This window comes from Silurus meridionalis, chromosome 28, assembly GCF_014805685.1.
Source record: "Silurus meridionalis isolate SWU-2019-XX chromosome 28, ASM1480568v1, whole genome shotgun sequence".
NCBI lineage: Eukaryota > Metazoa > Chordata > Actinopteri > Siluriformes > Siluridae > Silurus > Silurus meridionalis.
Genome location: NC_060911.1, coordinates 4,879,113 through 4,935,287, shown reverse-complemented (window position 1 = coordinate 4,935,287; position 56,175 = coordinate 4,879,113). Strand labels below are relative to the sequence as shown.

At 37.8% G+C, this 56,175-nt stretch overlaps 1 protein-coding gene across 4 annotated transcripts; it reads left to right on the top strand.

Moving 5' to 3' along the window:
- The first annotated feature begins 290 nt into the window (after positions 1 to 290).
- efemp1 (EGF containing fibulin extracellular matrix protein 1) lies at positions 291 to 43,643 on the top strand. 4 transcript variants are annotated; one of them, XM_046842706.1, is made up of 11 exons: positions 291 to 495; positions 4,342 to 4,429; positions 4,678 to 4,723; positions 6,071 to 6,349; positions 31,674 to 31,796; positions 33,144 to 33,263; positions 37,401 to 37,517; positions 38,573 to 38,692; positions 39,704 to 39,827; positions 40,935 to 41,127; positions 42,274 to 43,643. In XM_046842706.1, the coding sequence occupies exons 2-11, from the start codon at positions 4,352 to 4,354 to the stop codon at positions 42,433 to 42,435; spliced, it is 1,362 nt and encodes a 453-aa protein (XP_046698662.1). In that variant the 5' UTR covers positions 291 to 495; positions 4,342 to 4,351; the 3' UTR covers positions 42,436 to 43,643. The 4 variants fall into 4 exon arrangements, with proteins under 4 accessions (XP_046698662.1, XP_046698661.1, XP_046698665.1 ...); XM_046842705.1 differs by lacking the exon at positions 291 to 495 and adding an exon at positions 3,757 to 3,966; XM_046842707.1 differs by lacking the exon at positions 291 to 495 and adding an exon at positions 4,034 to 4,055.
- Positions 43,644 to 56,175: the final 12,532 nt, after the last annotated feature.

The window sequence follows — 56,175 nt, the reverse complement described above, 5'->3', positions numbered from 1 at the left end:
GTGTTGTTCTTAGTTAATGTTGTACAATGTTGTACAGTGTTGTACAATTTGATTTGTATTTTTGAAAATAAAATCTCACATAACTGTTTTTGGCTTTTCACTAAAGTGTGCCTTGGTGTTTAGGATTAGGGCGTCTTTTAGCCTACGTATAATATGAGTCAATTTTACTCAGGTCATATTGGAATTAGAGACTTGTAACATGTACAAGTTTGCAGTAAGGTATCTATACTTTAACTCGAGAGTGAGTACTCTTTACACCTCTGCAATTACACCCTCATCACCACCACAGATTGAAAGGACTCTCATTCACTCAGCTCACAATGTAAAATATGTTTATTTGACTTTACTGTTTACTAAGCCTTTGGTTCTGTTTTCTGCTCTGTTTCTTCCCAGTTGTTTACCTTCTTGTTGTTTTGGCTAGTCTCTGTTATTTGCTGATCCAGTGCTGCTTCGAGCCATTCGGCACCTCTGGAGGCTTAAATGCAGTTACGCAGGGTAAGAAGGCAAAGCAATGTGGCAAGCATAATCCTGTACCCACACATGACTACTAACCGTTGCCATATGCATTCCTTTTATCCGGGCACTAAGCCAAGTGCAGCAGATGTTCATCAAATAAAAACCATCTTGTAAACACTGTGAGGTTTAAGAGGGTTTAACATCTGGCAGGCAGTGCGTCCGTCAGTAGATATTAAACTGTGCTTTATTGTAAAATCGGATCATTTATTTTATGAATAATGATAGACGTGCGGAGCTATAAACGTGTTTCCTGTTCGCAGATTCTGTGATTAGCGCACAACTTGGTTCGAATTTAAAGAGCGCACGCCACAGTCAGTCACGTAGGCACGCACCAGAAGGAAAAACGCTGCTCGTGTTTGAATGAACTTCAAAGAATTTGGTGGGATTACCGGGAACAATTGTTATCCCTTGTGTGCATGCTTACAAATTGAGGAATTCCGGAATGCTAACGAAAAAATGTTGGATGCACAGAACCAGATATTGATATTGTAGGACATGGAACATTCGCAGAGTAATGCTGCACTCGTTCTACAAACACAATGTTTCATGATGTAGATAAAAAACTGAGCTATCCAGAGTTGACCCAAAGCCAATGTGTGTCGCTTTCCCAGGCTGAACAAGCACAGATCCATCAGAAGTCTATCAGTCATAAAGAAAACACTGGGCAATGTGGGCGATTCAGCCCTTTTAACGTTGAAATAATAACCTATTTCAATTGGGTGAGAAGGGTATGCTGTCTTCCAGGAGTCCACCATTTTTTGCATTTACTGTGTACCAGTAACTAATGCCACACATCTATTTTCCAGACTGTCACAATCTGTCACAGACAGTTTTCCAGACTGTCACAATCACAAACTCGTAAAACCTTCAGAGGATGAACAAACAGCAGCAATCTATCCTAACTGATCATGGGACTACCAGAAAGATGTAGTGCTATTGTAGTGTTCTGGGTATGAAGGGTAAGAAGGTGGTACAGCCCACAGGACTAAGCAGACTTGAAAAGGAAAACAAGTGAGAGCAACAATTCTGCATTAGTTGAAACATCTGAGCCTTTTCAAAATAACCAGATAAAATATTGCTCTTTTTCCCTGAATAGAGCCCATTCTGCTTGGTTTGGGTAGCATGGATGGATAAAGCATAGCAAGTAGAACCTACTGACATTGTGTTTCTTTGATTTCTGATATACATCAATGCACAGCCTGTTATATGTGCAACATATCATATGACTGAAGGTGAGAAAAAAGAGATTATATCCAAGAATTTGAGGTAAACAAAGCACTAGGTTCTTGGAAAGTTAGTGTGCTTTCTCTACTCTGTCTTTGTTTTTACTGGTGAACCAACAAGAACCAAATATTTAGCAGTAAGCTGGCATTAAAGCCTAGGCAAGTCCTAGCTTTTTCTAGTCAGGTTTTGATGAAGAGAGGGAATTCCCTTCTGGGACAGGTTTAACATTAGGGGCTGAAAAGTGTTCAAGCAGGCTACTCAAGATCTTCCATTCCAGCCATTGTAAACCATATCTACATACATGGAGCTCACTTTGTGAAAAGTGGCATTGTCAAGGGAAAGGGAAAATATAATGCTAATGCATCCATATATACTTTTAGAAAAGTCAGCTGTCCTAATACTTTTGGAGCACCCTATGATGGACTTCACCAGGTAGCATTTTTTTTTCTTCTATGTTGTCAGATATAATATGATATGACAAAACAACAGATAAATAAATAGTGAACAATAAAAATAAGACTAATATAATGATATTCAATGAGGGAAATGGCAAGAAATGAAACATCTAATGGAATTCTATTAAATTGGCAATATCTTCATTTAACAATATGGCTTCCAAACTCGTTTACCTGCAGCTTCTAAAATGACATTTTCATTTTGTGGCAAGAAAAAATATGATGAGATGAACCAGAACCGGAACCAGACAAAAAAGATAACATTCCTCATCTGGGTACCACCTAATATCCATTCATTATATTTCCATTATTGTTGAGGTGTACTATTCAATGATGGGTTGAACTCTTCATGCAAGTTGCAGTCCTTAGTCATTGTGTATTTTCTTTATCTAAAGATTTCTTTTTCATACAACCTTAGGAAGTTTTTCCTCACCTCAGTTGCCACTGACTGTTATATGGACTAACATAAAATCAACATGTATATTTGTAATCTAATTATCTAAAGCTGCTTTGGGACAATGTCCATTGTTAGGAGCGCTATACGAGTTGAATTGAATTGACACAGGACCTTAAAGTTACAACTTTTAATATGAGGCAGTTCTATGTTGCTTAAAGCAGCTTTAAATTACATTGAGCTTAGCCTGTGTTTCGGGTTAACTCAATCGCTTGTAGAAAAGGAAAACAGATTTTCCATGCAATTATGCAATGAATCTATGCAATGACTTTGTGCCCCAGGTGTTATGGTATAATTAATGCTGAATAATAATAATAATAATAATAATAATAATAATAATAATATGTGATAGAAGAGTGAAGAAGAGAATCTGTAAGAATGAAAGGGAAAGTTTATAGGACTGTGGTGAGACCGCTGATGTTGTATGGTTTAGAGACAGTGGCATTGAGTAAAAGACAGGAGGTGGAGCTGGAGGTAGCAGAGCTGAAGATGTTGAGGAGTGCTGATGGACAGGATAGACATGAGTTTATTAGAGGGACAGCAGATGTAGGACAATTTGGAGACAAGGTGAAGGAGGCGAGATTGAGATGGTTTGGACATGTGCAGAGGAGGGACATGGGGTATATCAGTAGGAGAACGCTGAGGATGGAGCCACCTGGAAGGAGCAAAAGAGGAAGACCAAGGAGGAGGTTTATGGATGTGGTGAGGGAAGACATGCAGGTAGTTGGGTTAAAAGAAGCAGATGTAGAGGACAGGGGGTATGGAGATGGATGATCCGCTGTGGCGACCCCTAATGGGAGAAGCCAAAAGAATAATCATCATCATCATCATCATCACCAGGTAAGGGAAAAGGTGGTGGCTAAGTCATTGGACTCTGGACTGAAAGGTTCAAATTGAGTTTAGCACCAACCAAGCTGCCACTGCTGCCCTTGAATTATCATCACCATCATCATCATCATCATCATGAACCTGTAGATGGAGCCATAGTCTAGATGTTTTTCCTATTAAAACAGGCAGTGATTCCGATTAAGCCCGGTGATAGTTTACAGGAGAACCTGTCCGCACCGCCTCCTGTTCTCCCCCCTATTACCCCCAGCACCCCACCCCTATCTCTCACTCCTGCCCCCCCACATGCATTCCGGGTGTTCTCCATGATCACGAGCTCCAACGCACCAATTCTTCTCGCCGTTCCAGCAAGCAGCATCCGCATCGCGCACGGCGTCTCTCTCTCTCTCTCTCTCTCTCTCTCACACACACACACACTTACACACACACACACACACACACACACAAGGCACCGGGTACAGGTAATGCCAGGTAAGGACTTGATCACCTCTTCTGCACCTCCAGGTCCGGGGCAGGTGATGCGGCCACGTGATAAACGTTGTTTCCATATAGGCTCCGGTGTACGTAGAGTGTTGTTACGTAATAACTTTACTGTCGTAATTGTTTGGTAATTGTTTCATAAACGTATACCGTATTACAGTGTGCGTCATATAGGGGGGATTTGAGCTGCTTCTGTAGTTGGAGGACGTGTCAGTACTCGTTCATCATCTTCCAGAGAGGTGTAATAACGGCTATTACAAGGCTCTAGACTGAGAAAGAGAGAAAAAAAACCCACCAAAAATATTTAAACAATTATATATATATATATATAAGTGTGCTTATCATTATAATGTATTTTTTTTGCAGATCATCGACCATGCCTGGAATCTACATGATAATGGCCATGTTGGCCCAAGTCATTGCGCAGGAACCTGATGAACCCATCACCTACACTGCAAGTGTTTTTGAATTATAATTGTATTATTCTTATTCTTATTATTTTGTCAATGTGCTTGACTAGACCTATTAAGCAAATCACCGCTTTCCTGCTTTGAGTACTATAATCATAGCCCAGTAAAGTCCTAAAGAAAAAAAACGAACGTGTTATTCGCCTTTGAATTATTATTACACCCTATTTATGGATGAGGGGATTCAAAACAGGTCACAACTCGCCATGTATTGTCTCCTTCTCTTCTCTTACAGTGCACGGATGGCTATGAGTATGATCCCGTCAGACAAGTGTGCAAAGGTATGAGGTACCTACAGTACAATACATCTGAGACATATATAAAAAAAAAAAGATTGTTTTAATCCAAAAGTGTACGACATTAAACGGATGAGGATCGCACGTTCCTCTTCTTCCTCATGTTGTGTGGCAAGCTTGTAGGCATAAATTAAACCGTTTTTATTTTGCTCAAACATTTTTATTTGTGTAACAGACGCTTTGTGAATACGTCCATTATACAAATAAATTCAATTAAATGGAATGTATTAAATGCCAGCTCAATTTGAGCCTAAGGAAGAATTGAATAGAGAAAAAAATACCATTAGATTCATAGTTCTAGGCAGACAACCAAGGAATCTGCCTCAGACCTGTTGGAGATGATAATATGGCTCCCCCCCCCCCTGCTGCATCTGTACAGTAAAAGCTTTCATGCCCTCTGCAAAGGTTTTTGACTAATTACAGTCATTTTCCCAAATGAAAAGATCTTGCAAGCTTGCTACGATGTAGCATAAGTCACGTGCAAAAAAAAAAAAAAAAAAAGGAAAAAGTAAGCTGCAAGTAAATGAGATCAGAGCATTAAAAACTCTATGGTTGGTTTGTGGGAACCTGACCATCAGATTTGTATATGCATTTTTGAACATATAGCAGTAGAATAACCTCCACTCTTCTGGGAGGATGTTCTAGTAGATTTTGGAGTGTGTTTGTGGAGATTTATGTCCATTCAGTCACAATGTAGGTGAGGTGAGGAGGCCTGGGGTGCAGCTCCAATTCATAGCAAAGGTGTTTAATAGGGTTGAGGTCAGAGCTCTATAGCAGGCCACTAAAGATCTTCTACTCCAACCTATATAAATCATATTTTTATGGAGCTGGCTTTGTGCACAGGGGTATTGACATACTGGATCAGGTTTGGGTCTTCTTGTTCAAGTGAGGGAAAGATTTTATGCTACCACATCCAAAGACACTCCAATACAATTGCCTTCTGATTTACGATAACAATTTGAAGAAGAACGGCATATGGCAGGAAAAGTCAGGCATCCCGAAACTTTTCTCCACACAGTGCATTTTGAATGAAGTCAAATTTACTGAGTATTTCCTAATATAAGTTTATTCATTCTTTTTCAAGTTACGTGTTCTCACTTCCAGCTTAAAATAGTCATGTTTTATCGACAGATACTTTTTGCTCATTTGAAGCAAAAGAATGAAAGAACCAAAATGATCTGCCAATACAAAAATACACTTTAGGATAAAGCGATTTCTCATTTAACATTTTAAAATCATCTTCATACCTGCATAAATACCAGTAACATTTTGAGCTCCAGCAGTTTACATGCCCTTTACTTATTGCCTCTTACCTTTCTCTTTTCCCAACAGACATTGATGAGTGCGCCATCGTTCCTGATGCCTGCAAAGGGGGCATGAAGTGCTATAACCACTTCGGGGGATACCTCTGTCTGCCACAGAATGCTCAAATCTTTGTAAGCCGAGGAGACGAAACGGTACAGCCGACTGAACCGAGTCCCACAAACCCTCGTGTCCCTCCGATTGTAAACCCTGCAGCAGGAAACCTGCCTGACCGTCGAGTTTCTGGTTCATACAGGAACATGCACTGCTCACCTGGTTTCGCTTTGGATGAGCAGAATTACTGCAAAGGTAGGATTTTTTCCAGCGTCCATCTAGCACAAGGAGGGATATCTACTACATTATAATACAAATATATAATTCAATATACATTTTTTACCTCATAAGCATTAAGGCCGTAGAAATCACATTAGCTGTACAAGATGCTATCCAGGCTCCTGATGTATGTTATAAGTATGTGCAATGTGAATTTCCAGTTCTGTTCACTCACTGGCCACTTTATTAAGAGCATCTGTACACCTACTGCTTTTTGCTGTTTATTATATTCGCCAATTAGGTGGCAGTGTGTATAAAATCATTCAAATACGGGTCAAGAGCTTTAGTTAACATTTGATGCGAATGTTAAAATGTCTAAAAATGTTATTTCGGTGACCATAGTATGGTTGAAATGCTGGACCGAGCAATCTCTCAACTGCAGGTTTGTGGTTGAAACTCTCATGCTGTGTGGTAGTGATGGAAGAATCGGATTATTTTAGTGACTTGGTACTTTGAATCCCGTTCTTCGAAATAAACAAATCTTATTTTGAGTTAATTTGTTCATTTCGTTCCTTTGATCCAAAATAAAATAATTTATATATATATATATATATATATATATATATATATATATATATATATATATATATATATATATATATATATATATAAAAGAACGAACGACTCAGACCTGAGGACTCATGATGAACTACTCAATTCTGTTTCCTGTGTAATACACTGCATAGCATCACGTGATAATAAAACGAATTAGTCGAGATATAAACTACTCAATTTTCTGTACAGAACCTACGGAGATTTCGCGATGCTTTGCTCATGCGTCGTCCAGTAGAAAATGAAGGAATCACTCTTTGAGATGATTTGTTTTCATTAAGGACTCGTTTAGAATGAACTAATTGTTCATGAAAGATCAGTCACTCATGTTTAATGAAAAGTACCTCAGAATGCATCAAGAACACATCGAACCTTAAGGCAAAAGGAATAAAGCTGTACCATAGCACAGCAAAAACACATCATCCCTAAACAAAGGAATCTAAAATCGAAAGGAAAAAAAAGTTAATTGAATCTCAGTTTCTGCTGTTCCATGCTGATGGCACGGTCAAAAGTTGGCTTCAAAAGTATGAATCTATGAATTCAACCTGCCTTGTGTCAGCATTTCAGCCTGTTATGTTTGGTGTGAACTTTGAGCTCTGTAATACCAAATTGAACGTTGTTTGAATGCCACAGCCAATCTGTTGCAGTCAACTGTTGCTGACCATGCTTTATATGGCCACAAAATATTCATCTGATCTATTTTCAATAGAGTGCCAATGAGATGAAATGGAACAGATGTTTAGCAGCATGAATGTCTCAAAGTAATGGTTCCAATCTCTAGCAGTAGATGAACTACATTCAGCAATTAAGCACACAGAGGTCATAAGCATATAGGCAGGGATGGGCAGTATTTATGATACATGTATTGTAAATATAAAATAGGATTTTGTCATTTGTATTTGATAGGGTTAAGAAATGGCTTCATATTTCTGTATCAAAATACCTCAGTGTTTTGTATTTTTGTAGTTTTTAAATACTGTAAAATACTTTGTAAGAAGTCTACATGAAGACATTATCCAAATGATTGGTGCCTACTCAGTATTTTGCCCAGACTTGTTGAGATCAGAACAGAAAATTGGTCCGTATGGAAGGAGTTGGTGAAGGGAAGAAACATGCAGCCTGCCAGCTTTCAAGTAGTTGTCCATTGAATTATAAATAAATATTTAATTGCCAAATATTGTACCATAATTGAAGTAGCTGTTTTGTAGGATCATAATTTTTTATACCACTGCATGAATGACTGCCGGACACATAATATATTATCATATTTATGATTAACAATCAAATGATTAATTAGTAAGAAACTAGTACATGTGCCATCAGTTGTCTTGTTATGAATGATTTGTATGTCATTATGTCAGTGTTGCTGAGGTCCTTCGTTACCAAACACCAAGTAACTAAATTAGGATACAATTATGAATCATTTGCAAACTGTTCAACATTAAACGGTTGGTTATTTTTAAAACAAACCTTCATCTGGGAGATCACAGGGAAATGTATGGGAATATGTAATCTGTTAACTGGTTGCATATGTCAGATTTATTGCGTGACTCAGAACCAGAGAAAAGCTGTTGCTATCAAACATTGTTTACTTAATCAGCTAAATCAGTGTAACAGTGAAGGATCAGATCAAATAGGTCAACTGATTAAAGGTGGGCGAAGAAATTTCGTGTTTCCCTGTAAAAGCATTTTTTTTAAATTATTTTTTTAAATACAAAAATTTTTTTTTTTGCTACATGATGTGACTGCTGTATTTTGTAGTTTTATTTTGATACACTGAAAGTAAAGGTACTTTAAAATACCCTTCGATGTATCTTTTCCCAACATTGCATATGGGTATGTTCATTGCTGTAGCCTAGCATTATAATCAAAATGGAAGGAATCTGTATGTGTTTGAGCTAGTGTATTTACATATACCAGCTATACACTGATCAGGCATAACATTATGAGCATTATGATAACCCTGATTATCTCTTCATAATTGCACCTGTTAATATGTGGGATTTATTAGGCAGCAAGTGAACATATTGTCCTCAAAGTTGACGTGTTAGAAGCAGGAAAAATGGGCAATCGTAAGAATTTGAGAGAGTTTGACAAGGGCTAAATTGTGACGTCTAGATAACTGGGTCAGCGCATCTCCAAAACTGCAGCTCTTGTGGGATGTTCTTCGGTGATCAGTATCTATCAAAAGTGCTCCAAGGAAGGAACAGTGGTGCTCCTGTAGCTGAAATTGCTGAAGAAGTTAATGCTGTTGATGCTCGGCGGGTCAGAACTGTTTTGGCAGCAAAAGGGGACCAACACAATATTAGGCAGATGGTCATAATGTTATGCCTGATTGGTCTTGTGCTCTGAGGTAACTATTTTGCCCCTTGATGTGTAGGAACCAATCCTTGGCCCTGTACAAAATGCAACCATTCTACATAGAAAACACCATTCAGTCATCCATGAAACACAGACACAAAAGTCCTTCAAAGTGCAAAATATTGCTTTAGTAATGCAAAACGGAGGACAAAGCATCTAAACGAAAAGAACAACCCAATAAAGAAGCCACTTTTAATGGAGGAGATTTTCTGCCATCGGTTGCCCCAGGTCTCATATTCTCGGCTTGGGTTTGGTGCCCTTTGACAGGAACAGTGCGTGTTCGACGTCTACCATGCGTTCTTGAAAAATAACGACGGCATCGGACATCCTGCGGATGCCGAGTCATGCAGTGCACGATTCGCTCCAGACAATTCCGCCACAACAAGGGCAAATTACAAAGCCGATAGCAGCCCAGCTCAAATGAGCACTGTGATGGATGATGCAGCTGGCATAGTCTTTTTCCTGCTGTGGTCTGTGGTCATCCATTTATGCTTCAGCGGTTTATTTTAGTCATAAGTCAGCACCTCACCGGGCATCAAGGCCCTCTTTAATTACATACAGATGAAGAAGCTTTAGAACATAATGGCTCAGTAAGTTCGCTCAGGCTAACGGGGTTATAAAAGCGCAGGGGCTGCTTGTGTGTGTGATTTGTGTCCTTCTGAGGGAGGGTCTGGCATCGTGGTCGGTACACAAACGGCTTTTGAGTGCAAACCACAAAGCCAGGCACGTGGGCAAACACATCTGCTGGTCTAACAGTATGATTGAAGCAGTCAGCAAGCTCCCTTTGTCTGTTTCCTTTATTACACCCCATTTTACCACATCAAAAAGACAGCATAAAGGTAGGTCCTGCCTCTAACTTCATTACCCAAAAGTAGGTTTTACAACGAGGGAAGCCAATCAAAATGTACCATAAGAAAATTGGACTCTTGGTTGGCAAGATATGCAGGAGATGTGGGAGACCGAACCACCTTTGTCTTCATTCGGGTATATGCTGTACACCCGGCTTTGCTGTTACAGACAATTATTACACATCTTGAATGAATTCTGTGGTTGTCAGTTAAGACCGGCGTCTTGCAGTGCATAATGTGATGGGCTCACCAGTTCAAGCAGTGCCTGAGATTTTCTGACTGAAAGCTGCTGCTATGATAGTTATCTAATAGCCAGCGAATGAGGCATGGCATGGAATTACACAAAACTCAACAAAACCTGCTAATGGACAGTATATTTTGAATATTACTTCTTAAATTATGGTGTTATTACAAGGTAGTCATTCACACATTTTGTTCTATAGTGTGCCAAATAAGAAGCCGATAGAATTCGGAAAGGTTTTTTAGAAAAAAATGTAAACGCTTTGAAACCCTGATCACGACTTTTGAGTTTGAGTTATGGATTACTAAGTATATACTGTAGTCATGATGAAAAATTGCTGTTATAAGCAGCTCATTTCTCCCATTCTGGTTTATAGATGTTGTAAAACAGCAATGGATCCTTGGTTGACCAGCGACATCGGGCCAAAGAACTGAATTATTAGGACCAATAAATTTAGAATCTTGCTCAAAGACCCAACAGTGGTAGCTTGGTAGTGCTGGGATGTGAACTAATGACCTTCCAGTCAGAACTCCAGCATCCTAACCACTGAGCTACCGCTACCCTGCAATAAATGGCTTTGCGCTCTTTGGCAAGCGACGTGAGCCTCTTTGAAAAGAAGAGCACACGGATTATGCAGCTGATACGACCACTAGGCATTCAAGAATAGCAGTGTTAAGATTTATTTTTGTTTCCCATTTTTATTCCATTCTATTCTGTTGTTAATGTAGGATCACAGTCACTATTTTACTGTATAGACATATATCAAAATGACTGAGTTACCATAGTGAAGATTGTGTAGTTCTGTGAATCTATAGAGCATTCGACATCCTACATGAAGTGTACATCTGGAATTAAAAACTTTTTTTTTCATAAAATGGGTTTCGTCTTAGTGAGTTATTTTAGAATCACAGAGCCTCATCTTTGATTTCTCAGGAAATTTGTCTTAATCAGAGGTGTGTTGCTTTTGGAGAGCTTTCTTATGTGCTATTTGTGCTTAACAAGCTTTATATTGTGCTTAGTGTGCCTTCGGGAACAGACACCCACTCTTTCGGTGTTCATAAATGTCTTAATAAAGAAAACACTGGACACCAAATAATGCTTATGCCATGCTTACTTATCATTCCTAAGTGGAAGTTCAGGCCAGAGAAGGATTCATGCTCAGCGTTACTTAAACACACTCATGAATATGTGCACATGATTCATTAGGATTATCAGCCATACGCTGAAAAACCTGAAAAGGTTCAGTTCAATCTTGTTTTGAACAATTCAAGGTCAAAATGTATTGCTTTCAGTATAGCTAATAAAAAGGTTTGATTATTCTTACATGTTTTTCGGCATGTACTACTTAAATTCAGCCGGAAAGATTTCTCTGCCTTGTTCTGTATATCTGTGTGTTTAAAATGAAAGCCTCCTACTCAGCAACCACTTCATCCTAGGGGTGATTTATCGTAGCCGATCCGCCTACGTGGCAGGAACATTCGAAACTTTGCATCGACGGTCATCTGATGCCAGGACTGAACCTCACAGCAACCTCACATCACATATTCATGTCTTTGATGAGTTGCCATAGACTAATCTTTAATCTTTAAAACTTTAAAAATAACTGTTTCCATGGCCACTAGTCACGATAGTCATTTATAACTGTATGCAAACTATAACAAGTTTGTGTGGCCTGAAGAAAATGAATGGAGTGATGCACATTATGTGTTTTGTTAGACAGAAAGAGATTTTCTGAAGTCAACCATGTCATCCTTCTTTATCTGCAACAGTTACACAGAGATCTTTGTGACCTGCTTGGCGTCTACCAGGTTGCTCATAAGGAATTCAATTGAGTTCATTTGTATTTGAAGCAACTGTATGGATTTTTAGGCTGTAGAGCTCATAAGGAAGTTTGTTACCACTAAATCCATTAGTTGATTGTAATAAACATGAGGAAGCTTTGCCAAAAATATGTGTAACTGTAAGTAACAGCATTTTGACATACAGTCCATTTGAATGTCCCATTACCCATTTGGTTAATATTTAGTTGGGTGCAATCGGAGGTGTAAAATTACCTGAAAATCATGCTCGAGTAAAAGTAAAAATATCTTACTGCAAAATAAGTCACCAAGTCCAATATGACTTTAGCGTGACATAAAGTATCTTTTCTGAACAGTACTTTACAGTATTTTATTCCTATTGAACATAGGCTCAAATATGCACTAGTCCTCAGCACTTCAGTTAGTAAAAAGCCAAAAACAGGTGATTGGTGAGTCTTCAATTTCCTAAAATGCAAATCAAATTGTACAACACTGCATTAAAGAAAAACAAAGTAATAAAGCTATCTTTCAAAAAGGTATCTTCATTTAATAAATAAAATTACAGTATCATGTTACAAAGTAGAAGAACCTTAGGCATTTAATGGACAAATCAAATTAAAGTAATATTTTTAGATCAATTAAAACCATATATTCAGTGCTGACTGGTATGTGATGCACCAATGCAAAATGTAATCTGTAACAATCATTCTCAATTAAAATGTACTGGATAAAATGTATATATATATTTTGAATCATAAATGTATTTGAGTAAAGTGTTAAGGTTGCTTATATCTTTGATACTCAGTAAAATGAGAAAGAAGCCAAAAAATAATTACTTAAGTACAGTAATTAGGTACATTTACTCAAACACTGCTGGTCCAATTTATGACCCCCAGCTAGTTGAAGCACCAATTGTACAGCTTATTGAGAATGTACAGTAAGTCAGCTGGTTGTTGATGAAACTTTTCACAGATTGCACATTTGAGTGCTATAAACTTCTGTGAGCTGATAAACTGAATGGTGCATAGTTTACTAACAAACGCTTCTGTGCATTCAATATAATGTATTTAATAAAGTGAATGTTCTTCCCATTGTTGGAAGCAATTCATGACACCAAGAAGGTTCTAGTAAAGTCTGGGCTTCCCTACATTCAGGAGTCTAATACTACAGATGTTTTCTTGCAGTCATTTATTCTATGTATATTTTTTTTAAAGCTAACATCTTCTGGACAAAGAGTTGCAGATGCAAAATCTTTTAGTTGTTCTTTAAAGAAGACAATGTTCTGTTGAACTTAGAAAGAATACCTGTCCCACTTTCCATGCCATATTTCATCCTTGCTCACATTTTGCCCCAAGAACTTAACAGATGTTCACATGAATTGCGACTAACCTGAAGTGGATGAAGCTTCTAAAACACTGTTTTGAAACCTCTAAAAAAGCGAACTGGTCGTTTGGAGCAGGGACAATTATGTGACCACACAGGGAGCTCAAAAAATGATTCATTTTCATGAATGTTGTTGGCCTGAGGGAATCTATTCTACTAATACAATCCAAATGGGGCTTTGAAGACACTGACAACATCTGTGTTCAGTCAAATATAGAGAAAGATACAATATCACTAAAGGTGGCTACAGCATTAGCTTTGGGTGTTGGGGGTGTTGGGTCCTCACTAGTTGACTTCTTAATCATATAATGCACATTCATTTTCAAATCCCCCTCTCGCCTGTCAATCATAGTAACATGAACCAATTATGGGTCTGTAAGCTTGTGTATGCAGATGAGGACAGATAAAGGTGGTGAAGGTGAGGTACAGTAGAGGTCAACCGAATAATCAGGCCGATTTTTGGCTTTTTTTTTTTATAAATCTGCATCGGTCGATTGTGCTGCAAATTAGGCCGATTATTAAACAGGCGCCTCTGACACAGTAAACCATCCGTGTACATTCTGCACTTGCGTGAGAGAACATAACTCTCTCATACCAACAGGTGGCAGTAATGTCTATTCAGCATCCAAACAGGGAAACCGGAAGAGCTACAACTGTAAATATCTAAAGCAAGCAGCGTTTCCACCTGCCGCGACATTACTAACGGATTTGTGTTGCTTTTTTCAATCATGTCTCCTAATTGCAAAGACAAGAATGACAAAAAGCGTGTTCCATTTTTTTCTAATGTGCTCATTCGCTAAGCTAATTAGCCAATTAGAGTTCCCTATGACAAATTTACATGTTGTTACTGACACAACATACAGTAGCTTGATTGGTTTTGGATTAGAGGCTCAACCTAAATGCGATTGATTCTTAAGTAAATTCTTTAACCATGTAGAAAAATGTATTTAGTATTATTCAATCTTAAAATCATACTCGCTTAAATTCCAATAAAAAAAACAAGACTGCTTAAGAACCTTTTTTGAGCCAGCTCTATGCTTGAATTTGGTCCTTAAGACCTTGGATAAAAGCATTTGCCCAAAGGATAATTGATAACCCCCCCTTTTTTTTAAGTGTGGCATAGATAACCAGGCTCTTATAGGGTTTTCCCTCCATACAGTATCATAATATTGATTTATGTAACCAGTTTCTGATCAGAATATAAAATATATAAACAAACGTATTGGGAGACTTGACTTTTTAAACCATTTGTGGTTCTTCCATAAATGGTTTCCACCAACTTGGAGGCACAATGCCCATGTGCACAAAGCCGGATTGATGAAAATATGATTTCATGGATTGAAGTGGGAAATCTTGATTGGCCTTCTATAGACATCTGACCTCAACCCTACTGAACATCTTGGAGATGAATTGGAACACTGACTGCACCCGACTATTACTGATGTAGGGTGCTACACCAATACCTGACATTACTAACACCCTTGTGGCTGAATGAGCACAAATCTCCACGAACACACTCGAACATCCTAGTAGAACATCTTCCCAGCAGAGTGGAGGTTTTTAGAACAGCAAATGAAGACTAAATGTGGGTTGGAAGACTAAAAAAACACATTTGAATCTTATGGTCAGATGTACACAAACTTTGTTTATGTAGTTTCTAAATTAAAATGGCACGCAATCATTTATTATAAAGGCAGTGTGAAATTTGTCATCACTTTTTTTTTCCTTAGAACTATCCAAAACTAGAATTTTTTCGCCCATATCTTCAAGTGTGGGTGCTGTAACCAGTCAGTTGTAAGTGATGTTAACATTTCTCACCTTTGAAGCCACGTGATCTCGGCATTTTTTCATCACAGACTACCACACTTTGCTCCTAAGAGAGGCTTATGAGCAACTGGTTATGGAAAAAAGAAATCCACATTTGCACAAAAGCATGGAAGAAATGAGTCACCACAAAGATAACTATCACATCAATTTATAATCTTGAAGAATGCTGAGGTCATGACCAGAAACAGATTTGGTGGGTAAATATTTGGTGTCTCTCTGCTTTGCTGTTGGTTTTGCTCTGTCTCCTATGAGGCTTATGGTTATGATTTAACTAGGTCAGCACTAGATGAACAAAAAAAGGCTGTTTTTCTTTTTGCAGACAATTAGTCTTTGATTCATTAGCGTTTTTAGTTTAGTTGGAGTGACTCAATTTCCAAAATATGAATCTCTAAACAAATTCTATTAAGGCAGACATCTTGATTATTTGTTTCAGGACTGTTACCTTTGAATGTATATTATAACTGAGGAGAAAACACTTCCCCTGCTAATCTGAATATCATATAAAGATCACCTGCATGATCACTGTTGTCAAATTTACCTCATTTTATTCAATTAAATTTATTTTTATTTGTATGGCACTTTTGACAATGGACAATGTCTTAAAGCAAACATATAAGTGTAATTTCATCCAGTGATGATTGTGGCGACTAAAAACTCCCTGAGATGGTCGAAAGAAACCTTGAAATGAACCAGACACAAAAGGGGACTTCATCTGGGTTGCACTGAATGTCCATTCATTATAGTCTATCATTGTAAAGGTGTGCAGTGATAGGCACTTAAATGCAAACCTGCGGTCCTGAGACATTGTAGTAGACTGTTGATTTTAATTACAGTCCAAATCTATCTTCAAAGTTCTTGTATTACTCAGAAATTTCATTGATTTTTAGTCTGTTTTGTGGAACCATCCCCAGCTGCACAGAGTATGAGGTGTTGGGGAGTGCGAGTAGTGATGATACTAGCTTAATCTTATATTTTAAAAGCTATTTTTCATAGCTTTTCTAGTAACAAGCTAGCTTTAGCAAGTAGCAAGACATAATGATACACTCTCAACCTTTTCAACTGTGGTTTCAAATGACAGCTGTGGTCAAATGATGACGTTATCGTCATCAAATACGAAATAATTCATATTGCAACAAATCCCCAAATGTAGCTGCTATATCATTTACTGCATACCGTTAATGTTAACTAGCTAGCTATAGCCAGAAAATTTACCCCTTTATATATTTGTTTGAATACAGCAGCAAGTGAAAATTTTGTCCTCAAAGTTGACGTGTTAGAAGCAGGAAAAATGGCCAAGTGTAAGAATTTAACAGAGTTTGACAAATTGTGATGGCAAAACTGCAGATCTTGTGGGATGTTCCTGCAGTGGTCAGTATCTATCAAAAGTGGTCCAAGGAAGGAACAGTGGTGAACCGGTGATAGGTTCATGGGTGGCCGAGGCTCACTGATGTACATGGGGAGCGAAGGCTGGTCCGTGTGGTCTGATTCAAACAAACTAGCTACTATAGCTCAAATCACTGAAGAAGTTAATGCTGTTAATGCTCGATGGGTCAGGACTAATTTGGCTACAAAAGGGGGATCATATCATACATATAAAATCCTCTGAATGTACTGAATATTATATTAAAACACTATTTAAATTCTATTCTGTCTTACTGCTAACTACAATGTAGCATTTCATATTTGCACATCACATGACATTCAGCTTGATTCTAATAATGGTGGAAATAAAAGGGCTTTGGAGTTTGAATACGATTCTGCGTGTAAGTGTGCAGCGTTGTTGTTATTATTGGGCTGTGTTTGCCGGACTCCAGCTGCTTCCTGCCCTCGCATGTGAGAAATTGTTGATCTTTCTGTTCCCTGGTGCTGTGCCAGATTTATCTGGCCAACCAAACCAACAAATCTGGTGCAGGGTCAAAAGAACCATCTAGTATGCCCCCCTTGTTCAGAAAAGAACTTTAATCTGGTATGGTTGGGAGGGGGCAAAGATCTCAGGAACTGTCAAGTCACTGTTCTGGATTGTTTTGCACAATGCCGGATGAGGTAGTGTTCATTCTCGAAGGAACTACCCACCTGCTATTCCCATGTTTACGGATTGTTTTATGACCAGATACAATTTTAAAGGCATAACAAAACAAGTATTGGTAAGAAGTTAGATGGATGGTTGTATTAGTATTAGTCGTATTAGATGTCTTTTATAATCGTACTACCAGGGGAAGATAGGTTTCATTTTGACTCTATCTCTCCAGGTTTCTACCTCATGTTGTTTCAGGGAGTTTTTTTCTTACACTGTTGTTGGAAGAGACATTTCTTTTATACTCAAAACAGCAAATACGTCCCTTTCTCTGATTTTTCTTACCTTAAGTAATCTATTAATGTTTCCTGCTTGCGATTTTGAATGTAAATTGATGACCTGGGCTTTAATCTGGTTTGTGCCCAGGATTCAAATCTTGTGTGTGGTTAAGAAGATGCCTACCTCTGTAATGATTTGAGGTTTGGTTTGACATTCATCCATCGTTCTATGAAGGCTACACTATGGTCTCTGCTTGGCTTGTATCTAAATGGCATCAGATTTCTCACATATTTCGTGAAATATTTTTCCTACCAAAATATGATATAACAAAAAACAGGTCTTCTGAAAGAGAAAGGTGGGAGTGATACAATTTGAAAAATGATCAGCAATCACTCCAAACTGAATGCGGTGGTTAATTGTTCTCATATGGGTCTACAGTATGATGGCTATCTGTCTTTCCCAAGACCCACATTGAAGTCAGTTCCAATTAGTTGATTGAGGGCTTTTGTGTGTAAAATGCTCATGTTGCCCAATGAAGCATCAAAGCATCCCAGAGATTCCACTGACTAGAAAAAGGTCAACAGACCGTGGATCATTCGGAATGTTAATTCTTGTCCATCCGAGATGCTCTGGACCTGATTTGATTTTAGGTCATGAACTGGTGAGAGGCATTTCTGTAGTGGCGCCAGGGAAAGATTTCTGTTTTCACTTTGAAATTGATCTTCACTGTTCCTTATTCAAGGCCATGTTTGCAAAGCCGTATCTGTCACTATAAGCCAAATAAAAGATTTGAAAACCTGAAGAGATCAGATCTCTAAAACGAGGAACGCAAGCAGGCGAAAAGGTTCCATGATGCAATTCAGAATTTCCATAGTTTCTCCCCCTCCTGTAATCATGTGCAGCAACTTGACACGTATCATAAAATATCCTGTTAATACTCCTTTAGGAGCTGTATCTGCTTTGTCATGCTGAGTGCTAACACTTTTAAAGTTGTTTAAGGTGCTCGTGAAAGTATCCCCTTAAGGCTATGACATGACAGGCACGTAAATTGATGTGAAATGTACAACTTCGTATATTTTGTTTCTTCTCAGGGTTTCTTTTTTTTTTCCAGGGAGTCATTGCACTATTCGAGAAATTGTGTAAATAAGATGACTCAAGTAACATTTTGGACAATATCCCTCTTTCCATTACATAGTGCAGTGAAAACACAAATTAAATGCCCCCAGTGCAGTAAATACAGCTAGTACTATCAAGTGAGTCCATGTCTTTTTTTTTTTCATTATTCATTATAGCCAAAAAAACAATTGGCAGGAGGTTCGAGGTTTTGTAGAGAAAAGGACACAGGGCAGCTGGATATCCTGTGAATTCCATGACAGTGTAAAAGGATGTGTTTTAAATTGTATGACAACTGGGAGTGTCAGAGTGAGGATTAACAAATGTTTGGCAAATAAATGGAGTTACTTTTGACTCACCACACAATCAATAAAGGTATTTAAACGATCTTCATCTGAGCTTCTGGCTTTACTCATTTAAATACACTGATAAGGTAAAACATTATGAAATGATTACATTATGACAGGTGAAGTGTATAACATTGATTAGCTCTTCATCATGGCACCTGTTAGTGGGTGGAATTTATATATATTAGGCAGCATGTGAACATTTCAACCTCAAAGTTGACGTGTTAAAAGCAGGAAAACTGGGCATGCATAAGGATTTGTGTGAGTTTGACAAGGACCAAATTGTGAGATGTGGGCTGTCACGGTCTGCAGTGGTCAGCATGTATTGGAAGTGGTCCAAAGAAGGAGCAGTGGTAAACCAGCGACAGGGTCGTGGGCGGCCGAGGCTCATTTTTGTACGTGCAGAGAGAAGGTTGACCCGTGTGGTCTGATCCAACAGATGAGCTCCTGTAGCTCAAACTGCTGAAAAAGCTAATAAAGGTGATCCAACACAATATTAGGCAGGTGGTCATAATGTTATGCCTAATCGTTTATTGTCTATGTCTTTTTGTTTACTGTGCAGTGAGCACTACTCAATTCCTTTAGGAATAGTGCTTATTGGTTTGGACAGAAAAAACATTCAGCTGGAAATGACTTGCATATAAGCACATAGGAAGTAACTCAAATAACCACTCAATGAAACCGTGATGAGCAGAAAAGCATCTCAGTATGCACCTCGAATCTGCAAACACTCCTGACACGGTTCCACTCCTGCCAGCCGCAAAACAGGAAACTGAGATCCCAATGGGTAGAGACACCAAAAACTGGAATATCTATGGAAGGTTTTTACTGCAAGATGCAGCTGTTGGGTTCAAATTCGATGTCAACAGAATGAATCCACTGGCCCAAATTTTTTTTTGCGTTAACTGTTTTCTTGACACACACGGGGCTTTTAATACTTATCGAGCGTGGATTGATTGCCGCAGATTGTGCGTGTTCTGTTGCTGACCATGTGCATCCCTTTACGGCCACAATTTACCCATATTATAATGGCCACTTCCTACTGAATCCAACAGAGAGCCTTTGGGATGCGGTGGAACGGAAGATTCACAGCATGAATGTGCAGCTGACAATTCTGTAACATGCATGCTATGCAATTAAGTCAACATGGACCAGGAGTGTTTCCAACACTTTGTTGAATTCGTGCCATGAAGATTTGAGTATTTTTTTAAGAAGATGCAGGGGGCGAACACATTATCAGTATGATGGTTCTAATGTAGTGCCTTATATTAACAGCTAATTGTGAAACTTAATATTATATTCATTCATTGGCTGAATGGCTGAGACATAGGGAAGAACGAGTAAGATTTATTTATACCATTTAAACAACTTAATTGAATAAATGTTACATTAGATGTAGAAAAAGAAAAAAGAAAAAAAAAACGAGAGAAAGGAACAATTTGGGAGAGAGAGAATACTCTTCACTTTTTCCAGAAACATTCGCAGGGCTTGCTCACACTATCCGAGTACTTCCCTCCTCTCTTTTTCTCCTCTCTCCTGGTGGCTGAGTGGAGGTCAGCCCAGGTTTGGGCGCTTTTGGGAGGTGCAAATGGAACAAGGACCAAGTGGGGCTTTGAGAGCTGTTTACTCAGACTTAAGACTCCAGGTGGGGCAAATGGCCAAATTATGACATCACTCTCAGTGTGTGTGCATGTGTGTGTTTGCCATGCTGCTGAGTCCCTTGCCACTGTTAAATGATATACAGTATAGATGATTTTAAACACAGCCACGAGTTCTAATAAATCAATGAAATTTTCATGTAGGTTTGAAACATTTACCATGTAGCGGTTGCAGGACTGTTAACTTTTACTAGTCGCGTGATGATTCAAAAAGTAATCAACTAGTCATCTTTGCTGTAGCTAAACCAAGAATGCTTAGGACATGTTTAATCCATGTTAAAGTTACATCATTGAAAACAAAATAAAATAAAGAACTAGGAGACCCAAACCTGTTCCAGAATATCAGTGTTCCTGTGCACAAAGCCAGCTTCATGAAGATATGCTTTAGATGAGTTGGAGTGTAAGATCTTAAGTGGCCTGCTCTGATCTCAACCCTACTGACCACCTTTGGGATGAATTGGAACACTGACTGCACCCCTGACCTCCTCACCCTTCATCAGTACCTGACTTTAGTTTAAAGCCCTTGTGGTTGAATCAGCAAAAATATCCACAAGCACTCTCCAAAATCCAGTGAAACATCATCCCAGAAGATTATTATAACAGAAAATATGGACTAAATGTGGAATAAGGTGTTTAATAAGCACATGCATATCTAACGGTATCTGCAAACTTTTGTCCGTATAGCATATATATGCAAAATACATATATTTGATTCTGTAGAATTGACTGTATCTTGTCTGACATACAGTATTTATAGTGTAAAAAAGTAAAGCTTACATGTTTTGGAGTCAATGCAGATCTAAGAGATTAAACTTAGCTAGGGCTGTGAAAATCTTTTTGCATGAGAGACCTAGTAGGATTATTAGGTACAAGGAGCTTACACTATAAAAGAAAGACAGAGTTGCAATAACACTATTGGAGGACCATATTCTGAAATGTCGTTTTTCTTTTCACTTTGTCACATTAAAATGGCAAAAGGATTCAATAAACCATTTTCATCATGCTTTTAAAAGTTATTTTTGATAGAAAAAATGACTGGCAAGGTAGACTGAAGGTTGCAGGCTGTATTTGAACACGAAATGTGCAAGACTGCTTAAGGAGTGGACGGGTCTAATGCTATGCATTCTGAGGTATTGACACTGTTTATGTTGCCTGATGTGGCACCTTGGTCCTGGGGAAATGTTGTTTCGATTCACGGTGTACTGCACTGTATATAGTTGTAATGACAATAAAGCTTACTGGACTTGACTTGACTTTTTTAAAGAGTTGGATTCTCATGCTAAACATGGCCAAAGTAAAAGAAAAACATATGACTATATTACTGTGCCAAATACACTCCTTCCGGGTTTGTATAAGTTTCAGAAAATAACCCTTCATGATGTTATGAAGGGCGGAATTCCTTATATGGGCAAAAGCACGCCCATCACCGTGCTTCATTCGGTTATGGAAGTCATCGGCGGCGCTGCACAGGACTCGCTCGAGAAGAACGTCTCCGCAGAAGTGTGTTTTTGGATGTGAGGTAAGAAGAACCTTGTTCAGTAGTTACCATATAGACACATCCTACTGTAGTCATTGTTGCTGCTGTTGTACTTAATGTTCAGTTTCAGACTCGGGATCCGATGTGAATGTGCACGGCTGAATCGGATTGTTAGCTAGAGTTCATTTAAAACGATAACGTTTTCATTCCTGTTTTATTCATAGAGATGTCACAGCTCGCAGTCGATCGCTACGTAAAAGCTGTGCGCGCTCGCGACTCTTTAGCTCCGCCCATGGCATGCCTCCAGGAGCTCGGCTGGAGAGAATTAATCTGATCAAGCTAGATGTGTTTTGGAGATATAAAAAAATGCAACTCTATAGGTACTCGAGATTAACATGAGATTTGCCAAAACTGTGTTTTTTTTAAAGAACTTTAAAGAAGTCCAGGTGTGATACTAGGTTATGATAGATCAGATTACTATAGCATACATTAGATTAGGGTACTTTAGGTAGGGCAAAGTAAAGATTAGGGAAGGGTTAAGTGAGGGTTAAGATCAGGAGGGTCTTTTTTAGGCTAATCTTTCTCGCTCATTGTGTAAGTTTAGTGAATAACCACTTTGTATATCCATGAACAATAACATTGCGAGCATGATAAAGTCAGCTTTAATATTTTGCAGTGTATCCTTCTTAATGCAGATTAAAACCACTACCACCAAAACCATCATCTTTTTTTTTCTATTTAATCTTTAAGTAAGATTTTATGCTGACATCGGAATGCATTTTTTCACTCGTCTCAACAAGTATATCAACAATTTATCCAGAGTGTTTGGTCCTGGGAACCTGAGATTTTTGGAAGCTGTCATGTAACATGAGCAGTTTCCATTGCACTTTGAACTCAGGCCAAGAAATGAAGCAGGTGAATGTGCAGGAATAAAAAAGAATAAAAGAAAAAAGAGTTTACAGTAGGTGCTGGTATTCAGCCTAGTGAGATTACGGTTATTATATTAAGAAGAGTTAAGATCAATTTTGAACCTGTTCCAGCGTGACAAGGTCCCAAGTGAGCTTCATGAAGATATGCTTTACATGGGTTGGAGTGGAAGAGCTTGAGTGGTCTGCTATAGAGCTTTGACTGCAGACCAGGCCGCCTCACCTTACCTACATCAGTATCTGACTCTACTTATGCTTTTGTTGATGAATAAGCATAAATCTCCACAAGCACACTCCAAAATCTAGTGGAACATCTTCCCAGAAAAGTGGATCTTATTATAACAGCGAATGTGGAATAAATGTGTAATGGGATGTTTAATAAGTGCATACAAATCTTATAGTCAGGTGAAACATTTTTCCATATAGTATTAAGTATTCCTTCACACTAAGGCAGTGTAATTTTCTACAGACATTTTCTACTTTCATACTTGCTCCATTCACATGTTAATCATGAGCTCTGGTGTAGAGTCGTAAAGAACAAATTGCAAAAAGGATCTAATTGTTGACCTCAGAAAGTACAGGACATGCAAATGGAAACAGTCACTGGTTTGAGCTTTCTCGGGCTGCAGATTTTTGATGACCTTTGCAAAGCGTGCATGGAAAAGACTTTTGCAGGATCAGATCTAACTTCCTGTGCTGAATGAGAACGCGCTCACTGTGAATCAGATATGTTTATACTCTTAATGTCCTGCAAAATGTAAATGTAATTTTGATGGACTAATGAAAAGACTAACCAGAAGACATTTAGGCAAATGCAGACTGTCAAGGAGACGCACGCTGTACGTCATTATATACGTGAAACATCTGTTTGCAATACATGAAATATCTGTTTGCAGTTAGAGGTGAATGCGGGACTTGATTGACTCTCATTGCCGCCCACTTCTAATGTAATTCTGACCAATCCCCATACTCCTACAGACACTCTTTATAAATAACACTTTTAGAATGTTATTGAGATGGGGTCTCCACCAGAGATAGGAAGTAATGAAGTAGATTACTTAAGTAGATTTTTCTGGTATCAGTACTTGACTTCACTATTTGCCCTTGCACTATTTACTTTCATAAATTTTTTTACACCAATGTCTATAATTTCTACTTTTTTTTATTTTTTTTATTTACAGCCCATCAACAGATTTCCTGTCATTGCTCTGCTTTTTCAATTTACCTCTGGTCTATCATTTACTGGCTCTTACACACCACAGACGTAGGTTAGCCTATGAAGCTAACAATAAGCAAGGGAGAAGGCAACAAGAAGCTCAGGGTTAACATGAATGAGACAAAGGGAGTCAGCGATGTAAACATGACTGAGAGCAGAGACATTCCTTATCAACTTCAACATCTTTTCTCTGCTTGTGTTCTATATGGTGGATGTTCAGCGTGGATGCATTCATTAGATAACATTTTAAATTATTTTATATCAATATATTAATATCAGCATGACACTAAAACAGGTAGTAGTAATGGCTACTTTTTACTTAAGTACCTGTCAGAGCCCATTGTGGAAAAAGTGTAGTCAGTACTTTAATTTTTACCAGAGTGTTTTAAAACGTAAGTATCTGTACTTCTACTTGAATGTAGGATGTGTGAAACTTTGCCATTTCTAATCTCTACCAGTTACAAAATGGATGTTTCCTTATGTAACCATGGTTCTCTCAATAACTGGAGGACTACTTGGACACTTTTGTACCTTGGCTCTGTGAGAAGGGCAAAGGCAAAAACTTGAGGGAATGTTAATTTCGATGGTCAACTCAGAACTTTGGCTACATACTTAATGTTAAATCACCTCACATTTCCATTTTCCGATACAACACAGTTCAAACAAGCTTATCATCCTAATCTAAAACGAAAGTTGTTTTGTGTGTTTGCGTATAAGCCATTTTAATGTGTATCTATACTCTACATGTGAAAGAACATGTGCTCGGATTTGTATCTTAGCCAGCTTTTATAAAGAATGAAATTAATCTTCACTGAAGTATGGTGGATAACCTCAGAAGCCTCCCCACATAGTTCAACCACCACTAGGGAGAAATATGATCAGCATCATTGAACGTCCCACCACACCCTTCTATGGAAAACACCGATTTGTTGTCTGCAATGAAAATGAAATCTGTTGCAATATGTTGTTGATATATTACAGAATCTGTATAGAATGTTCTGTAATAAATGTTTAATATGTGACATTTTTAAAGGATAGAGCCTTGGGAACCAAAAAACAAGCCTAGAAGTTTCTAACTTGTATGGCACCAAATACAACATTCTCAATAAGTTCTTCAAAAAACTTATATAATAAAAAAATGTTTTTAATAATGTATGTACAGGTGGTCCTGAATGATGGTGGAAATTAAACCACCTGGAGGAAGTTTTATCAGGGACAGTTTGTAAAGTTTGTGGACACCTGTGCATAAGATATCCGTTTTGTCCTTTTTGAACATCCCATTCCACAATCAGTCCCCAATTGCTGTTAGATAGTTACATGGATACAACTTTATTGCCAAACTTGGATACATTTTAAAGTAGTCAGAGTGCAGCTTGTATAGCAGTATAGATTTACTGTCCTCTGAAAAGAACTCAACATGACAGGACCCTACAAAATTGTGTATCTTATATTAGAGCAGGTACAATTTGGTGCTTAGTACAATTCTCTCATACTGACCACTGGACCTCATGGCAAAAAACTCTCTGAGGATTTGAGAATTAGAATTGTTGCTTTTCACAAAGATGTCCTGTGCTTTAAGAAGATCTGTAACATCCTGAAACTGAGTTACAGTACAGTGGCCAGGGTCATACAGAGGTTTGCCAAGACAGGTTTCACTTGAAACAGGCCTGGTAGGGGTCGATCAAAGAAGATGAGTCCTTGTGCTGTGTGTCAGGTGTAGAAGCTGCTTTAAAAAAACAGACTCATTAGTTCTGCCAGCATTGCTTTATAGGTTTCAGAAGGTCCGCTTGTCAGTGCTCAGAACATACGCCGCACACTGCAACGAGTTGATTTAAATGTCTGTCGTCCCAGAAAGAAGCCTCTTCTGAATCTGGTTTACAAGAAAGCTCACAAACAGTTTGCTAAAGACAACCTGTCTAAGAGCATGAATTACTGGAACCATGTCCTGTGGTTTGATGAGACTAAAATAAACTTGTTTGGTTGAGATGGTGTCCAGCGTGTGTGGTGACACACTGGTGAGGAGAACCAAGAAAATTGTGTCTTGCCTACAGTCAAGCATGGTGGTGGTAGCATCATGAGTGCTGCTATTACTGTGGATCTGCAGTCCATTGAGGGAAACATGAATTCTAACATGTACTGTCACATTCTGAAGCAGAACATGATGCCCTCCATTCAGAAACTGGGCATAACGGCAGTTTTGGAGGAGTAGAAGAGGATCCCAGCAACAACCTGTGCAGCTCTGGTGAATTGCATGCCCAGGAGGATTAAAGCAGTGCAGATAACAGTGGTGCTCACACAAAATATACGCAGTTTAGACATGTTTACTCAGGGTGTACTCAATTTTGTTGGCAGTTATTTATACATAATGACTGTATGTTGAGTTATTTTCAGTGGAGTACAGTAAATCTGTACTGCTGAACAAGCTGCACACTGACTACTATAAAATCTATACAAGTTTCATTTCTATTGTATTGTCCTTTGGGAAGATATACTAAAATGGTTGCTAAAATGTGAGGGGTGTACTCTCTTTTGTGAGATACTGTGTATATATTAGCAAGTACATGAAGAATATATATAAGGCACAATATGTGTAGATAACGTGATATATAAATATATAACAATTATAAGAACCTTTACTTTTCTGGGAAGATGTTCCACAAGATTTTGGAGTGTGCTTGTGGAGATTTGTGATCATTCAGCCAATTAGTAAAGCCAGATACTGTTGGGTGAGGAGACCTGGTGTGCAGTTAGTGTTCAATTCAATTCAATTCAATTCTATTCAAATTAATTCAATTCAATTCAATACATCTTTATTTGTATAGCTCTTTTAACAATGAAAATTGTCTCAAAGCAGCTTTATACAGATAATGTGGTGATATAAAAAGGAATAAGATGTGTACGTTTGTCCCTGATGAGCAAGCCGGTGGCGACTGTGACAAGAAAAAACTCTCCGAGATGGCTTTAGGAAGAAACCTTGAGGGGAACCAGACTCAAGGGGGAACCCAGACCCATCCTCATCTGGGTTGCACCACAATGTCCATTTATTACAGATAAACAATGTTGCGGGGTACAGTGATGGTGACCAAAAGCAAATTGTAGTCCTGAGTCAGTGTAGCAGAATGTTGTCATTAAATACAGTCCAAATCCATCCTTGAAGCTCCTGTTCTTACTTCGTAATTTCATGGAACCTCAGGGTGTTGATGAGAAACCGTCCCCAGCTGCACAGAGTGGCCTCCAGTCGAAGAGAACACAATCCAGAGGCAGGCCATGATGGAGTAGGCTGATCCGAGGAGGGGAGAGGGGCAGAAACAGTGGTCACTGGAACCTCAGAAGCATGTTTAACTCGACCGAGAGAGGGAGAAAGAGAGAGAGAGAGAGAGAGAGAGAGAGAGAGAGAGAGAGAGAGAGAGAGAGTTGACAGGAATAGAAGGATATGGATTATTATGTGTTCTTATTGTTGTATGAAAGTTAAGGACACTGTGCAGTTGGGGCTCTGGCAAGACCCGCAATGGCAGCATAGCTAAAAGGGAGAACCAGAAGGTAACAGACATGAGGGATCTCTGGCATAAGATACAACCCACCACACCGAACACTCGATATCCATAATCTCTCCAGATCTGCTCCTTCACCTAAGAAATATTCTACTGATAAAAGACTTGACTAAATAAATATGTTTTCAGCTTTGACTTGAACACTGAGACTGTGTCTGAGTCCTGAACACTGGTTGGAAGGCTGTTCCATAACTGTGTGGCTTTATAAGAGAAAAATCTGCCCCCTGCTGTAGTCTTCAATATTTGAGGTACCAACAAATAGCCTGCACCTTTTGATCTAAGTAGGCGTGGAGGATCATATTGGTACAGAAGTTTATTTAGATACTGCGGCAGGAGACTATTAAGTGCTTTAAATGTCAGTAGTATTATTTTATAATCAATGCAAGATTTAATTGGGAGCAGTGTAGATTGATTGAAACAGGGGTGATGTGCTCATATTTTCTAGATCGCGTAAGGACTCTTGCTGCTGCATTCCGAACTAACTAAAGCTTATTTATGCACTTACTCAAACACCCAGACAGTAAAGCATTACAGTAGTCTAACAAAAATCATTACCTAGTTTTTCTGCTTCTTGTAACGACATCATATTTCTAATTTTAGCTAAATTTATAAGGTAAAAAAAAGCGATCCTGGTAATATTATTCACGCGAGCCTCAAAGAAAGACTAGGGTCAATAATTACACCAAGGTCTTAGACTGCTGTACACACTGGAACAGAAACACCATCCAGAGATGCTACATAATCGAAAAGTTTACTTCTAGCTGCATGTGGTCCTAGTAAAAGTACTTCCGTCTTATCTAAGTTGAGCAAAAGGACGTTATCAAGCATCCACTGTCTAATGTCTTCTAGATACTCCTCAACATTGTTAAGCTGATCTCTCTCATCTGGCTTTGCTGAAATATACAGCTGTGTATCATCAGCATAGCAATGGAAGCAAATACCACGTTTATGTTGATTTTACCCAAAGGCAGTATATATAAAGAGAAAAGCAGTGGGCCTAAGACAGATCCTTGCAGAACACAAAACTTTACCTCATAAAGTGTGGAGAACTCACCATTTATATCAACAAACTGATAGGGATCAGTTAAATAAGACCTAAGCCAGGAAAGAGCTGTTCACTTTATTCCAACAACGTTCTCAAGTCTAGCAAGCAGAATAGTATGATAAATGGTGTCAAAAGCTTCATTAAGGTCGAGCAAAACAAGCAAAGAGACAAAACCCTGATCAGAGGCCAATAACAGGTCATTTACCACCTTAACTAGCGCCGTCTCTGTGCTATGATGAGGCCGAAATCCTGACTGATACATTTAAAAAATGTTATTCATAAGTAGATGTGAGCAGAACTGCTGTGCTACAACCTTTTCCAAAATCTTGGAGATAAAGGGGAGGTTTAATATTGGCCTGTAGTTGGACAGCTGACAAGGGACAAGATCAGGTTTCCTAATTAGGGGGTTGATAACTGCCAGTTTGAAGGATTTAGTTATATAATCAGTGCTTATGGAGAAGTTTATAAATTTTTAAACAGGTTCAATTACCTCTGTAATTATTTGTTTGAAGAAATTTGTAGGCAAGAGATCAAGAATGCAGGCTGATGATTTTAATGAGGAAATAAATAAAATTAAGTAATTCTCTTGAATAAGGGTAACATTTTGTAACTGATGGATTATAATTACACTGCTGTCTACAGGGTTATTTATAAAATAGTTTGTATTTATTTTTATCATCTGGATTTTTTGCCTGATGTTTTCAACTTCATTATTAAAAAAGTTCATGAAATCATTACTACCTAATGATGGTGTGCATGTTAGTGCAGTGCTTATTTTTCCTGTTAATTTTGCTACCATGATGGATAAAAATCTAGGATTATGCTTGTTATTTCTATGAGGGTGGAGAAATATGCTGATCTAGCAGCACTAAAAGATTTTCTATAACTCAGGAGGCTCTCCTTCCATGCTATTTGAAAAAATGTAAATTTGCTTTGACACCATTTACCTTCTAATTTCCAAGTGGTCTGTTTTAAGGTGCACGTATGATCATTATACCACTGTGCAAATTTTTTCTTACTGATTATTTTGGTTTTAATGGAAGCTACATCATTTAGAGTGTAACAGAACATTGATTTTTTAGGCATTCAGTGGCCCAGTCGGGGGGTCAGACAGAAATATAATTAATATAGTAATTTCCGGAAGATTCCGGAAAACTGTAACCTGGTGAGGTACTATTGCAATGACTTAGGCATTTTAATGCATTTTAAAAGAGATTAGGTGATGGTCTGAAATAGCTTCAGACTGTGGAATAATGACTATATATATATATATATATATATATATATATATATATATATATATATATAGTCATAATTCCACAGTTTATATATTGTAATTTTATATATATATATATATATATATATATATATATATATATATATATATATATATATATATATATATGTATATATATATATATATATAATAATTATTATAATTTCTTTTTTTATCCAAATGTTAATAATATATCAAGAGTGTGTCCACCACTATGAGTGGATCCTATAACATTCTGATTAATTCCAACTGAATCTAGAATGGACACAACTGCTGCTTTTAAGGAGTCTTCCTGATTATGAAAATGAGTATTAAAGTAACCAACAATTAATGTTTTGTCTAAAGAAGTAGTTTAATTTGTGGTTTAAATCTGCAAATTCTATGAGAAAATCAGAGTAGGGCCCTTGGGATCTATAAATAATTACTAGATCAATTTCTAATTAGATTAGACCTGCTTTCAGACACCAAATATTGTATGTTGGTGTAAAGAACCTCAAAAGTTTTACATTTGTGTTTAGTTTAAAGTGTGACGCTTAGATTATTATAATAGATATCTGCGACTCCTCCTCCTTCGCCATTTGGACGGGGCTGGTGTGTGTAATTACTATACCCAGGAGGACTCACTTCATTTAATGCTACATATTCATTCAGTTTAATCCACGTTTCTATTAAACACATTATATTAAAACTCCTGGTCTGTAAGAACTTTGTTTATAGTCAGCGCTTTTGACGTGAGAGATCTAATATCCCAAAAGTGTTAAATAGGGTTGAGGTCAAAGCTCTATAGCAGGCCACTCAAGATCTTCCAATCCAATCTATAAAATCATATGTTCATGGAGCTGGTTTTGTGCACAAGGGCATTGTAATGCTGGAGCAGATTTGGGTCTCCTAGTTCAAGCGAAGCGTAATTCTATACACTATACCATTGTGTACCTTCAACTTTGTGGCAACAGTTTAAGGAAGACTCACATGTGCATGAAAAAGTAACATACACTAATATCTAATAACTTAAATGTATTTTTTTCAACATCTGATACAACAAATACACTCTTTGGATCACTTGCTCAGGCACTCATTTGTTTGAAGCAAAAATGTTAGCTTTGGTCAGAATTGTGCTGGATTTTTAGCCGTGTGGGAAAACAAATGAAAAAAGTTAGGATGGCAACACACGCATTCATGCATACAGTTACACCTAGAAGTTTTATATTTCGTCCACCTACTGATATTGAGGCAAAAACCTCACAGGGAGATCATTCACAGGAATTCCTCATAGACAATTCCGGATCCTGAAACTGTGAAGTGTCGTTTTGTTAAAGAATGGCAAAATCTTACAATATTTCATGGCTAATATTATTTATTAAATATTTGTGTGTGTTTGTGAGTGCAGATATCAACGAGTGTAATACAGGAAGGCACACGTGCAGTGCAGATCAGACCTGCTATAACACCCACGGATCTTTTCAATGCCAGTGTCTACCAGGCTACCAGAAGAGCGGTGACCAATGTGTGGGTGAGAATCCTGCTTTCTGTACAATCTTTTTGTTTTAGCTACATCTTCACCCAGTGATGTGTTCACCTCTTGACTAGGGGTTCTTTTTTAAGTCCTGAAGTGATTTGCCAATAATTAGGTACTTCATACATTTCGAGTTTCATTTGATTTTTTGGAACCCAAACAAGTTAGTTCCTTATCAATTATGTTATTGTAATAATTAACAGTAGTTTACTTGTGAGTCCATTTGATGATATATAATAATAAAAATAATAATAATAAATCACCTTGCATACAATAATCAGAAAGCTAGAATTCCTGTAAAGCTTTACCATGGAAACTGTTACTGAGAGCTCTTTCCATTAATACTTAAAAAACATATAACAATTAAATATTTTTACTTTTACTAAACAAAAACAAGTGAATTAACAATTTCTATAGAAATGTTTACTTTTACCAAACAAATACAAGTAAATAAACAATTTCTATAGAAATGATACGAGCAAGTAGATTAATTTAAACTTGTCATTTAAATGACAACCAGCATTATTACTAAAAAAAATGTATCAACATTTTCTGGGTAGCATTATAAAATACCTTGTTTTCATTGAAAAATCCTTCCTTAGCACGAATAACAGCTTTACACATTCTTGGCATCCGGACAGCTTCTCCAAACATTCACCTGAAAAACTCTTTTAAAACTTGCCAAAGATGATCTTTACTAGATTTCTTTCTGACTTTGTGATCCAGTTCATCCCAGAGCAGTTCAATAGGACATAGGTGCAGTGACAGGGTAGGATTCCATGATAGATTGCATTCCAGATGACTGTTTACTCTCTAAATGACTATTACAGAGCTTGGATGTATGATTTGGATCATTGTCTTGTTGTATGTTGAAGTATGGAACGTAGCCATGTTCGTTCAGTTTTTCTTTCACCTGTAATAAAGTCTCAAACCTTTCCTGCTCCAAAGAACCCCAAACCATTAAACTTCCACCTCCATGTTTGACTGTGAGGGTGAGGCAGTCTGCTAACATCTTCTCTCCTGTTCTTCGTCATACTCATTCTTACAGAAGTTCTTCTGTCCATAGAACGTTCTTTCCGTCCTTCACTGTTCAATTATTTTGTTATTGTCTTTTACACAGTTTGTTGCACGATAGCAAATGAAACAAACATGTGTCTCAAAAACATTTTTTTGACAGTCACTGTATGACCTATTTGCTGTTAACTGAGGAGCAGCTCACATACACAACATTAGAGAAATAAACTTTTGGACAGTCTTGGCGACCACTGTGAACAAAACATGTTTTTGTGTGTGTGTGTGTGTGTGTGTGTGTGTGTGTGTGTGTGTGTGTGTGTGTGTACACAGATAGAGATGAGTGCCTTATGTCACACTACTGCATGCACAGATGTGTGAACGTCCCCGGATCCTACTACTGCGAGTGTAACCCTGGCTACCAGCTTGCCAGCAACAACCACAGCTGTGTGGGTGAGAGATTCAATCCAGCAAATCTGATTCTGTACACAAGCATGTGTGTAACGCTCAGGTCATTCTTTTTCAAATGTCAAACAGGAGAAAAAGACGTAGAGATGCACTTTAATATTTGAATCATTATCTGAAGAAGACCCCAAGGAGAGACAGAAAAAATTATTTAGGTATAAAATGTACATCAAAAAATGCACTTTGCTTTTATTTGGAAAAGTCCCCAGTTTCAGCCAAACCTGCAACCCCATTTGTTTATACTCTTAGTACATCTGTTAGTAACACTGTGTCCAGGCTTTTTCATTTTTTCTCTCCAGCACACAAAAGATAAGAAGTGGAAAAAATGCTGAGAGAGAGAGAGAGAGAGAGAGAGAGAGAGAGAGAGAGAGAGAGAGACATCAGTGAACAGTTGATAACATTAATTAAACTATAATAAATGGACATTTGCTGTCACCCAGATCAGGATGGGTTCCCTTTGTCTGGTTCCTCTCAAAGTTTCTGCTTCATACCATCAGGTGTTTTTCCTTGCCATCGGCTCGCTCATAAAGATAAACTTAAAGGGACTTATTTATGATGATAAAAATAATAATTGTAATTTATTTATCTCTGTAAAGCTGCTTTGGGTCAATGTTTATTGTTAAACGTGCTATAAAAATAAAATTTTACTGAATTGAATTGAATTGAACATTCATGCCCTAATCAGGTTTTTATAAACACAAGTCTCAGCTGGACCACGGAGAAAAAAAATATTTTGAATTACAACACGTTATAACATGAGGACACAAACTATTTCTAATAAAAGGCTTCTAAGCTGGGTTCATCCCACGTTCTCCACCAAACATAGTAAAGAGGAGAGTAATTTAAAATAATAATTCTCTGTACTTTGTACAGTCTAATGCATCTATTTTTAGTTCTGCTCCAAAGGCTATTTGGATAAAAGAGTGATAGGTTAAATAATGGCATGTTACTGCAAGACTGGATAAATCTACAGTCTGGACTAGGATTCCAGACTGTAGCTTCTTCATAGCATTTTGTATTTCTTTAAACTTTTGGTGGGGCTGTTGCATCTGTTTGCATGCCCTACATATGCTTTGTTCTATAATTACAATGCAGAAATCATAATGTGATTATATACTGTATGTATAAGTGTTTGTATGTACGATTATATGGACTTTCCCAGCCATATTTAGTTTTCCCCCAAAAATGTTACCCCAAAGTTGGAGGCATGCAATTGTGTAGAATGTCTTTGGATGCCCTAGCATTATATTTTACCTTGATTTAAAATAGGAGGCCCAAACCTGTTCCAGCATGACAATGCCCCTGCGCAAAAAAGCACCCTGAAGTTATGGTTTGCATGGGTTGGAGAGGAAGATCTCCTGCTATAGAGCTCTGACCTTAACTCTATTCAACAACTTTGGGATGAATAGGAATGCTGACTGCACCCCAGACCTCCTCACCTCACCTACAACAGTACCTGCCTTTATTAACACCCTTGTAGCTGAATGAACACAAATCTTCCAAGCACACTCCAATATCTAGTGGAACATCACCAAAACCAAATCAACAACATGTCTGTTAGATCCTATTTTAACTAAACTACTTAAAGAAGTGTTACATACAGCTGGTGAGCCTCTTCTGAATATTATGAATTCCTTACTATCTTTAGGTCACGTCCCTAAACCCCTCAAGTTGGCAGTTAATAAGCCCCTCATTAGGAAACCTAATTTGGATCCAAAAAAATCATATTACAGACCCATTTCAAATCTTCCCGTTTATGTCTAAGATTTTAGAAAATATCGTGTTTGCCCAGTTCTGCTCCTTCTTACAAGAAAAAAATACCTTTGAAGAGTTTTCAGTTTTCAGGCCCCATCATAGCACAGAAACTTCTCTAGTTAAAATCACAAATGACCTGTTTTTAGCTTCAGACCAAAGCTACATTTCTCTGTTAGTTTCACTAGATCTTAGTGCTGCATTTAACACTATAGCTCATGACTTTCTCATAGATTGTTTACAGAAATACATCGGCATTCAGGGACAGGCATTGAGCTGGTTTGAATCCTACCTGTCTGATCGTTACCATTTTGTAGATTTAAATGGAGAACTATCCAGGTAAAATGCAAGTAATTTATGGGGTGCCACAAGGTTCAGTTCTGGGACCTCTCCTTTTCACAATATATATGCTTCCTTTGGGAAATATTTATAGAAGGCATTGGATTAGCTTCCACTGTTATGCTGATGATACCCAGCTATTTATCTCATCAAAACCATACGAGATATCTTATTTGGCTCGATTAACTGAGTGTGTAAAAGAATTTAAAGATTGGATGATGCCTTTCTATTATTAAATTCTGATAAGAAAGAGATGTTGCTAATCAGTAAAAAAAAAAAACACAGAAGCTCCAGCAATTCAACTTGCATTTAGAAGCATGTACTGTAACTACTAGTTAAACTGTAAAAGACCTGGGAGTTATTTTAGTCATCAACTTGTCTTTTGAAAATCATATCCCCTATATAACAAAAACAGCCTTCTGCCACCTAAGAAATATTGCTAAGCTAAGAAACATGTTGCATGATGCATTCATGACCTTCAGACTGGACCTTTGTAATGCATTACTCGGTGGTTGTCCTGCATCATTAATAAACAAGCTACAGTCCAGAATGCAGCAGTCAGATTTCTTACAAGGTTAAGAAAATATCACCATATAACCCCGATTTTATCATCCCTACACTGGCCCTAAATGGTTTGTCTCCCATGTTTCTATCCAGTCTTCTAACAAGCTATAATTCATCACGCTCCTTGAGATCTCAAAACTCTGGACTTCTAGTAGTTCCTAAAATAGCAAAGTCTACTAAAGGTGGTAGACCATTTTCACATTTAGCTCCTAAACTTTGGAATAGTGTTCCTGACAGTGTTTGTGGCTCAGACACACTCTCCCAGTTTAAGTGCCGATTAAAAACGTATCTTTTTATCAAGTCGTACACATAAAACACATCACATATAACCTTGTGCTCCAGTACATCTGATTAAATGCACATTATCAACTTGTGCTTGTTAATATTATGAACAGCAGCTACGCTAATTCCTCTCCACTGCTTCTCTTTTTCTACCCATCCTGAGGCATCCTGAGGTTGCACCAGCTCCAGTTGTGTCCCACCTCATGAAGATTATGGATCTTAAAAGAAGTAGATGCCAACCCCGCAAACATCCTGAAGCATCTAGAGACGTACCAGCGCCATTCGGATCCCACTTCATGTAGAGTTTGGACATTGGACCTCTTTGTTAAAGGCTCTGGCATTGAGAAGCTGGTGTTGGATCTTTGATCACATAAGTTCATTGATCTCAAATGTTGAGCTATTTTATGAGTTGCTCAGTAGCTACTGTCAACTGACTGTATAAGACTGTAGAAAGGACATTAGTCATAATCACACAATGCCGTGCTCATGGTTGTTCTCATTCTCTGGTGTTTTGTATTGTTTTAAGATTAATAATCACACTCTTGATCTCACCCAAATGAGGATGGGTTCCCCTTTTGAGTCTGGTTCCTCTCAAGGTTTCTTCCTCATAACATCTAAGGGAGTTTTTTCTTGCCACAGTCGCCCCAGGCTTGCTCATCAGGGAAAAATAAACATAATTTAATTTAATTCTTACATTTTGTAAAACTGCTTTAAGACAACATCCATTGTGAAAAATGCTAAAGAAATAAACTTGAACTTGAACTTAAGCATCTTTCCAGGAAATTGGAGGTTTCTATAACAGCAAATAAATTAAATGTGAAATTGGATGTTCAAAAAGCATGTATTCAACTTTTGTCCCTGTAGTATATGTATGTATTTATATGTATGAATGTATATTTGTATGTATATTTGTATGTATTTGTGTATTTATGTATGTATATATGTACATGACCACATCATTATTAGGAAGAAAAAACTTTAGGGCAAAAAAAACTCCATGTACCAGACATTGAAGTTTATAGAGCATTACCTAAAGATAGTCTGCAGTGCATGAGTGCTTGCTAGGAGTAATTACTATTTTTTCGTGTGGGATAATCACATTTACATTGCATTTTTTATTCTCAAATTCACTGTTTCTTTCATTGTTGTGCCAGTTTGAAGACCACCTTAATATAATCTTTGTTTCAGACGTGAATGAATGTCAGAGTCAGCCATGCGACCATCAGTGTTACAACCTTATTGGCTCCTTTATCTGCCACTGTCGCCAGGGCTACGAGCTAGCATCCGACTCCGTTTCCTGTTTAGGTGGGTCTTATTTTTTTTAGCTGTCAATATCTTTGTCTTAAAGCAATCCCAGTCTTGACATTTATTCTTCACACCTCCATAGTCAGTCCAACGTCTCACTAACAAACAAAATCGAAACGCTTCAAATTATCTTGCTATATTATTACATTTCTTGTTGCCATAACTAATCAAAGAAGTTTGATGTTTTATATATATATATATATATATATATATATATATATATATATATATATATATATATATATATATATAATATTTTTGGTTAATTGTACTGCCTTAAATCTGGAAAAAGGGATCCAATGAATGTCATATGGGCTCCCATCATTTGATAATACATTTCATGAAAAATCATTAAAAAATATTAGGTAACTATTTCTCATTTGTTGAGCACATAATAACAAGCTTTCACCTGGATATGCGCCAAAAATACTTAGGTTGCAGTTACGGCATTTGGCCGACGCACTTCCGCAGCGATTTACATGTATCTCATTTATACAACTGAGCAGTTGAGTGTTTAGGGCCTTGCTCAGGAGCCCAACCTAAGGGGCTTCTTAGAGTTTTCTGGGATTTGAAGTCATGACCTTCCAAGCAACAAGTCGAAAATCTTAACCACTTAGCTACCACTTCCTTAGAAACCTTCTTAGACACAACCAGATAGTTTCAAAAATTTATATCTAATTGTATAGTTACCAATGATTTTAGAAAACAGAAAGTACGTAGATATGTTGACATGATGAATAATGTAATCGAGGAAACTTTTTGGAGTCATTATTAGGGGGTTCAAGCATTTTATAGAATGTTTTTCAGAATCAAACTGAAGTCGATTCTACTTCAGCATTTGATTTGTAAAAAATCTATTCCAATAAAGGGATATTGAAACAAAAGATGCTGTTGTAGTTTTGATGCCCTTATATTAACATAACCTTATGTAATGTAAAGTAATACTACATGTACAGTAAGGTAAACTCATGTTTCACCACTTGTTCAGAAATTATACTATCACTAACACTGCTGTGCATGTTCTAAACCACTTCCTTTTCCCGTTTCGCTTGCAGACATTGACGAGTGTGCCTTCTCCCGCTACATGTGCCAATATGCCTGCATCAACAGCCCTGGAGAATATTCCTGCACTTGCCCTGTAGGATATGAGCTCCAGGGAACAAGAATGTGTCAAGGTACTTGGCTTTGGCTTCTTTTTTGGGAGTGAAATATGCTGATCTCTACAAACTCCATGCCCATTTCGGATCCGTATCAAAATTGGACATGTCAGTGCTGAAGGAGATATATGACGGAATATGAGCTCGGCAATTTTAACCAGACTGTCATGGAAAGAATGTGAAAGAGAGCAAACAAGGCATTAGTGTTTCAGCCTCCGAAAAGGAGATTTATGTCTGTGGGGTGTGTGTATGTATATATATATATATATATATATATATATATATATATATATATATATATATTTATATTTGTTTAGTTTTTTTTTTCTCAAAGAGTTTCAAATGAGAAACTGTGTTATTTTTTCCTCTTCCACGAGTCTCCTGATGAATCTCTGCTTCTGTGTCAGAAATAGTTGCCTTCGGTTAAGGGGTGTACTTTGATGCTGAGAGGTGTTTGATGTGTGCGAGTGCATATGTGTGCATCTGTATAAACTCCAGGCTTGCCTTAGTTGTAAGAATAGGGATTGCCCATGCTTTCCAATATCCCCCTTTACTGTAACAGCGAGACCAGGGGTTTAGTAAGTAAGACTCTGTGGGCTTGTGTGCCAGGCAGAGATTAAGCCTAAGCCTCTTGATTTAATGGAGACACACACTAAAAGAAAAACCCTGGGAAACTGGCACATGTAAAATTTGGTTGACAATGGTTTCATTTTTTTTTTTTTTTTACAGACTGGTACTAGAGTTATGCAGTATTTATAGCATGGTGAAATCATAAACATGGAAAATGTTTAGAATAGCATGACTCTGTGGTAGTGCTGGCTGCATTGCAAATTGCGTGCTATTATTTTATTTTATTTTTAAAATAGAATTTAAATAGAAGTAGAAGAATAAGACATTCTGGAAAATGTTTTATTGGAAAATCAATCAACTTCTAGGTAGTAACAGTAACTTTGCTACCCAAAGGTGTTATCTCATGTGTTGTTTCTATGATATACTGTACACATATATTTCCTTTCCGTTTGATCTCAGACATTAACGAGTGCGAAACCGGCCACCAGTGCGGTGAGGACGAAATGTGCTGGAACTACTATGGAGGCGTCCGGTGTTACCCCAAAAACCCCTGTCAAGAGCCTTATGTGCGCACGTCAGAAAAGTAAGTTCACCTGACACGATCCTCATGCCTGTTTCTAAAGGCTAAGATTGTTTGTTCGAGCTGCACAGATTCAACAGACTGGATTTACATTCGATCGCCATAAGTATGTGGACACCTACTCTTCTGGGAAGGCTTTTCACTAGATTTTGGAAGGCAGATATGTGGCACAAGCTCACAACACGATTGATATCTGGTGTAAAGTTGGTCTTTCTGCTAATCCCAAATATGTTTAATATGCAAAGATATTGTGGACGATTATGCATAACTTATTGGACACAGCTTGGGGCAGACACACACACACTATACGGGTGTCATAGTCAGATGTCCACATTTGGCCATACGGTGTACCATTTTGGTCTGTTTGTAGGTTAAACATTTACAGGTACCAACTGTTGAGGTACCAAATTGTTGTATGTTTGCTGTAAATTGCTATATGAGAGCAGGTGATTGACTGGTCATTTAAGAACATTTTTTTGCGTAAAGAAGCTCTTGGGTTGTTTTCCCAGTATATTTTTGGTCCCATTAGTCACATTTTCCCTCAAAAAAAAGAAACAGCTTATTTCTATATTATGAAAGTATTCTAAACGTAATCTATATATATTCGATATAATTGTTTTTAATAGAAAACGTGAGCGTGTTTGCAGAGTACTTTTAGTAATAGTGGTCAAAGAACTAGCACAATGTGCCCTGAACTGTGTATTTTGAGCTTTTTTACTAGCATTCTGGGAATCCGAGGTGCATGCGAGCACTGAGAGAGTCTGAGATCACATGCCAGGTTCTACAGTTTGCTCACAAGCCTTAATGCTCATTTTTACTGACTGCACTTCTGCCCACACTCACAATCTTGGCTAAGCAGTTTAAATGTGAAAGCATCATAAGCACCAAAACTCAGGACAAGGAGTTCATGGCAGATCTAAACAGAACAAAATGGCTTGTTTTTTGTGAGCATAGAAAACCTGTACTCTGTCTGAAACTGATATTGTATATTGAATATTGTGAATTGTGTTTTGACTCCAGCATGAAGTTCCATGAAATCCATGTAAAATACTCTACCATTCACAGCTATAGCTGCTGCTGCTGTGTAAAAGACTTTTTTTTTCTTTCCAGCCGGTGTGTCTGCTCATCTACCAGTGCGTGCCGTGGCTTGCCACAGTCCATTGTGTATAAGTATATGAACATTCACTCTGACCGTACCGTACCAGCAGATATTTTTCAGATCCAAGCCACCAACATCTATAGTAACACGCACAACACCTTCAGGATCAGAGCCGGCAACGAGGGAGGAGAATTCTTCCTCAGGGTGAGTAATGAAATAGTAAATAAGAAATAGTAGAGACTGTAACACGATGCCAAATCTCATTCAGATGGGAGCTCCAATTCCCAGCATTCACCATGGGCTCCAAATATGGCGACACAGACTACTCCTTAAACTGCACACATCTGCTTACATGACCTTCCCTCATCTAATGTGGCAACTACCGCTTAAATAACGAAGCGGCTAATTTATGGTTTTTCCCAGTTTCACATGCTTCAAGCCAAAAAACGGAGCTCCATAACATTAGACCAATGAAACTGCCGAACGGGTTCAGCTGAACCAATGAAACTCTTTATATTAAATCAGATGCGCTTCCACTGAATCAGACCGCACCGCATCATAAATATGGATAAGGTTCCTCAGACGTTTGACCTGCCGCTCAGACTGTCTAGAGGAAATGCGAATCATTCGTCACGCTGAAAACAACTGGGCATGAAAAAACGCACTTCACCTGTGTTCTGAGCTGCACGCCATCGGGAGAAAAGCATCACCGATGGTGATTTTTAAACGCACGACGATGCCAAAAGATAAACTCTCGAGAGAAATAGTTGTGAAAGGAAGGAGGAAGAGAGTGAACAATGACTTTCTTGGTAGGCTACTGTTTAGATACAAGCCGTGTAACAGACACTGTCTTCTGTTAAATCCTGTGTGAAGTTCATTACTTTCAGTGTAGACACCTGTGGCTTATAGACAGGTGCGGCGTATTTATGTTCAAAATAAAAATCTTTGTCAAATTCAGTGGGTGCGGTTTATATTTGGGTGCGCTTGCAAGTCTGGAAATTACGGTAGATGTGTATATATATATATATATATATATATATATATATATATATATATATATATATATATATATATATTTATTTATTTATTTATTTATTTATTTATTTATTTATTTATTTATACACCAGCTAATCCAGAAAAAAAAATTCTAAAAAGGAACTGGTCTGTGGTGTCCTAAAGGTTGTAGACTCCCACTCAAACAAATTGCACCTCCTACACATATCTGTATTTCAGTTTGCATAGAACATGTTATCTATAATCCAAAATACAGTTCCCACATTACTAATCTGTCCATTTGCATTCATGTTTTAATATTATATAAAGCCACTGATCACATTTCCTTGCTTATAGCGTTCCAGCAATGTCAGCGCAATGTTGGTGATGACCAAGTCCCTAGAGGGCCCCCTTGAGATCATCCTCGACCTAGAGATGATCACCCACCACACTACCACAAACTATCGCAGCAGCTCCTTATTACGGCTCACCATCATCGTGGGACCATTCTCCTTCTAGTGGCTGCTGTACCGCCTCTTCACACGTGTAAACATATCCAGTATGCTACGTTCTACCATCACCGTGCCAAGAATTTATCACCTGTGCAAGTCTTTTTTATATCCTTTCTGTTCTGTATAGTTGATCCTGCTCTTCTTTTAGGAACTTTTGATATGAATAAGGTATGGATGTTAAAAGGGATCGACTAGCAGGTAGTTGCAGGGAAATGTGTAGCTTAATTAATTAGAGACTTGACAACTAGACAATGTAAGAGTGTGCTTGACACAGCGAGACCGGGATCGATAGCAAGAAAAGGTATAGCAGCATAACAGTATAATAGCTTCTTTCTACTTCGGATTTCTGTTGTCTTGGCTGGATGGCCAACCTTTTTCATGACCCAAATTGCTAGTTATGTTTTTTTTTTCGCTTGAACCCTGTCACGTGGCTCTGAACACTCCAATTCAAAATGTTCTCAGGCAACATGGTTAAATAAGTGAATTCAATATCAAATCTTGATGTCAAAACATTGCATTTTAGCGTATTTTATACTACACTTTTTTTTAGTAGTCTGTTGTTGTGAGTGAAAGTTACATGTAGACACTGTTTATGCATTTGGATGATGGCACTTTTATAAATCAAAATTTTCTTTAGCATTTACCATTGGCCTTGGACAACCTGGGAAACGATGGCAAAGCCACACAAGTTCTCCACACATGGATTAAATGGACTAATGCAGTTGAAAGCACTTGGTCATCTATATCAGTTTCAGTAAGGTTACCCTGGGGGGAAAAAATCTTCAGGTTTTCAGGTTATCAATTATCCACATGTTAAGAGTGTATACATTTGAAATACAAGATGTAGTGAGGATCGTTGCAAAAGCACAAAGTTTTGTTGTCTTGTAACCATGCTATCACCCATTGTATGTAAGAGCAGTACTGATGAAGCCTGTCAAGCTTTAAGGTGTTTTGTCTTTAATTTGTATCCCTTGTAGAAAATGTAGTTCATTTTCCAAAGTCTAACATGCAGTGCCTTATATATATGAATACAGTAATAACTGCAATAGTCAACTATATTTGTATATTCAGTGTCATTCACATAAAAACAAAGCTCTATGCAGAAGGGAATCTTTTTCTTTATTTAAAACTGATTTCATACATATTCATGAATGTTTTTTGTACTCTAAAGCAGATGAGAATTGTTTTAAGAAATAAAGGATATATTTAAGATTCCTACTGACTATATTTTTTATATTAATTTAGGATTTTATATGATCATGTATACCATAGTAATGATATCAGAAGGTTGTTGTGGCAGGACTTTAACAACAGACTAATAGCTATTTATAAAAAGGTGTAATTTAACCAGAAATATATTAATCTTACAATCGTGTATGCTAATTAATCAAATTACCTTTGGCATTTTTGTGCCGTGTTCGAAAATTTAACGTTTAAGATTTCGAGATTAACGCGGTAGCAATACGTCAAAATATTTTGAGAATAAAGTAAAAACTACGAGAATAAAGTTAAAATATTTTAAATAAAATCGTTGCAATATTAGACTCAAGTAATATTTTTAGATAAAAAAATCTGAATTGTGTGGATGTTTAGCCGTTTTGCATTTAAACTTTATTTATTCAGAAAAAAATATCTGACAGACATTGAGCAAATTTAATCTTTTATGCAATCTGAAATGGTGACCTGTGCTCAACTCCAAGGAATGTTTACAGGATGAGAGCAATGATCAAACACAACTTTATTCTCAAATTGCTTTGACTTTAATATTGTAATCTTAGCGTTTTTCTTCTTTTTTTACGTACAGTAGCAATAAAATGCCTTCGTAGCAGACACACAAACCGAATAGCAAAAAGTTGGGACACGATGTTAAATGTAAATAAAAAGAGAATGCAAATTTGTAAATCTCATAAACCTGTATTTTATTTAGGATAGGACAAAGAAAATATAAAACATATAAATCCTTGACTTTTAATTTTGAGAAAAAAGAAGGTAATATTTTATTTGATGGCTGCAACACGAATCAAAAAAGTTGGGACGGAGTCGGTTTTTACACTGTGTAGCACAACCACTACAGTACAGTCCATATATGTCTGGGAAAATTTTGATATAGCAATGTTGTCCTATTTGTGTGATACAGGATTTTTTTTCTTTTGCATTCTGTTTTTATTAATATTTTACACAGAGTCCCAACTTTTTTGGAATTCGGGTATGGAAAGCAATATATGAATTATATTGCATACGCTACATACAGTGTACATTATACGGTTATATAAGAGGTGGTATTAAAAAGTTTTGAGACGAGCCCTGTTTACAAGAAAGTACTTTATTTATCCACGTTTACAGACTAATACCTTCAAAATAGTTCCTTGCACAGCAGGACAGCGCTCCCAGGGTTCCTGCCACTTCTGGAATGTGTCCTGAAAGTCCTTCTGCTATTCACACTGGATCTCCTCAAAGGTGTCAAAAAAGTGACCTTTGAGCTGGATCTTCAACTTACAGAAGATGGCGAAGTCTGCAGAAGCCAAATCTGGCGAGTAGGGTGGGTGAAGTGGTCAGGATAGCAGACGTGTTAACGCACATTGTAAGAATAGCACCGGTTGAAGGTTGGTGCTTCCTGTGCCTGTGCGCACAGCCTTGTGCTGCCATTTGTTGGTGTGTTACAAAACTATTATTTTTTTTTTTTCATTTTTTTGATACCACCACATATGTATACATATGTACACACAAACCTACTTAGACATATAAAAAAGATATTAAGTAATGGAATAACATGGAATAAAAATCTCTCTCCCCCGCCTAAAGTATAATCAGGGGAGCTAAACATCACAAAAATGACCTTTACAGTGAGCTTCCACGTCTCATGACTCTTGGAGGAGTCTTGGTGTCAGCACTTTATAGGGTTTTATTAATAACTTTTTTCTAGTATAATTAACAAGTTTATATGTAACTATAATTGGATGAAATCATGACGTCATTAAAAAATACCCATCGACTCCCCCTAAATGTTATTTACTGTAAAATGATAATATTTTTAACAGTCTATGTTGAAATAAGCAGAAAAGATTTGTCATAACAGATTAGCATGCTTTCGAACCCTCGATGCCCTGCACATCTCCTGAAAACATGTTTTGACAGGATATTTACTGGCAGTCCTCTACAAGGAAAAAAAAAGTACTTCAGGAAAGTTATGTATCCAGATTGACACACAGGATATAGATGGATGAATGGATGGATGGAGATATCCCCATAAAAAATTGAGGGAGATTTATGGATTATTTTGGCAAGTATCCCAAATTATGTTCGAGTAATAAACAGCTTTATTTTTATTGTTGTTGATCCTAAGGGCTGAGACGTTGGAAACCAGCTGTGTTACTCACCGTTTCCCATCTGTAAACTGGCTACTGAACAAATGTAACTCCATGCTGACTCATTATAAAAGGTGTAGCCTGAGTGATCTTGGATTGTATGACATATCCCACTTTTAAAATGACTTCACACTTTTCATGGAAAATGCCCCACTGTGATTTACCACACATACACACACAATATTAGAATGCTCTTTTTATTTATGATTTATGATTACTAATGTTTCTGGTTATCATGGACACAAGCTATGGTCTACTTGTTCTCACTTGCTTGATTTGATTCCTTTTGATTCGATTTAAATTTATTGTCATTGTGCAAAGTTCATGTTCGGAGCCACTGAAATGCAGTAAGCATATAACCAGAGGTGCATAAGTGACCCATTTACAATAAATAGATGAGTTATAGCTAAATATGTTAATAAATATCTAAAATGAGGGTATATGTAGATGGGTGAGAGTGATTAATGTACAGAAGGTGCATTAGGTAATAAGATATAGTATAAATAAAGTATGGTAAGATATGGCAATTTGAACCACAGTAGCTCGTCTTCGATCCCATCGTGCTTAAATGAGCTTCACTCGCCCATGACCCTGTCACCGGTTCACCGCTGTTCCTTCTTTGGACCACTTTTGATAGATACTGAGCACTGCAGACCAGGAACATCCTACGAGAGCTGCAATTTATGCTCTGATCCAGTCATCTAGATGTCACAATTTGTCAAACTCGCCAAATTCTTACGCTCACCCATTTTTCCTATTTCTTACAAGTCAACTTAAAGTTACAGTATATGATCAGTTTTAGTGCAACCACAGAAAAAAAAGCTAGTTTTCAGTCTGCTTGTGTGAGCTCTGAGGCACCTGTAGCATCTGTCCAATGGGAGAAGGGTTAATAGTTAGCAGCTTAGCAGCTAGCAATCTAGGATTTACATCTATGGTCTTTGGCAGATGCTCGTATCCAGAGAGACTTACAATAAGCTTACTGAGCAGTTGACGGTTATGGGCTGTATTTAAGGTCCCAGCAGTGGCAGCTTGGTGGTGGTTGGATTTGAATGCATGACCTTACGATCAGAAGGCGAACGTCCTAATCACTGAGCTCTAACATTTTCAAGGCTTTGCAGTGTTGTCTTGTGAAAGTCAACTACTGTACTTTTATATTTATGCTTATGGCATTTGGCAGATCCCCTTATTCATAGTGATTTACAGTTCAATGACCTTATTCAAACTGTACAGCTGAGCAGTTAAGGGTTAAGGGTCTTTTATTAAGGACAAATAGTGCTGGGTTTTGAACCCATGGACAATCGAATGGCTGTATGTTGAGTTATTTTCAGAGGACAGTAAATCTGTACTGCTATACAAGCTGCATATTGACTACTCTAAACTATATCCAAGTTTTTATTTCTATAGTTTTATTTCAAAAGAAATACTAGAATGCTGAAAGGAGGGTGCCTGCCAAATGCCTATATATAATTTGGCAGTTATCCTTATCAAGAGCAACTTACATTTATCTAATTCATACACCTAAGCAGCTATAGAGGCCTTGCTCAGAGGCCCAGAGTGGCAGCTTGATGTGGGTGGAATTCATTACCTTTGAAGCCAATGTCTTATCCACTAAGCCACCACCTCCCCATAAGTGTATATTATATAGAGGATTCCCATCACACCCACATCACCAGCTTATTAACTTGAAAAAATAGTTTATTTGTTGTTGTTTTTGTTTTGTTAAATATTAGATAACTATTAGCATATTGCTGTGTTCATGTTAAACATTAGCTCAATCTTTAATAGACCTACAGTGAAATGCTAATATTTTAACAAATTTGAGTTTTACTTGGAATTGTTCTGTTCATTTATTCTAACAAACTGTATTTTCAATTCCAATATTTTTCCCCTCTTGGGCACATGACATGTTATGTAGTCAGTTGCCTTACTTCCAGGTTTGGTGAGAAAAACTGGGCCTGTCAAAAAGTTCCCAGAATTGTGACTCATGAGTCCCGATTGGAGGAGTTTTTCTCCCAGTTGTAAGGTGAGATTTACTGTGTTTATCATATAATGTGAATTCAGCAACTGCTCTTTGTTGAGAGGTTTGTGCTTTCTTTATTTCAGCATGCCAAACTGACTATAAAGGCCCTATTCATTGAATTACATGTATATGCATAAATTAGAAAAGGCTAAGCTCTGCATGCAGTCTTAATAGCTGCTCGGCTAACAGGAATATAATCTCAATGCTTTGCTTTTATTTCACTGTTAATGCAGGTTTAAATACTCAACAGGCAGTGTTTAGCTCAAACAGTGCGGAAATCCTGGTCTAATTACATTTGGCATCAGATGTCAAAGTTGTACTCTACAATGAAATGCTATTGGTAATATGTCATTAGAAAATGAAGTGGATCGAGCAACTATATTGAATAGTGCATCGCTGTGTCCATTACAAGTTGAGTGAGATCAGGGAGAAAGCCAGCACTCACTTGGTTTGTTGATTTGAAACATATTTAGACTAACCGTTCAATGTGGGTATGATAAATATCTTGCTACTCTATAACTTAGTCATGGACATGTATTTGTTCCAGGCAGTCTTGCTCATGGTCATGGCAAAGAGTAATATCAGGAAGGACCAATCGCAGTTGGGTGAAGCTCCTGAGGATACTGATTTGCAGTAAAACTAAGCCAGGAGGCACTCAGTCATGCAGGGTGTGTTTACCATCTCCCTTGTGTTTTTTTCCAAGATGTGATCAGTCACTGTCATCTCAGGTCCATTATCCGGTTCTGCTGGCCAAACGTTCTCTGGGTCTCCTGAGACTCGCTTTCTGCTACATTGGGTTGCAGGGAAAAGGAAAAGTTATTTCTTCTGAATCACCTCCTGCCTGTCTTTATTTTTCCAAAATAGGTCAGATTCTCACGATCCAAAAAATGATGGGTGTGAGTGCACGGTTGGTTAAAGCACAGGAATTAGTGATATGCTGGATGCAAACTTCATCGTACAGGGCAAAGGGAATGATGGAGTCAGCTCGTACCTCAAGAGCCATTCTCAATGACTACGTTTCAGATATCGAGGATGCTTTATGTAACAGAAAGGGAACAAATTGTTTGAAAAAAGCCTCAACAGATTCTGCTTAGAACCCTGATTGTGTTTTTAGTGGGGTTGCAGAGGTCAACAGTTGGGGTAAAATAAGCCATCAAAAGTACTTGAGCAAGCATATGAAAAAAAATATATATAATTGAAAGTATCTTCAGAAAGAAATGCGTTTTATTCGGTCTGTGGGGAGAAGATCACAAGGATATGTGGAATGTGATTTATATCCAAAAATGCGACTTTTCTATTTCCAAGTACATTCTGTTGATGTGCAGGATTACGATGAAGTCGAGGTATTTTCAGGTTTAATTGTTTCTCCCATAGGATATAAAGTGAGAGCTTAAGAATCACATAGCATTTGAATGATTTGATATGTAATGCAAAAAAAATTAAATAAAATTGCATCCAGCTGCTTGCATTCTTTCATATGTAGTAGATGCTACAACTAAGAGAATTTATTCCTGAAATCCTTTGTGTATCAAATATATAGTTTAACATTGAATCTGTGCAGGAAAGTATATAAGGCCTAGTATAAATATATAGCATAAAGCGTGTCATTTGATTTGCTATATTTCTATAATTTATTACTTCAACATTTCTCATTGGCTCAAAAGTATTTGTCTCTTTCTTACTCTCCTGTACCCCAAACTAAGAATTATCCTGTCCCAGTGTAAATATGTAAAACAATGATAGTAATAACAAATGTTAAAATGGTACAAACAATAACAGGTTTTATTTACCAGAACAACTACAAATTAACACTTAAATTACAGATCTGTAGATCCAATCCATTAAAATATTCTAGAGTGGAAGCACTCAGTGTACAGTATATCATTCCAGACTGGCAGTTCAGTCGCAGTTTCACGATCTGTATTAGTGTCTACTTAGTTACATTTATTCGATTCTACCCAGTATGGACAAGTTTGTGAACACCTGATACACGGTAAGATTCTAATGTGCTTTTTGAACACTTCATTCCACATTTAATTCCCATTTGTTATTATAACAACCTCCACTGTTCTGGGAAGATGCCTCTAGATTTTGAAGTGTTTTCGTGGAGATTTGTGTTCATTCAGCCACAAGGGTGTTAGTAAAGTCAGGTACTGATGTAGGTGAGGTGAGGAGGCCTGGGGTGCAGTCAGCATTCACATTCATTCCAAAAGTGTTTGATAGGGTTGAAGTCAGAGCTCTATTGCAGGAGATCTTCCACTCCAACAGATGTAAAGCATATGTTCATGGAGTTTGCTGGAACAGGTTTGGATCTCCTAGTTCAAGTGAAGGCAAAATTTGATGCTACTGCATCCAAAGACATCAAAATAAATGTGTGCTCCCAACTTTGTGATAAGAGTTTGGGGAAGAACCACTTATGTCTGAAAATGGGTGTCCCAATAATCTTAATCTATTTAGTCTATATATCCAATATATTCAAATTATAAGTAGAACAATAACCTAAACATTTAACATTTAAATTAGATGAGGTCACTCTAAGCTTTTGGCAGAGACCCCATTTACAAGTGGCATACAGAAAAGCCCACTCAAGTAACCACATTGACACACACACACACACACACACACACACACACACACACACACACACAACATCAAGTAAAGGGCCTATTTGTCAAACCATGTTGTGTTGGTTGTGTTTGTATTCCCTTACAGTCTGACTCCATATTATGTTACAAGCTTGTCATAGTGGTTACACCATACAGAAAAAAGCAGATGAAGAGTGCCTAGCCATTATTAGCATTTAAATCAAGCTAAGCCAAGGATGAGAAAGAACTAATTAACACTGATGCCACAAGTCTTAAGGGATCAGTCTTTATCACTCATCGCTCGCTGTACATCAGGACAGGCGATTAGCTGAAGATTTTGTTGAGCTCCATCACAAATTTTTTCTTCCTAGTGGTTAGACACTTCAAAAGCGATAGACATAACATCAGTGACATCTCTGCTTGCACTGCCAGCTGTTTCTATGGCACAAATGCTAATAAGCAGCATACGACTTTCGGAACTCTCTGAACTTTTGGAACCACATGGAATGAATGTCATTTCTTGGCAACCACTTTCACATCATCAGCCATTTTCAAATGTCATGCAGTTTTGCCTCCTACAGACTCATAAGCACTTGGCTGTAGGAAGAAATATGCACAAATGTATAAAAAAAAAAGCTGGGTGGAGCTCATTTTTTGTCCAAATCTTTGCAGCATGAATCCAACAAGGTGTTGGAAACATTCCTTAGAGATTTTGATCCATGTAGACCTGATTGCATCACATCATGGCTGCAGATTAATCTGTTGTGCATTCTTGCTGTAAATCTTTTATCCCCCACATCCCAAAGAACATCTAATGGGTTCAGATCTGGTGACTGAGGAGGCGTTTGAAGTTCTCTGAACTCTTTGTTCTATTCATGAAATTCACTTATAGCTGGATTTAAGGTTGAATCATTATCACCACCACCACCATCACCACCACCTGACTAAACTGAACTGGTAAATGGTGTGGTAAGACTGGGCTTTTAATGAGAAGGCTGTGTATGAAAATCCAAGCACTGCCAAACTGTCCCTCCAGGGTCGTTGCGCAAGGGCACTTAAACCTCAACTGCTGATTTTGATAAATTAGGGGTCACCAAATCTTTTTCCTATAAGAGCCACATAATTTTCCTTTCTTAAATGAGGGGCCGAGTCGGTCTGTAACAGAAAATGACATGGGGCCAGAGTGACTACCAGTATTATTGTGGAGATTTTATTATGATTTTAGATGTGTTTATTATGCCTCCTAATTCTAGATTATTTTATTATGTTGTTTTATTATATTATTGTATTGCATCTGGTTGGTGGGTGAATCTAACAAACAATTAGGCTAATGTTAATAACTTGAGGTCGACCAATAATGAGTTTATGCCTACAATCAATAGCTTTTAAAATCCATACTTGATAAAAACAAAGAAACATAACACTCCATATAAAATAGTACTGAACTTTATTATAACCAAATAAAAGAATAGTATTGAAAGGCGCCTTTCAAAACGCTCAAGGACACTGTACAATTGCGTGCTAATCATAAAAAATCAAGACAATCAACAAAGAGCCGTTTACCTGTTAAAATTAAACAGAGCTAATCTGAAAAAAAGCTAATCTGAACAGATGAGATTTAGGAAATGATTTAAAAGTGGTCAGACAGTTACTTTCTCATATAGATTGTGGAAGAGAATTCTAAAGATGAGTGAAAGATGAATCCAAAGATTCCCTATAGTGAATAAACACACAATAGAAAGAGTAGTGGAAGCCATGCTGAGAGAAGAAGTGACCATCTGTGAGCAGCAGTATGGTTTCATGCCGAGGATGAGCAACACAGATGCATTATTTGCTTTGAGAGAGTTGATGGAGAAGTATAGAGAAGGTCAGAAGGAGTTGCATTGTGTGTTCATGGATTTAGAGAAAGCGTACGACAGAGTGCCAAGAAAGGAGTTGTGGTATTGTATGAGGAATCAGGTGTGTCAGAGAAGTATGTGAGGGTGGTGCAGTACATGTATGAGGACAGTGTGACAGCAGTGAAGTGTGCTGTAGGAACGACAGACTGGTTTAAGATGGTGGTTGGACTGCATCGGCCCTGAGCCCTTTCCTGTTTGCAGTGGTGATGGACAGGTTGACGGTTGAGGTCAGACAGGAGTCTCCATGGGCTGTGGTGAGAGTAGGGAGCAGGTTGAGAAGAACCTGGAGCCTGGAGCCATCTTCGAGAGTGAAAGAGAAAGTTTATAGGACTGTGGTGAGACCTGTGATGTTGTATGGTTTAGAGACAGTGGCATTGAGTAAAAAACAGGAGCTGGAGCTGGTAGGAGAATGCTGAGGATAGAGCCACCAGGAGGGAGGAAAAGAGGAAGACCAAAGAGGAGGTTTATGGATGTGGTGAGGGAAGACATTGAGGTGGTTGGGGTGAAAGAGGCAGATGTACAGGACAGGGGGGGTATGGAGAGGGAAGATCCGCTGTGGGGACCCCTAATGGAAGAAGCCGACAGAAGAAGAAGAAGAAGAAGAAGAAGAAGAAGAAGAAGAAGGTACAAAAAGGGAAATAGATGAAAAAGATCTGAGAGTATGCTATGGGATGTAAGTATGAAGCAAGTCAGAGAGAGATGAGGGTGCAAGATTATAGAGCTTTAATAGTGGGAAGAAAAATCGTGTACTCAACTCAGTATTTGACAGGAAGCCAGTGTAGAACAGAAGAGATATTCTTCGATGGAGGAGGTTCCAATAATCATAGGGACAGCTGAGTTCTGGACCAATTAAAGTTTATGAAGACGATGGTGAGGTAACCCAAACAAAAGAGAGTTACAATAATCAATGCGTGAGGTAACTAGAACACGTACAAGAACAGCTATGAAATTGGAAGTGAGAAACGGACAAAGACAGCTGATGTTTCATAGATAGATGTACACAGACCAAGTAATACAGTGATGGAAATAATTATTTGATCCCCTGCTGATTTTGTAAATGTAACTCCTTACAAATGAACAGTCTAGAATTGTTATGGTAGGTCTATTTCAACAGAAAGAGAAAGAATGCCAAATCCAGAAAACATTTTTTTAATATAAATTAATTTGTATTTTATTTGATCGAGAGAAATAAGTATTTGATCCAACCAGCAAGAATTCTGACTCATAAACACCCAAATTAGTCATGTACCTTAAAGAAAGAACTCCTAATATCAACTCCTTATGTGAATAAAAGACACCTATCACAGAATCAACCTCTTCCATTCAAACATCTCAACCACCAGGGGCACGACCAAAGAGCTGTCAAAGGACATCAGGGACAAGATTGTAGACCTGCACAAGGCTGGAATGGGCTACAGGACCATCAGCAAGAAGATGGATTTTAAAATGGAAGAAATAAAAGATAAGTCAATCGTCCTCGCTCTGGAGCTCTATGCAAAATCTCCAGGGGGGTAGGGGGGGATTCTGAGAAAGGTGAGGGATCAGCATAGAATTACATGGGAAGAGCTTGTTGAGAAAATTGAGTGAGAACCAAGATTTAATCTTTTCTAAACAAATCAAAAGAGGTAAGAAAAAAAAGAGTACTTTTTGGCTGGAGGACAGATAGAGCTTGGTATCGTCTGCGTAGGAGTGAAAATAAATGCCATAATTCTAATTCTAATCTCATATAACCAAATATAACCAAGAGGTAATAAGTAAATAATAAATAAAAGAAGGCTCAAAACAGAACCTTGAGGAACACCAGTTATCATACCAGGCATTAATCACAGGGCCATTCCAAATGTGGGGGTGGTCCGTAGTTTGGGGACCCCCTGGTATAAATAAAATAACTGTTGGGAAAAGTGTGTCTTCCAAATGTGGTAAATGTCTGATCCTACCATTTTAATATCACAGCAGAAAATTAAGGGTCAGATTATATATTTTACAATCTGTGGAAACGGACTTCTTGCTACCCCAAGGTTTTTGTCTTTGTTGTATTCAAGTTACTGTAGACTTTCTGTCAATCATGTTTGAATCATTGTTTAACATTATCCAAAATGAGTCCTTCCTTATGAAGAACTTGGTTTATCACCTAAACCAGTTTAATGCAGCACTTTAGATTTTTTACTCAGAACACTCTGAACTCAGAAGTGACAAACTTTCAATGCCCTCCCTGACATGCTTCTCCAATCTCTAATTATTTGCTTTAGTCATAACGTGTTTTTCAGTCACTGCTGTCTGGCATTGTAAAAATTGGATCACTTTATTCAAGATTAAATACCACCCTCGTCCTTGCCCTCACGTATCTTAGCTTCCAAAGATGTTCAGCATACCAGTGGGTTTTATTGACTTGTCGGAGCAAACAGAATGAGCAAGCTCTGCCTTGTAAAGCATGCTTTGCTCACATTCAACAACTGCTATTAAGCAGTCTGGGTGGAGTGAGGGGGTATAATGAGTCTACTTGGTTTGTATTATCAGCTGACTTTTCTACTGAAGCGGAAGTTTGGAAAATAAAAAAATAAAGCCTGGTATGGTTTATTTCAAAATCACTGGCAGCCTGGATGCAAAACATAACTGTTTTATTTATCATTTCTAACTAAAGAAATTATTAAAACAAATGGAAGTCTGATTCATTGAAAACTGAGCTGGCACAGGGTCTCCATTAGTCAGACATCTCATACTGTAGTCCCTTTATGAGATTGAGATTTGGATTGAGAACTTGGATTTGGAGCTTGGAACTATTTGTCATGTTCCTTAACCCATTTTTGAACATTTTTCCATTAATATCCTACTGAAACTGAACTTGGTCTGCAACAATGTTTAGGTAGGTGGTACATGTCCAAGCAACTTCCAAATGAATTCCAGGACACATAGTTTCCTTGCAAAACATTACCCAGAGCATCACACTGCCTCTGCCAGCTTTTTTCCCTCTAATAGTGCACCCTGATGCCATCGCTTCCCCTGGCACAAGTCATCTACATGATTTAAAAGAAAATGTAATTCATTAGTCCACCTCTTCTATTACTCCATGGTACAGTTCTGGTGCTTGCCTTCCCATTGTAGATGCTTTTAGAGGTAGACAGGGGTCATCAAGGCCACATCGAACCCCCAAACACTGATTGTCCTTTCTTAGACAACTTTTAGCAGGGACTGACCACTGATCCAAGTCCCAGAAATCTTTTTAAAGCTTTTTTCAAAAGCTGTAAAGATGATCCACAGTATGTAGTCCCTCAGCTTCATCAAGCAGAACTGGAATTAAACACACTATGCTTTAATGTCAAATTACTTAAATCTGTCCACATGAAAACTAAATGTATTGAAGCAGACCTGTTAAACCATCAGTGAGGTGCAGCAAAGAAAGTGTTAACCATGAGGCCTCTTTCCAGTGAAATAATTCTGTCATGATGTGCAAAATGAGAAAATGATGAGTTATTAAACAGCATACATTTGCCCTTCATTGGATTTTTACAAGTTATGTTACATTTCCATCTCATCAGGGTGGCTCCTCTCCTAAGAGAGCTATACTAAGGTTCAAGCTTGTTGTGTGTGCCAGGAGCAATACAGTGGGTCTGATGGTGAGTGGCCAGTTAAAACAAGAGCGAGCGTCCTCTATTCAGAGCAGAAGGGCTGTACGTTGCTGATTAAGGCGAAAATGTAATGAGCTAATCGAGTGAAGTCCTAACCACAAAACTGGAAGGGGCTGTGAATATGGTCTATGCTATAACGCATTTGTTAATAGGTTTAGTCCTGCCATTAGACTATCTTGTTTCCCCCCTATTAAGGTTTAAAGGAATCTAATGTCTAGCATTCACTGATGTACCGTACAATGTATTATTATTA

What these genes read in the sequence shown, in the direction of transcription:
- efemp1 (XM_046842706.1), top strand. Translation starts at nt 4,352, where the DNA reads ATGCCTGGAATCTACATGATAATGGCCATGTTGGCCCAAGTCATTGCG. An exon ending in CGACTCCGTTTCCTGTTTAG is followed by an intron (nt 37,518 to 38,572) that starts GTGGGTCTTATT and finishes TTTCGCTTGCAG; the next exon opens with ACATTGACGAGTGTGCCTTC. An exon ending in GGGAACAAGAATGTGTCAAG is followed by an intron (nt 38,693 to 39,703) that starts GTACTTGGCTTT and finishes GTTTGATCTCAG; the next exon opens with ACATTAACGAGTGCGAAACC.